Genomic DNA, 71,456 nt, shown 5'->3' with positions numbered 1-71,456 from the left:
CCTTTTTCTTGATTACCTTTCTGGGCTTATGTTTACGTGTCTCAGGTCGGCGCTTTTGTCTTCACGTTACTTTTGTCTTTTCAGCTCGGTTTTTTGGTGCCGGGAGATCTTGGGGATCCCAGTCGTCTATCTGCCTGCCGACTCGTTGTCTCCATCGATTTTATGATGTCCGGAGATCTTGGGGATCCTGGTCATGTAATGCCGGGAGATCTTGGGGATCCCGGTTTTGTGGTGCCGGGAGATCTTGGGGATCTCGGTCTTGTAGTGCCGGGAGATCTTGAGGGTCCCGGTCTTGTCACCTTAGTTCGGCTTTGTGGCGCCGGGAGATCTTGGAGATCCTGGTCACCTACTTCCCTGAAGCTTTGGGCCTTGGTGCCTGTTTTATTTTTTTCTTTTGTTTCTTTCATGAAAACAACGTCAGATATGGCAAATAAAGAATTTGGATGAGGACATCATCCATTTTATTACCATGCTTTAAAAGTACAATCGATCTTTTTACATTGGATAACATCTCAGGGGAAGTACCGTTTCAAATGCTGGATATTCCAAGCATGAGGTTCAGGGTTTCCTTGCATGTCCTCAATTCGATATACCCCCGGCTTGACTACTTTTGCTATTCTGAAGGGACCCTCCCAGGTTGGTGCCAACTTTCCTACTGCCGCTCTCTTTCCAGTAGCTTCCAGGTTTCTCAGGGACAGATCTCCTACTTTCAGGCTTCTTTCTCTGACCCTTTTATTGTAATAACGGGCAGCCCTTTGCTGATAAGCGGCAGTTCGGACTTGAGCTTCCTCCCTAACTTCTTCCAGAGCATCCAGGTTACTTCTTAACTTATCATCGTTGGTGTTTTTGCTATTGAATTGGACTCGATGAGTAGGGACCTGCAGCTCGATTGGCACCACAGATTCAGTGCCGAATGCGAGTGCAAAAGGCGTTTCTTTAGTGGACGTCCTGGGGGTTGTTCGGAGTTCCCACAGGATGCTATTGAGCTCTTCTGTCCAATTCCCCTTTGCCCCATCCAGCCGCTTCTTCAATCCCTGGAGGATGGCTCTGTTAGTGACCTTTGTTTGACCGTTGGTCTGAGGATGGGCCACCGAGGATAATTGGTGCCATATGCCCATGTTTGCTGTAAACGCTCTGAAGGCACTGCAGTCGAATTGTCTGCCATTATCTGAGATGAGTACCCTCGGTATTCCGAACCTGCAGATGATGTTGCCCCATACAAAGTCTATTATTTTACGGGCTGCGATTGTGGGGATCGCCTCTGCTTCTGGCCATTTCGAGAAGTACTCCACAGCCACCACTACAAATTTCTTCTGCCCCGTGGTCTTGGGAAAGGGTCCCAGGATGTCTATTCCCCACTGTGAGAAAGGCCACGGGCTGAATATGCTGGACTGAGGAGTGGCTGGAACATTGACGGCATTAGCAAACCTCTGGCATACATCGCATCTTCGGATAAATTCCTCTGCCTCTTTTTTGACAGTGGGCCAGTAGTACCCTTGCTTGAATATCTTGTTAGCCAGCGTTCCTGCTCCTTCGTGAGCTCCACACATTCCCCTGTGTATTTCTTCCATCACCTTTATTGCCTCCTCCGGGCCCACACATCGAAACCACGGGCTGGATTTTTCCCTTCTATATAAATTCCCCCTTACTGCTTGGTAATTAGCGGCGCGAGCTGCTATCTTCTTTGCTTCATCTTTGTCATCAGGGAGCTTTCCCTTCTCCAGGTATTCCAGGTATGGGGTCATCCAGCTCTGGTTTTGTTCCACCTGCAATATAGTGGCCGTTTTGTTAAAGGCAGGTGTGCTAATGTATTAGATGTATACCTCGTCAGGGAGTTGTTCTAGCTCCTCTTTAGATAATCGGCTGAGCAGGTCTGCCTCTTCATTCTCTTTTCGAGGTATTTTCTAATACCTAACTGCAATTTCCCGACTCTTGAGTTCGGCTTCTATGGCCTTCGCCTTCGCTAGGCAGTTCTACATGGTAGGGTCTCTGGCCTGATATGCCCCTGTTATCTGATTGATCACCAGTTGGGAGTCGCTATTTACCTCGAGGTCGGTTGCCCCTACCTCCATTGCTACCAGCATTCCATTTATTAAGGCTTCATACTCCGCCACATTATTAGAGGCCTTGAACTCTAGGCGTAGGGCATAGCAAACTTTAAATTCTTCAGGTCCTGTCAACATTATTCCAGCACCATTGCCCCCAGCGCCTGATGCTCCATCCACATACAGCTTCCAGCTGAATTCTTGAGAGGATTGCCCTTCTCTCTCATTCCCCAACTCTTCCAAAGATGACTCACCCCGTTTCATCTGTTCTTCATTGAACGAGCACTCTGCTATGAAGTCAGCAAGGGCTTGGGATTTTATGGTGGTCTGGGGTCGGTACTCTAAGCAGTAGGGGCTAATTTCAATGGACCAGGCGAGTATTCGACCTGATGTTTCCGGCCTGTGGAGGATCTTCTTTAACGGCTGGTCTGTCATCACTACTCCTTGGTGGCTTTCGAGATAGACCCTGAACTTTCTGACTGCCAGCAACAGGGTATATGCTATTTTTTCAATGTTGAGGTATCTCACCTCGACGTCTTTGAGCACTTTGCTGACATAGAAAATAGGCTTCTGCTCTCCTCCTTCCACCCTTACCAACACAGCACTGACTGCTTATTTTGAGGCTGACAAATATCAGGAGCTCTTCTTCCTCCAATGGACTGCTAAGTACATGAGGCGAGCACAGATAGCTTTTGAGCTCTTTAAAAGCTTCTCGGCAATCCTCGATCCACTCGAAGTTTGGCACTTTCCTCAACTTCTTAAAGAACGGTAACCATCTTTCTACCGACCTCGACATGAAGCGATTGAGCCCCACCACTCTTCTAGTAAGTCTTTGGATATCTCTCACGCAGGTCGGCTCGGGCATATTCAGGATAGCTTCCACTTTCTCCGGATTGGGCTCAATGCCTTTTCCACTCACCATGTATCCCAGGAATTTTCCACCCCTGATAAAGAAGGCACATTTCGCTGGGTTCAGCCTGATTCTATACTGCTCTAGCACCTCGAACACCTCCCTCAGATCCACTAAGTGCTGCTGAAAAGTCGGACTCTTCACCACCATATCATCCACATACACTTCGACATTCCTGCCGATCTGATCCTTGAAGATTTTATTCATCAATCTTTGGTATGTTGCCCCGGCATTCTTCAGCCCGAAAGGCATGGCTTTATAGTAGTAGGTCCCATCTTCCATTATGAACGAGGTTTTTTCTTCATCCGACCTGTCCATTGGAATTTGGTGATAACCAGACATAGCATCCAAAGACGACATGTAATCAAATTCGGCCGTAGAATCGACCATTTTATTAATATCATGGAGGGGGTAACAATCTTTGGGATACGCTTGATTAAGGTCTGTAAAATCTATACACATCCTATATTTTCCATTAGCTTTTTTGACTAATACAGGATTTGCTAGCCACTGTGGGTACATGACCTCTCTAATAAACCCTACCTCTTCTAACTTCTGCACCTCCTCCCTAGTGGCTTGTTGCTTCTCCCTTCCTATTACCCTCTTCTTCTGCTTTACCGGCCTGGCCTCTGGGAGGATATTCAGCTTATGTGTGATCACTCTGGGGTCAATCCTGGGCATGTCAGAAGGCTTCCAGGCGAAGCTCGACGCGTGACCTCAGATCAGGGCCATGACTTCCATGTTCTGCTCTTCAGTGAGGCCGACGTTAAGACTGAAGACCTTGTCTGTCTCTGCTTCTGATAAGGGAAAGGTCTCCAGCTCTCCGACTGGCTCTGTTTTGGCCTCTTTTTTCTCATTTTGGACCTCCAGAACTTCCGAGTCGGGCTTCTCCCCCGCCGAGCTCGGCTCTGATACCGTGGCCAGGTACACTGCCCTTGCCTCCTCCTGGCTTCCTTTGACTACCCCCACTCCCGCTTCTGTCGGAAATTTCATAGCCAGATGCCTAATGCTGGTTACAGCCTCAAAGTCGAACAGCGCAGGTCGTCCCAATATTGCGTTGTAGCTCAGGGGGAGTTTGACTACTAAGAACACCGCATAATGAGTGCGAATCCTTGGCGCTTCTCCTAGAGTGAGGGCCAGCTTTACTTTCCCCTCCACAGGTACTGGGACTCCCCCGATCCCTTTGACTGGGGTTTGGTCCCGAACCAATTGCTCTTCAAGGATTCCCATCTGCTGGAAGACCCGGTATGGCAGCAAGTTCACCTTACTCCCGTCATCCACCAAAATCTTCTTAACCCGGTAGTTGTGGATGACGGCTTCAATAACGAGGGCGCCGTCATGAGGCATCTGAACACCCTGGGCATCCTCCGGGGAGAAGGTGATAGTTGCTGGAGAGTGCTCAACTACCTGCATGACTTCGGCACTGCTGCTTTCCCCATCTCAGCCTCTCTTCCTTCCCCTCCGGCTCATCCGACCTCCAGTTCCCCCAACGATCATGTTGATGGTTCCGCTGGAGCCATCATTCACAGGTCCTGTTCCCGTCCTCCTGGGTGCTTGTGCTGCTGGGTTCAGTTGAGGCCTCTGCCCCTCCGGCTTCTTCACAAAGTTCCTGAGGTGTCTCCTCTTTATCAGCCTTTCAATTTCACTGATCAGCTGGTAGCAGTTATTGGTGTCATGGCCATGGGTGCGATGATACTGACAATACTTGTCAGGATTTCGCTGGTCTGCTTCTGCCCTCATAGGCCTGGGCCATTGTAGGAACTCCTTATCCTGAACTGCCATGAACACCTCGGCTCTGGATGCGTTGAGCGGGGTCAGGTTCTTCGGAATTCGCGGAGGGAATGGCTTTTGTTCCGGAACCTGAGGAGGGAAAGGTCTCTGGTCTCTCCGGTCCCAGGGCTGCCGGTAGGGCTCAGGTTTCTTGGCCTGCTTCTTCTCATGCCTCTCCGATCTCCTTTCTTCGGGGGCTTTTCCTCTGTCTTCCGCCCCCTTGGCGAATCTACTCGTCATTAAGGCGTCATCTTGCCTTATATATTTCTCTGCCCTCTTCATCAGTTCTACCAGCGTGGTGGGGGGCTTTCTGCTCAACGAGCCAAAAAATTCAGCGGAGATCGTCCCCTTCTGCATGGCCTCCACCGCTCTTCCCTCATCCAGATCGGGAATCTGTAGGGCCTCGGTATTAAAACGGGCAACATACTCCCTCAGCGACTCGTCCCTTTTCTGCCTGACTGTCTCCAGATAGTTGGTCTTTCTATCCGCTAGTATTCCGGCTATGAACCGGCTGATGAAGGCGTTGGCTAGATCCCCGAAGCTCCTGATACTCCCAGCCTCCAAGCTATTAAACCATGCCCGTGCCGGCCCCGTAAGCGTCGTTGGGAATACCTTGCACATCAAGGCATCTGATAAAGTCTGCAACTCCATAAAAATCTTATAATTCAAGACGTGCTCCCTGGGATTTCCTGCTCCGTCGTAAGCCGCCATGGGTGGCATCATAAACTTTTTGGGGACGATCTCTTGCTGCACCCACTTCGAGAAAGGTGAAGAGGTGGGCAAGAGGGCTTGGTTGGGATCCTTCGCTCCCAGTTCATCTAAGAGTTGTTCTCTCGATTTCTGCAGCTTTTGATCTACACTTTCTTCCTCCTGTCTGGGTCTCTTCTCTGGACGGTATTCTTCCTCCCCAGCTTCACTTCCCGTTCTTCTGGTTGTTCCGGCAGAATAATTGTCTGCCTCGTCGTTCTCTATCAGCTCCCTCACCCTTCTTCCATGAACTCTAGCCTCCGGTTCTTCTTCTCCTCCTGCTCTTCGCCCCCCTTCTCCGGTTTCTCGGCTGATAGCTTGGGGGTGGTTGAAGGTAGGCTGGGGTTCATTGGTTAAGGGTTCTTCTACTACGGGCGTCATATTCATTGGGGTGCTAAGGCCCCTCTGTTGCATCATCTGCCCCAGCCAGTGGGCGGTGTTTTGTAGTTGGAGGGCCATAGCTTGGAGATCCTGGTTGGATAAGACAGCTCCGGATGCATTCCCTGTCAAGCTCGGCGAGGGGTTGAAGGGGATTGGTGTTTGGTTGTTTGGGGTTGTGAGGCTGGAGAAAGAGAAATGTTGCCCCTCCTGGACAGAGCTCAGGTCATTGGGGGTGTTAACAAGGTTGTTTTCATTATGATTGGCCATAGTGGATCTCAGTGGGTATTGTGAGAGTGGAACTCCGGCAATGAAAAGATCTCCTTCGTTCCTACAGACGACGCCAATTGATGATTTGAGATCCAGAAAATAGGGTTTACAAAGCGTTCTGTAAGCTTAGGTCGAAAGGAGAGTGTTCCTCCCCTTTTATCCTTTTCTTTTGTCTGTCAGTGACGTGTAACGGCTTTACCGCCATTGGGCCACCTGTCCCTGCCATTCTGATACGGTCGTACGAGAATATCAGATATTCTGCTTCATGCGTAACGGCCACTTAATTCTCCTCTGGCGCGCATGCGAAGGGTCCCACTAGATGGGTGGACTGGCCACCTTCCTTCTTCTGGGCTGCGCTGGAAGATGAGATTAAGGCTGAGTTTAGAGGAGGTCTGATCATTGGGTCGGAATAGGCAGGGCCGGCCTGATTGAAAAATCTAAATGGGGTCCGGTCTTAAGACTGAGCGGGCTGGACCTGGCTCATGCGGGAGACTTAGAAGCCTTCAGGTCATGGGTTGTCATCGTGGGTCTGGCTTTAGACCGGGGTAGTGAAATTCAGCGGTCATCAGATTCAATTAAATGGATAATAAATGAGAGAATCAATTCTAAATAGACTTCCCACATCCATACCAAATTTTTCAAAACCAAAATTATAACCCCTAAAATTTTAAAACAATTAAGAAAAATACAATCAAATTAAAAAATCACAATAACAGCCAATAACAACAAATTGCAGATACAAAAGCTTACAATTTTGTAGTAAACCTTGCAAATTAGCAAGAACAAAAAATCCAAACTTAGAGCAAGAACAAAAGACCCATTGTTAGAGCAAACAATAAATTCACAAACAATAAATACAAAATTTATAAGAATTAACAGAAAATCCAATTCTATGTTAAAAATAAAGCACCTAATCCTAGAGCAAGACCTAATCTTAGAGATGAAGGAATTGACAAGGATTGACAAGGGTGTGATAACAATGGTGGATTACATTGCTAGAGAGCCTTTGACATGGACAAAGCTAGACTTAGCCATGGTTTGATTCAGACCATAAATCAGACCCGTCGAATTTGGGATTGGACTGCTGATTCTCGTTTCTAAATTGGATCGGAACTATAGATGAAGGGGTCAGTTAATTCATTTTCATGTAAACTAAAATCAAAACTGATAGGTTCAAATCATCAATTCAATTTAATTTCAGTTTAATTTCTTATTTATAAAATAAATGATATAAAAATTATGTTACTTATAAGTTTTAGTTTTTTTTTTAATTTGTAAAAAATATTATTTATATTTAAATGTAATATTATTTTATTTTTTATATTATGTAAATGAATATTTTTGTACAATATATTTAATTTAATAAAATATATATTCAATAATATTTAAAATTTTTATTTATTTTTTATATTTTATTTAAAATTTTCACTTTTAAATTTTTTTAAAATTAAAATTGAATTAATTATTTATAATTTAAATTTAATGGAAATCGAAACTAAAATTAAAAAAAAAAATCATAATTGTAATCGCCATCAAATCCAACTGAAACCATTAAAAAAATTAAAAATATTTTTAAACCGTCTAAATCAAATCAGTTGATTTATTCTAATTTGACTACTGAAACCCACCCTCGGCTGCGTCTAGACAAAGCACCCTTCATCAATGTTAGAGCTCTTGAAATAATGATTGTTGTCAAGCCATAATTTCAGCTTGATGTCGACAAATCATGGCTTGCCGTTTACAGCTTGATTTTACTATAAGCGAGAGGGAAGAAAGAGCGAGGAAGTGAGAGAGAGGAGAGAAATGAGGAGGAGTGAGAGAGGTGGGGTGGCTGAAAGTAAAAATAAAAAGGAGAGTTGCTATATTAGGATTATATATGTATATATACTGATTGGTTCAATTTTTCTACTTGATTTTGGTTAACAAAAATCAAAATTTTATTTTCATAAATAATAACCGAATCAAATTACATAAATCTAATAATCGAAGATTAGTTTAATTTGATTTAATTTTAAATTTTAAATTGAAAACTGCTCAACCCTACACATATGATCGTGTGCTCGTGCTGATTTATGTAGTTATTTAACGAATAAAATATATACATTTTGTCAGTTTGTTATTCTATGGGAATGGGAATCATAAGCCACCGAAACTGATGACGCGATGCTCATCCCACAAATTTAGTATTTCTATTATGGTTAAAACTATAATTACAATGGGTTTTTTTTCCTTGCATTGACTAAGCCCAATAGAAAGTATTTTTAAATTCAATTTAGAAAATCCCATGAGATTGAACATCCCATTTTCCCCTTTCCCATTACCTTAGGCTCTCTGCTTTTTTTCACAAGGGAGAAAAGGGGAAAGCCTGCTGTCGAATGCACATGCACATGCACATGCACATGCACATGCACATGCACATGCACATGCACATGCACATGGTATAAGAAAGGGCAAATGCACACAGCTGGATAAAGGCTCTCGTCACCACTTCCACACCACCCTGTTAGCTGTTGCCAAATTAAACTCCAAACAATTGCTTTTCAAGTCATTGTTGTAATTTCCCAGCACTTGCTTAAGCTTCCAAGTTTTTCAGATTAAAAAACGACACCAACTAAATTGATGCATGTCATATTTCCAATCATTCATGACTTCTTTCCTTAAAGCATGAAAAAGTTAAATCTTATCTAGAACAGATTGCTTTCAACCTTTTTAAGTTATCAAAGCTCATCCCTTTCCACTTAGCACCACTCATCCTTTGACTAGCTCACATATGCATACCTTATCCTTGGCTCCTCCAGTACTAGATCATATTTAGACTTTCCAAGAGAACTATTGGTGACAACAAAAACAGCAGGACACCAGATTGGGCATACGACTTCAGTCATCCGATAGTCCTGATAAGGGTTTATATCACCAAAGGCCAGAAAATCACCATCAAGATCGCTAGTTAAAACTTAAAACTGAGAGATCGGAGTAAGGAGATCCCATAAGTCAGCTCTCCCATTTTCTCATCCATTTACAAGGCCAAAGTTTGAAAGTTTCCTTTCAATAGACATGGATTCCACAACTCAAAAGAACAAATTTAAATAGTCCTGCTTCCAGTCCACACGCAATTTCATAAACTGCCTCGTAGCTTCTGACATATTAAACCAAGATAAGCGAAATATACTGGAAAGACGCCAAAGATAACATGCTCCCATATATTATAAATCTCAAAACTGTACAAAATCATGTGACATAATCCATTGGATATGGCCATGCCAATTCTTATTTTCCACTTCCTAATACGACTTCATCTGCAAAAGTTACAGAAAGTACCACGCTACAGAAGGAAAGAGAGTATTATGATGATGATTTTATGATAAATGGGATTAAAAGGCAAAAAGCAGGCGATCCAAACTGTCGCTAATCTACAAGCAACACTAACTGATCTACATCTAACTGTAGGAAGCTTTACCTTTTAACCCACGGTACTTGATAAATTCTTGTGCTTGACACATGCCTAATAAATCAACCTTTTCTTTGTTCCACCAATGCAGTAGAAGGCAAACAGGGTACAGCTACAGGAAAGAATCAAAAGCACTACTATGAAGAGAGGCTAATATTTTCAGAGTCTATTTCCCCTTAAGATTAATGCCTGTAAGAAAAGACGCCAAGATGCCAAGACAAAGCTCAATACTTTGCAAATGTGCGCCTGATCTAGAAATTGCAGAAACAGTCAACCTGAGATGCAATCACAAAAATAGCCAATGACATGTTTCATTTACTAAAGAATGACAAATGTCACAGCTAAGAAAGCATACTACAAGACACATATGCATCCTCAAAAAAAAGCATAGACCTTTTCACAAGCAAAATTGCCAGCATCTTAACTGCTAACACCAAAATTGGGTCCTCAGTCCACCAGCCATCATCAGAACCTAACAGTTAAGTGCTCTAGTGCTAACAAGCAGGACGGACTTGCATATTTCTTGTGTCAATTAATGCACTTTACAGGAGGGGAAAAAGAATAGCGATTAATAAAACTTCTCCCCCTTCAGCATCACTGCTAAAACTGTATCAGCTGACCTCACAAATTGGTTGATTTAAAGTATGCATGCTTGTTCAACATCACAAAGGTTTGTGAAGAATCGAATGAAAGCAAAGAATAGGCTAATCTCTGAATTTAATAAAGCCCCATTGGTGGCTTGAAAATTAGTTCAAAGTTCAAATTGTTCCTAGTTGCATACCTGATCTGGCCAACTAGGCACAATAATCAGCACATAGAGGTAAAGATTCTTTGAGAAGCTTGAGGGTCCCCACAGAAAATATGAAGAATTATTTCCCCCAAAATGACCCTTCAAATATATTAAGTGCCACCACAATTATGACAGTACAAAACTTGCTCAAATGAAACATTTGCTAAAGTGCTGCTAACATCAAGAATTAGCAAATGAGAAACTGGTGGAGAAGTTACGAGAAGATCCATGGTATGTACAAGACAGATTAACCATCCAGTGTTGCAAGTAACTGGTCTTAAATCAAGCTAGCATCCACATCGTACTCACAGAAAAGCTGAGAACTATAAATAGAACAGCAACTTGCTATTTCAACACCCAGCTGTAAATCAGAATTAATTCTTCCTTCTGCTTCCTCATATTCACCAAGTAATCCAGGATCTAGCTTGCTGCAGATGTAAATTAATCTAGTCAAAATCTTTTCCTCTTCAATCGTGACATCTCATCAAAACTATCGTCATACAACACCTGCCCTCCATGCCGGTAATTTCCTTCTTCTTCAATGTTTCTTGGTCTTCGAGGTGCATTTCCTGGATGGTGCTTGATCCGTCTGTCAAATTCGCTTTCCCTCAAATTAGCTCGCTCATGGAAATCTGAATCACTTTCAGGGAAGAACCGAAAGGACCTCGGGCCATCCTCTGTATTGACAGGAAAATTTTCACCATCAGCACCATTAAATGGAGCCCTAAATGAACGAACAGGTGCCCGCCTTTCACCAAACCTTCTCTCTTCATCATTTCCACTGCCTCCAAGCTCATGAAAACGGCCAGGATGCATGGGCCCCTCAAAAAACTCATCATTCTCTGGCCTTTGTCTAGGATCAGCAACACCAAATCTCCTGTTCCTGAGAAAAACCCGGCCAGTTGGACTCCTATTAGAGATTATAGATCTTGGATGACCATGATCCCGACAAGGATCCACTTCCCTCATATCATTAGGTCGGGACATATATGATGGGGAACCACGCCTTCTAGGCACCCTCTCTGCAGGAAAACCTGGGCCATCAGGTGACCTTATCCTCTCCATCCTGTAAATTGGTGATCTTCGGTGAGGCAATTCTAGGGGGCCACCAAACCCATCTGGAGACCTTCTTCTAGAAGATGACCATGGACCAGGAGAACGAGATCTAACTGGAGATTTTGAATGCATTTGATGAAGACCCCTTCTCTGAACAGAAGAAAAGTTCCTAGTCCCTTGTACAAAGCGACCATCTAATCCCTCATAGGGAGGTTGAGGACGTGTATATGCATGTTCTTCGCCATCATCAGGGAATCCCCTAATAATCTTCTCAGCATGCCTTAGTCCAACAACTTCAGAATCATCTTCCCCGATGCTTCTTCTTGGCACTCTTCGGACCATCTGAAATCCACGTGAGGCAGGTCCATCTCTCCCTCCAGGAGAGTGCCCCCTTGAAGATAGATGACGGAAAATTGATGCATCATCTTCCATTACCTTTCTCCCTCCCCGAAGAGAACCAACAAATGCACCATCCGGTCCTATATTATAATTCATGAATTCAGAATCGGACCCAGCAACAGCAGATGCATATTTATGTCTGGGAATGCAATAGTGCTCAGAATCTCTATCACTGCACATAGAATCAATCCTACTAGCAAGCCTCCCTCTTCCATGAACACAATTCCATCTAGAATTTCTAGATGACTGATCTTGATACCTTTCTCTTGCAAACTTGCGTGAACCCTCATAACTTTCATCCCTGAATAAGATGTCAATGAACAAAGTTAAATAACACTAAACATAAGACTTCTGAAAAGTTAAACAGAATGGCAATTGATGACAATAAATAATCACCTCCCTCTAGGATCTAGAGGTACATCAGGCAATCTTTCTCTTCCAAGGTGCAATGGCAATGGCTTGCCGGATATACATTTTGTCTTACCAGAAGACATGCCAGAAGCTATAGACAGGTTTATAATCCTACTCTGATTAGCTCCACTGCTAACATCCTTAGTTGCACCATCAGCATTTATAGATGTTTCCAGCTTGGGTATTGCTGAATCATTTTTTTCCACATCATTTGTGTTCACTTTCTCAACTGTACCTTGAGCAACAGCCACCGAAGTTCCTTGACCTTCACTAGTACCTTGATCTGGAGATTGTTCAGTTCCAAGACCCTTCGTGGCATCGTTATTTGCTGATAAATCAAGTGGTTTTCTACGCACAGTCTTGACTACCTTCTTTTTATCAGCTCCACTAGCCGAGATCTCAACTGCTGATGATTCTTCTCTAGAAGCATCTTTATCCACATCATTGGTGGGTTTCCCATCAAGGATTGTATCAATACATTCTTCAACACTATCTTTATTGATTTCAACAGGTTGTTCTGCATTAATTCCCTTTCCCTCAACAGAGGATGGAGTAGGATGAACATCTGGATGTAGCTCTGTAGAATCCAACATTTTACTGTCAGAATCACCATGACTGATGTCATCTCTTTTCTCACTTATAGGACTCTCCACTACACAGCGCAGTTGTGCTTCCCTGAACTCACCATCTTCATAGTCATCCAGTCCTTGACCATCGTCTTCTATATCCATGGGCACAGAATTGCCATCAGACTCGTATTCAGTGCCATAAGAGTCTTCTTCTAGCATATCACCTGACAAATTAATCTTTTCCTCATCACTTGCAGTACCCTCACCATTCCGGTGTGCATCAGAGGGAAGTTCATCCATGGCTTTTAATTTGCATTGGTCAAAGTCATTTATATTTTTCTTCTCAGGACCTGCAACATCCACTGTAGCGGAACCATTAATTGCATCACCACTATGACTCACATGCTCAGAACCTATTTCTGGAGCAAGCTGTCCAGCACTTTCACACTCTTGGTGTGATGTCCCTTCCATTGTCTTTCGTGTTTCTAAATCAACATCATAAAATGGTTCAGATTTCATAGATTTAGCATCAACTGGTTTCACAGTGCTAAAATTTAATGCCTTGTGCGCTTCTTGAGCAAACTTCTCAACTAATTCGCTCTTCACTAACACTGCTCTAAAATCTAATGGTACTGCCAGATTCACTTTAGTTCTGCCAGAGTCATTTTTGAGGTTATCATCCAATGGTTCAGATTTTATGGTTTTAGAAATAACTGTGTTGCCTGCTGACAACAATCCTCTTGGGGAGCTAATACTAATACCAGCCTGGGAGTCTATGTTAGCAGACGATATAGAAGGTTCCTGATTCTTAAAAGAAAGAAATGATGGACTAAGGCGCAAATGAAGAGAATCATCAGAATTATATAGTTGGCCTGATTGTGAAGATATTTTAGAAGAACTAGACATGCACTCACTCTCAACAATTTGAATTTCAGTAGCAACCCCTGTTCCAACCGTTCCTGTTGTCAAGGGCTCTATATGATGTGTGACACCAACCATGCGTGACCCATCAGCTGTCACTTGACCTACAGCTACATCACCCACAGAACCTTCCCAAGTATCCATTGTAGTGTTCAAATCCCAATTAGATCTGTTAGCACAGATATTAGCACTGTCAATATTTGACTGCACATCATCTATTTTGCAATGGGCAGTCCTTTCACCGTTGCTTAAAGACAAATTCAACGAAACAGTTTCTACATTGTGGTGATTACAACTCTTAGCATCATGAATTTGGTCCTCCAAAGCACACACATGATGATCCTTCAAACCTAATGCCAATTCAGGATTCCCGGAAACAGTATATTTAGCTTTGCACTTTCCTTCTGCTATTTGCTGCTCAACTATTTCTTTATCAAAATAAAGTGCAGGGGCTTTATTTGGTGATGAATTCAACTCAGTTTGTTCATATTTTACCAGGACAGTCGCAGATTTTTCTGCTGCCACAAGCTTCCCCGCATTGTCAAGCTTGGCCAGAGATTCTGACTGAATTGTATGTAGTTCTTCAATTTTAACTCTTGAGAGATTTATAGTATTGGCCTGTACAATACTTACAGGAACCATGTTATTAGCCTCAGGAAAAAAATTCTTGTTTTCATCAGATAAGCAAGAACTTCCTGCAACACTATCACTTGAAAGAGCTGGCACTTGAGGCAATCTACCATGCTCTTTCAGTACAGAATCATATTCCAAAACAGCTAAAGATTGAACTTCAGGTGCAGGTGAAGGAGGACAAATGAACCTCCTTTTCTTCATAGGAACTCCACCAAGAGGTTTAATTCCAGTCTGCCAATAGAGGATTAATAAATTAATATTCAAGGAAGCAATCATAGCAAACAAACAGTTCTGAAGAGTAGCAAATATCCAAACACAGAATAAGTTTCAAAAGCCATCACCAGAAACAACTCGATTTTCAAACCCACAAACCACAATTACATTAGGTAACCGAAGAAAAATTATCACTTTAAGAACATTAAGTAAAACAAAGAAATTGTTATACACACAGAGGGAAGAAGATACAACTTAGTTGTTCATTTTACCAAAATGTTGGCAGAGTTACTGCATGTTAAAGTTAACTAAGTTTTTGCTGATTTTACCAGGATGTTAGCCGATTTTTCTGCTGTCCCAAGCTTCTCATCATCATCATCAAGCTTAGCCAAAGAATCAGACTGATCCGTGCTTGGTTCTTCAATTCTGTCTCTTGAGTTGTTAATACTATTTTTTGACAAATTACTGTCACAAGGTTTCTTATTTTCTTCAGGGGCAAATTTCTTGTTTGAATCAGATAAGACAGAAGAACTTGCTGAGACACTAGCATTTACAAGTTCAGAATCCCGAGATGGGCTAACGTGTTCTTTCTTTAAAGAATCATTTTCTACAGGTAGTGAAGATTGTTCTTCAAAGGTAGGTGAAGGAGGCCAAATGAACCTCCTTTTCTTCATAGGAACACCTGCAATATTAAGACCAGACTGCCCTCCAAGGGATTTGACAGCAGTCTGCCAATAGAAGATTAATTAATCAACAGGCAGATTGCAGAAAGCAAAAAATTAGAATATTTTCTAATCTTAGTTGGTATCAGAAAGAAAATAAACACCTCCTCGTTTCCTGATACAGGCATGCCTTCAGATTCTGCCACTGTATACCCCTTCTTGATGCCTTACCAGTCAATGAATCAAAATAAAGTCCTCCAATTTATATCTGAAGTGGCTTCTCAATCCCACCTTGATAATATTAATTCAAAGAGGTTTATAACTATGCTCAATTAAGGCATATCTGACAGTCTATCAGTGATCGATCACCCTGCAGGCAACCAAAAAAAGGGAAAGAAAAAAGATCTAGGCTCTTCTCAGTCCATTCAAGATGTAAACTGCAAGTCAAACAGGCAAGAGAAAAGCATATAAAGACAGGGAGAGTTCTGATTTACTATCAGATAAAGCAAACCCAATTTATGGTATCCAGTAACAATTTCTCAATCTAATTCTGAACAAACAAACGATTGCCCCTGACAAGGGGCAAGTCCAAATAGATCTAGAACACCAAAAATCAAGTGCGGGAAGACAAAGCTGGCAGTGAATGAAGTAAAGCCAAAGCAATGATCAACGACATATTATAATTAATGAAAACAACCAAAGATACAACAACCAGAATAAGCTTCGGCAGTTTCCAAAGCCCTAAAATCAGAATTTTCACTCAACAACTGAAAAACCCAATAATCTCAAAAAAACCAAAAGATTTTAAACATTTAACCAAACTAATAGAAAACAAAATTTCTTAAAGCTCCTTCTTCAGAGAAGAAACTCCGATCATCTGATTATATCGGATTGCAAACAACCCCAAAAGCAAATTAAAATTAAAAATTTAGAAGAAAAAAAAAACACAATTCCAGAAACAACTAGAAAAAGTCGACCAAAATGGGAAACTAAAATCGGAACAAAAATCAATCAAAATCGGAAAACAGAAAGAAATTACCCGATCAGGAAAGAACCTAATTCAGAGAGAGAAGAGAAGAATAGAGTCTCTGCAACTTCAAGGAAAATGCAAAGAAAAAGAGATGAGAGAGACGAAGAGTAGAGATATGGAAATCAGAACAATGGAGGCTTCATTAAATTGGGTGTTGGCAAAGGCATCATCGCTTCTTCCTTCTCTCAAATAATTACGAATTTTCTATTTTATTATTATTATTATTAATTTTACTTTTTGTAGTTTCTTTATTTTATTTTGACTTTTTTGGTCGTCTTAAATTTCTCTACTTCTTTTACACGCTAACAGCGAGAGGGGACCATTCTGTCATCTTAGGTTAAACGTGTGTATCGTAGTGGAATCTCACAGAGACGTGGCTCCCACACTTGGCCTCTTGAATTATTGTTCACTTGTTTTTATTCGCTGAATTAATCATCTCCTGTTTTCAGCCTGCAAATTGCTTGCAATTCTGAAAAAAACAAACCAGAAACATATTAGAAAAAAATCTAAGAGCAGACAAATCACAAGTTATTCTATTACGATGATATGAGATTTAAAAAGAGGTGGAAGAGGTGGGTTTTAGGTGTCTGTGAATAGTTTGATCCTCTTTTATTTTTTATTTATTTATTATCTAATGACGCATAACGGCTATCTATATTATTATACTGTTACATACGTGGAGACATATCTACCTATTCATCATCAGTCGACTATTTAATTTTCTTTTGACACTTAATACTAATAGAATTAAAATATAGCTGGATCTATTTTTCAATCCGCATCACATTAGATAAGTTGGACTCTTTTCTAATTAGTTTGAATCCTTGATTAGTCCACCCTGCTTCAACTGTAAATTGAATTGTACGCTAATTGATCAATTTGCATAATAGACTCTTATGAATTTTAGATCTAACTCTTTTTATCAGGACTCGATCTCAGCGAGTGTCAATAGTTCAGTGATCATTATATTTCAAAATAAATTGCTCTCCAAATAGATTTAATTACAGTAACGACAGCATGAAAAACTTAAATTCTCAAATTGAAAAGAGGTATTCGCTCTTACAGTAGATGTTGTTATTTGATGAGGATCCCATATTAAAAAGGACCAAAAATATTGAACAATATCATACAATAACTTAGAATCAGTTTCATATGCTATAGACATAAAATCATCCCTGATGACCGCCGAATTTCTCCATCACGATCTGGGGCCAAGCCCATGATATCAGCTCAGTACTTAGAGATCCTCAAGTCTTCCTTATGGTCAATGCCCAGTCCGCCAGCCTTGAAGATCAAACTCCCACAATCTCTTCGGGTAGGCCGGCTTAGCTCTTCTAGCCCGATGGACAAATCCTTTCAGGGCCCAGTCTTAACTTCATCCTCCGGCCCAGCCTAGAACTAGGAAGGAATTCAGTCCATTCGCTTTGTGGGACCATTCGCATGCGCACCCAAGGAGAATCAGGGGCCATTATGCATGGAACAGAGATCTGATTCTCTCGTACGCCCGTATCAACGCAGCAGGGACAGGTGGTCCAATGATACACGTTTTGTTAACACGTCACTAGCAGACAAAAGGAAACATATAAAAGGAGAAATACTCTACTCTAAATCTAAGTTTTTTCAATTTTACAGAACCCATTTTAAAATTCTATTTTCTGGATATCAGATCATCAATCCTAATGCCAATTTAAGACTTTCAAGAAACACATGAACCTCTCCCACAGTAGCAAACAACACTATATTTTCTCGGTAATACCCTACACCACTATATCAACACTGCTGCTGAAAGCTGAAGGTTTTTGTTTTTCTAGTATTAAAAAAAAAAAAAAAAAAACTTAAATGGCATTTTAGATCTTTTAGTAAAGTATTTGTCAAAGCGGTCAGACCCCTCATCTGGTCCCTATCAGACAATGCTCCATCATTTTTTTAAAATTAAAAATAAAGTATGTGCAACAGGCAATACAAAGCCTGTTGCGCAGACTTTATTTAAAAAAATTATTTTATTTTTAAATTTTTAATAATATTTTATAATAATATATTTAAATTATATTAATTTAATAATATTTTTTAAATTTAATTTTTTATAATAATAAATATTTTTAATTATTTTTTATAATATATTTTTTTACATATTAGTGTTGTAATATTGTAATTAAATAATATTAATTATAAGTTTATTGATAAACAATTATTATATTTTTATAAAATTTTATTTATATTATTTAGATAATTATTAAAAAAATATAAAGGTACTTTAAAAAGTTTCAATTATTTAGAATTATGAATCGAAGTAATAAAGAACTCCAAAATATTATTTTATAAAAATTAAAGGATTTTAAAAAAAAACAAAACTAACTAAATATATTTTATTTATATTTAAAAAGCAAAAAACATGTTTTTTTATTTATAATACTCCTATATTTTTTTAATAATTATTTACATAATATAAATAAAATTTTATAAAAAAATATAATAACTATTTATAATAAACTTATAATTGATACTTATTTAATTAATATGTTAAAAATAATAAAATATATTATAAAAAATAATTAAAAATATTTATTATTATAAAAAATTATATTATAAATAATACTATTCTCTCCAAATTGAGAGAAAAGTGAGAAGAATTTTCTTTTAAAGTTACAAGTATATCTCTATATTTTTAATTTTTTTAAATATTTATAGTTAAAATTATAATTTTACTATTTAAAAATAACTTTCCCTTCCAATATTTTTCTTAAAATATCTAAATACAGTAATAAAAGTTAATTTTTCTTTTATTATTACCTTTTTTTATTTTTTTTTCTTAAGCATCAGTGTTGGTCTTACGCACCACCAGAAATCGCTACTACCATTCGCAAGCAGAAAGCCTCACACTTGGACAACCACCATCTTCAGACCACAAAATGAATAGGGCGACTAGAGCCCCTATAGCTGCTGCGCTTTCAAGAATCTGGCGACCAGCCAAAGTGGCCACCAGTATGAGCCTAGAGACTAATCGCCTATACGGCCAACAATTTAAACAGCACCTCTGTCAGAGGTGAAGATAGAAGCTCAACACATCTTTCAACAGTGAAGCCAACAAAATCGATTGGACGACCAACCTTCGTTTACTATAGGTAAAACAACAATTATTGGAGCATAATAGACATGCATGCAACAGTTGTCTGTTTCAATTAGGCTCCCTTAAAGCCAACAAGAACAAAAACTAATTCTTAGAGAACACCAGGGCTGAAAACTCTATGTCCAGAGACAAAAAAAGAAATAAACAAAAATAACTATCAATTTTTATTATTAAAAATTGATTGTGTAAAAATAAATTAAATAATGAATGAATAACGTTTTTTTAAATATTTTGAAAAAAAAAAAGATATTTAGAGTTAGAGTCTTGAAAATTAGAAATAATTTTTTTTTATTAAAAAAGAATAAAGATGGAGGGTGATTGCTGTAAGATATTTTTTAGAATTGCAATTTCATTTATGAAGGAATTATTATCAAATTTTTAAAAAAAAATTAATTTATCTTTATATCAAAATTACTCATTCATTATATTTTATAAATTAAATTATTTAATTCATTTATAAAAAAAAGACGATCATCCAACTTATTTTGGTTTTGATGAGAGAAAATAAATAATATAGATATTTAAACTTATAAATACTAAATAATACATTAAGTAAATAATATAGATATTTAAGATATATTAATGAATTTATAAAAAAAAAATTAAAGAGTTTTGATTTTATAAAATACAAGTACATTTTAATTATATAATTTTCAAATAAAAATAAAGTAATAAATTCTTTAAAAAAAAGGAATTTAATAGTAATTCTACTTTTATTTATTTAAAATTAATAAAAAAATTACTTAATTACCTTTACATAATTCAGAAAATTTTAGGGGCCATGACCCCTTTACCCCGCGTGCATCCGCTCCTAAGACAGGCTGATGCCAAACATCTCCGACAATAAAACCTCAAATATTGAAAGTTGGAATATATAAATATAAATTCATAAAATATGTAGATTATTTTATTCCATAGATTAAACATATTGAAATATAAACATAAATTTATAAAAAAATTAAAATTATTTTATTTAATTAGCCTGATAGATGTGATGTTAAAAGCATGTTTTTTTTTAACCAGTACAAAAGAAAATAAAAAATATATGCATTAAGATATCATGGGAATATTTTCAATAATTTTTTTTTCCTGAAAACGTTGATTCATTGATATAATTGATATGTTACATAAGAATACATAAAAGACCTAAAATTCACAAACACATATTACAAGCTTCTATGTCTAAGAGATTAAAAACAAATAAAACACATAAGTTTAGAAATAAAAAGCCCTACAAATTAATATAAAAATACCGGTAATAAGAATTTGATAAAAAAAAAAGATGGGTCGCTCCTCTCTGTTGGATGTGCTAGTTTTCGGAAGAAAAGAAGCCATCGAGATTAAAACAAAACTCTTGTTACAATAGTCATAACAGCACTAAAACACACATTCAAACGCAAAGAGTAAAATACCATGAATAAAATAAACTGAAATTTTAGAAAGGAGAGTCAAAGCCAAAAGAAACATGCAACCACTAGATTTCCTGCTCCATGCCTCACCACCAAGCTCCTTTATTGGATTAACTCGACAATATTTTGGTACTAGTATGTGAGATTTCAACTTATGCGTAATAGAGCAAACAAAAAGTACAATAAAAGAGGGCTTTTTGCAAAATTAGGGTCGGGATTACTTTTATTTTCAGATTTGGAGTTGAGAAGATTTTATTTGCGATTTTGAGGTTCGGCTGCCACGTGGCAGCTGAAAAGAATGCATGGCGCCTCTTTGACAGGCGCCAGAGTCTGGCGCCACTTTTTTTTTTTTAAATGTGGTCTGCCTCCACTTAAAATGGTGCCAGACATTTTTTTTTAATTATTAATATATTATAATAAAATATTTATATTATATTAATTTTTTTTATTTATATTATATTTTTATAATAATAAATATTTTTTTATAATTTTAATATATTAATATTTAAAAAATTTTATTATTAATATTTAAATAAAAAATTATTGGAATTATATTTTAGGATTATAAAATTGATATTACGTTGTGATTAGATGGATAAATTTTTTTATTATTTTAATATATTAATAAGTAATTATGCAATTAAATAATATTAATATTTTTATACACGTTTAATGTTATTTCATAATTTTACAAAATACTAATATTAGTTATAAATAATTATTATATTTTATAAAAATATTTTTAATATGTAAGAATACTATAAAAATTAATAGTAAAGTGATTCCACACAAAAATATTTAGAATTATAATATTATACTGCTATTAAATTTGTATACGATAGTTTTATTGAATTAATTACTTAATTTAGTTATTTTTTATTTTTAATATATTATAAACAATTCGTATAAAATATTTAAAATTATTATATTATCTTATTATTAAATATTATATGAGAACTAAGTATAATTTATAAAAAAAATTAATTAATTAATTAATTTAATTGTAAAATAAATTAATTAGATGTATTATATTTAATAAATTATAAATAATCAAGTGATCGTATATAATATTTAATTATTATTTTTTATTAATTATTTAAATTATATTATTGTTTATAATTATAAAAATAAATAAATAAATATTAATATTTAAAATTATAAAAATTAAATTTACATTTTATTAATTGCTATTTAGAATTATAGAATATTATTATAGGCCACTTAAATGTTGCATGCGATCAACTGATTGTTTATAATTTATTAAATATAATTAATTTAATTAATTTACTTTGAATTAGATTAATTAATTATTTTTTTAATAAATTATAAATAACTCAATTCTCGTATAACATCTAATAGTAAGATAATATAATAATTATTTATCCATCTAATCGCAACATAATATCAATTTTATAATTCTGAAATATAATTCTGAAATATAATTTTAGTAATTTTTTATTTAAATATTAATAATAAAAAATTTTAAATATTAATATATTAAAATTATAAAAAATACCACATTTATAAAAAAAAAAAAAAAAAAAAAAAAAAAAAGCCTGATGCCACTCGCCAAGCGTCCTTTTCGACTGCCACGTGGCAGTCGAACCCTAAAATCGCAAATAAAATCTCTCTAATCCCAAATCCGCAAATAAAAATAGTTCCAACCCTAATTTTACAAAAAGCCCAACAAAACAAGAGATGGAGAAAAAGTAAATAAAAATATTTAAAAAAAAATTTCTCTTTCAACCCGTCCAGACGAGATGGGGAAAATTATGAATAGTAAGTTTCTAGAAAAACTCTTATTCCTTAAGAGAAAAAACTTCTCTAAGAGAAATAAAAATTTGGTACTTCATTAAAAAAAAAAGAAAGATAATTATTTTCCCTAACTTATTTTAGCAATTTACGTTTCCTTGGTCAAATAATGATGGTCTATTTAATTTGCATAATACAGATTCGCCTGTTTCCTTGGATGCAACGCAATGGGAGGGAAGCAGCGCGCAAGACCAGAAGTGAACTAATTGCTTAATCCAACAATGCAAGATAGGAATAAAGAGATGTAAACAGAATTTAAAAAGGCCTTATTAGCTGCAAATCCAAGGCATGTTAATTCTTTGATTATCCAAATTTATGCACGAGTTTCCCATAAATACCATCTTCTTAGAATCATGGGTTACAGGTCTCAATTTGTCAGATTTATTCAAAATAATCCACTTACAAAATTAATTCTAGTTGTGTTCTGACTTAAATTAATGTGTTTTAACTTATATACTACTAAAAAATCTTGTTAAAATTACTATAATTTCAACTTGAATTCAATAAAAATCATTATTAAAATTACTGTAGTTTCAACTTGGATTCGATACAAGTGTGATTCTTGTGTATTCCAACTCTTAAAAAAACAAAAAAAATTAATACCAAAGAATAAGCCAATATGGACTCAAAGCCTCTTCAAGGGCATGCCCTATAAGCTTAAGCTTTAGTTGAGGTGAGGCCCTTCAAGAAGGGCTGACCTAAATGGGTGCGTATATAGATTTATACACTGCCAAAACCTTATCAAAGGTGTCACAGTCTACATACACTCCCAAAAACCTTTCAAAGTTTATGCGTCTTAACTCTGACAAACCAAAGAAAAAGTTCAGGTAATTATGAATTGGGAGGGAAATTTCAATCAATTTTATGTTCAATTCTACTTTCGACCATTACACTTTCGATCCAGAATCAGTCCAAACAAACAAATTGAGCCAGCTAAAGCTAAAGAAACACAAGAAATCAATGAATCAAACACCACCATTTCATTCCAAATCCACCATAGTTACAACAAAAGCTCAAAATCAGATCAAACCCATTGAATTACTTACAAATAACCACACACCCACAAACACCTAAAGCTAAAGAAACACAATTTCTTGACAGCAAGACTTTCAATCCAATAAAACTAAAAGCCCTAACCACCAAATCCATAAAGGGTCCTGCCTTGTCTCTTCAAGGCATACACCACATCCATGGCTGTAACAGTCTTGCGCCGGGCGTGTTCTGTGTAGGTCACAGCATCTCTGATCACATTCTCAAGGAAGATCTTCAGTACTCCACGGGTCTCTTCATAGATCAAACCACTGATACGTTTCACACCACCTCTGCGAGCCAATCGACGAATGGCTGGCTTTGTGATTCCTTGAATGTTATCTCGAAGGACCTTGCGGTGACGCTTGGCTCCTCCTTTTCCCAAGCCCTTGCCTCCCTTGCCACGCCCAGACATTTTTGTTTAGAAACTGGATCTGTAAATTTGATTCAATGGATTAGTTAAAACTAAATGAAACCCAAGAAATCTATGATTGAACTCTTCCATCTGATAGTTTTTTACTTCCCAATTGCATTAAAAAAACATTATTTAAGCTCTTTTTTTTTTCCGATACTTTCTCCTCTGCCAAACAACCACCACAGTAGGAAAAGAGTAATATTTTTCTTTCAAAATAAAAGGAGGAAAACCAACAGCTGCTTATTGGTTCTGATATTTTACTCAGAACTCCAAATTATTAGTTAAAAGTGAAGCAAGCCAAGCAACAGCCAGAGGATAACAACCACTTTAACCAAAATTAGCAACAGAGTTCCGATAACAATGAAACCCTAATCTACATACAACCTCAAAAAACAAATTCACAAAATACTAACGGAATTTACAAAATCACCGAACGGAAATTCTTTAAATTGGATGAAAATTTACAAAACCTAATAAATTTGAACCACAATCAAAATCTTGTTTAAGACTAATAACAGAAACTAAAAGAAGACCCAATTTTAGTCTTGTTAAAACAAAAACATAACAAATTAATTAAAAACAATAGAAGGCCATGAACAGAAAAAGGAATAGATCATAGAAGCAAAGGGACAATGAAAACAGAGAGGGGGAGAGGGAAAGGTGAAGAACCTGATATGGAGAAACTTGAGGATAGAATCAAATAAGAGAGATTAAGAGCTTGCTCGATCCGGTGAGGAAGCCAGAGAATGGCACCGAGGCATTTATACAAAGTTTCGAGGCGGGACACTTTGTTGCGGATCCGTGCCTGAAGTTTTAAGGAGAAATATGGACCGCTATTTTTCTATTGGACGGTCACGATTTCGATTCTGTAAGCAATGCGGATTGATGGCGTGGCAAACTGGTACGCAGCCCATTGCCCAAGCTGGGAAATGGGACTGCAGTTGGCTCCCTTTCTGAAAGCTACTTTTTTTTTTCATAATATTATCTATCCTTTATTACGGTAAAACTGAGTAGTTAATTTTTTTATTTTAAAAAATATATTAATACATTAAATTTTCAAGTAATTCCTCCCGTCGATTTTAAGGATTAAATATTTTATTATTTAATTTATATATTTAAAAAGTATATATTAATTAGTTTTTTAATTTTATAAAATATTTATTAATTAATTTTTTTATATTAAAAAATTTTAAACTGTTAAAAAATTTATTATTTAATTTTAATAAACTGAACTAATTAATTTTTTAAATTTAAAAAATATATTATTTTTTAAATTCAAAAAATATATTATTTTTTAAATTCAAAAAATATATTATTTTTTAATATTTTTAAAAATTTAAAAATTAATTTTTTATTAATTTAACTATTAGATATTATAAATAAAATTAAATACTTTTAATATAAAAAAATTAATTAATAAATTTTTAAAATTACATACACTAAATAATAAAACGCTTATTAATTGAATTTAATAAATAGATTGATTAGTAAATTTATTAAAATTAAAAAATTAATTAAAATTTTTTTATAATATAAAAATTAAATAATAATTTTTTAAAATTTTTATAATATTTAATAATTAAAATTAATATAATAATTAATTAGTAGATTTTTTAAAATATTAATAATAATTTTTTTTAAACAGGAGTTTTTCATGATACATAAATTAAATAATAAATGTTCTTTTTAAAAACAAATTACCTTTGGTTTGAAAAAAATTTATAAATAACTATGTTAAATTTAATCTTAAACATTTTATAACTCAAAAATTATATTTATTTAATAAAATAATTTATATTTAAAAAATATTTTTAATAAAATAATTTATTTTTTATTATTTAAAAAATAAAATACACTACAAATTTATATATAAATTTATTTTTCTTTAGAAGAAAAAAGTCATTTTGTTAAAGTAATTTATTTTTTTATTTTATTAAAAAAATATTTTATTTTTACTAATGTTCTTAAATATCTTAAATATTAAAAAATAAAAATATTATTTTAAAAAATATTTTTTGTGAAATAAACATACTCTAATATTTTAAATTTTCATTTATAATTATAATAACAACGTTAAACATACTTAAATATTTCAACTTTTAAAGGTACATAATTCCTCCTTTGAAATAAGAATTTTATAAAAATTTAATTTAATTGAATTCTTTTTTTATAATTTATGATATGAGTTTCTCTAAAGTGATAGTTGAGTGCCACAATAAAGAAGCAGTGGATCTGATTAACTCCCACTACAAAGACAAGGGCTCAGGAACCACTCACTTCCTTGCAATCCATAGTCATGGCTTTAAGGATATTTGAGATATGGGTACTGAGTTTTGGGCTGAGAGTGCAATGGGTTTTTGGATTTGAGATATGGGTTCGGCTGCGTTTTGTATTTGAAGGTTTGAATTAATTTTAACCTTAAAATCCATTATTATAATAGGCTCAAAAAATAAATATAAATATAAATATTTAATTAATAATTACTAAACTAACTTTTGTAGCAAGAAAAATAGAATTATATAATAATTTTTCAGTCAAGCTAGATTGAGAATTTAATTTTATGAATAAAATAAATATTTTATTCCTTTGTGAAAGCTATGAATAGAATTAATTTTGGCAAGAATTGCTCCATTGTGAAAGCTGCTATACCAAGTTAGTTATATTTTTATTCCTTTTCCATTTCAAGTTTCATTACTATCCGTTAGTGCTAACTCTGACCCTTACCGTAGGAAAGAGGACACATGTGAAAGAAGCTAGCAAGCTTGTGGGGTGGAACTAAATGGAGGCCGCAATTCAAGTGATCCAAATTCACTTGCCATTTTGAAGTTATGACTATTAAATGAGTTCATCAATATAACGGGAATGCAAAATACATAAATTGCTGGAATAATATTTATCATGAAATATATAATCACTTTATTATCTTAATTAGAAATAGAGAAGTTGAGCCGTAGATATGAAGGTGATGTTATATATATAAAAAAAAATTATTATAAACTATGCTGATATATGCAACAGTTTTACACCACGGTCAAATTCTAAAGCCAAATTACACAATTTATACTTTTTTTTTTTGAATCAAACACAATTTATACTATCATTTACCTTCTCTTGTTCTTGCTTCCCAGCAACAAAGCCAAGTAAAATAGAATTCTGAACAAGAATCCCCAAGCCACTGTCACCCACAAGCAATTCCATTTGCTTAGATCTGTTATCCCTTCTTGCTTCAGTATGTCTGATCCTGTAGTTACGCAGGTGGAGCTGCTTATGTTCATCGCCAATGTAGTGCTCAGTGTTTGAAGCAATTTCTCTTTCACTGAACTGGGCAATGATCCAAATGGAGTATTGTCGAAAACTTGAACGCCTCTTACAAAACACTTGGTGGGATCTTGAAATTCATTTTGCAACACTGCTTCGTAGGGGTATTTCACAAGAGACATGTAATGAAACCAAATCCAATAAGGTGGGATTCTATCACGGTTGATGAAGAAGCCACTGAAGAGAAGGAAATAGGCTAAGATTGCCACAACTATAATGTAACCGAGCATAACATGAGGAACGACGCCGGATAGAAATGTAACGAACGAGCTTCCAGCCCAGAAGGAGGCAAAGATGATTAAGAAATAGAACAAGAAACCAGAGAATCCTCCGTCGAGTCCCACACTCCAAAATGTAATGGCAGCTAAGGAAAATGAGAGGAAAATCAATGAAGGTAATGAAACCAGCGCATGAGATAGCACGTATGAGGATCTTCTGTAAGCATTGTAAGCAGTTTCTCTCATGAAAATGTAACTTTCTTGGAGGAAAACTGGAAGAGCATCTGCACAAGTGTAGAATGTGGTGGACATGGCAAATGCGAAAAATCCTAGTCTTTCTTTAACCCCTCTTGGTGAATCATCTAGATGCCAAAACACGGTAGCTAAAATGAACCCTGTAATCGAAAGTGAAGCAAATCGAGTTCCAAACAATTCCGGCATTCTTCTTGAATTGATCACTGATCTTTTCGATAAAACTGCCATTTCAATCCAAATTGGGTTGGCAAATGTGGGCACTGTTGAATTTGAGGCTGCGTCATTGTTCGTAGCTCCGGAGACCAACTTCCCTTTTGAAATGCTTGCGCTTATTGCTTCTTTCAGCGACAATCCATGGCGGTCTGGTTCAGTATTTGGAGTATGCTTCATGTTCTGCCATGATTTGCTGAACTCCACCAAGCTTTTAGTTCCTCCTGGAGACCCTTCAAGTTCCCTAATGAGGTCCAATGCAAACTCTGTCCGGTTCTCGTTTTCAGGTATCGGATGACCAAAATCGGCGAAGAACGACGGCAGATGCATCGGAGGTCCACTGTAAACGGTTTGGCCACGTGACAGAAATATCAACCGATCAAGCAAACCAAGAATCCGATAACTCGGCTGGTGTACGGACATGATCACTATACTCCCAGTCTGTGCTATCCTCTGCAAAACCTTCACCACCATAAACGCACTGGTAGAGTCCAAACCTGACGTCGGTTCATCTAAAAACAGTAAAATCGGATCATGGATTATATCTATTCCAATAGAAACACGGCGTCTTTCTCCTCCAGAGACCCCTCGGTGGCCTTCGTCTCCGATGACTGTATTAGCTGCGTTTCGCAGTCCTAACTGATCGATGAGAGTTTGGACTCGCATTTTCTTCTTCGATTTTGATAAACTTCTCGGCAGCCGGAATTCGGCGGAGAACATTAACGTTTCTTGGACGGTGAGCATCGGGTACAGCAAATCGTCTTGCATCACGTAAGCTGATATCACTTTCAACATCCGTGACTCCAAACCTTCGCCGTTTAATTTTATTGTCCCTTTCAGTCTCCCCTTCGCTATCCGGTTCGCTAATGCGTCGATAAGCGTGGATTTTCCCGATCCACTAGCTCCAAGCACAGCTAAAATCTCACCGTCGCGAGCCTCACCGGAGATGTCACTGAGTAGAGTCTTCGTTGTAGTGAATATACTTTCTCCAACAGCTGGCTCCGCAGAGGTGACAGGTCCAAGGTGATGGTGGCGACGCCGATTGAGTATACCCGATAACGTAATTTTCTGGCGGACTTTGACGTTGTAGGTCAGATTATTGAACGAGAGAATGAAAGGAATAGACCTAGGCGCCTCCGTATTTGTATCAGCGAGTTCAAGCACTTGGTGAACCGGCGTTTCACTTCCATCACCAGTAGTTTCTCTCCGAACATCACCAACGCGATTAAACATCTGGACAAGAGAGGGAGACGCGCCGTTATCGGCACGTGAGGAAAGGTGATGAAGCTCCATAGCCTGAGTATAAAACGGCGACGTATCTTTATTGGTAGAGAATTTATCCGCGACAACGCGAGACATAATAATATTTTATAAGGAAGGGAAGAGCGTGTTTATCGATCAGAGAGATCCTAGAAAGAGTGAGAGTAACGTTGACGGCGTGAAGGAGGTTGGAGTTGGAGAAGCATACGCTGCGCTGGTATAACGGGAATGGGGAAACAGCGTTAAAGACGAGAAGTGTGGAGGAGGAGGAGGTTGGTTCCACATTTTTGCGACTTATATAGGAAAAAGCGCACAATAACGTGAATTATTGGATTTTTTTTTCTTTTTTAAAAAAAAAATTATATAATTAGCTTGGATTAAAGGGAACTGCAGTATCTAAGTCATTGTTTCTTTTTATTTTTTTAACGGTAAAACGCGGAGGAAGAAGGAGGTAAAATTGTCTTGAGAAATATTAACATACTCCGTTCAAAAAAAGAGAAACATTAAGTAATTATTTAATATTTTTTTATTTTATTAATTAAAAAATATTTATTATATTTTTCATTAATTAATTATTAATACTTTGTAAGAAAAAGGCCTAGTAAACTGTTTGTATATACGTACACTTTTTATTGGAGAAAAGGGGGTAGTGTGATGTCGTATTTGCGTGACTTTGATCAGTCGAAATGACACGTGGCAAAATGGTTTTGAGACTGTATTATTGTGTTTTTCCCTTTCTAAATTTTTTAAAATAAAATTACATTTTAATTCTTTATTTTTTAATATAACTAATAAATTAATTCTATATTTTTAAAATTTAATATCTCTACTCATATATTTAATATAAAGGTAAATATATTTAAATAAATTTAAAATATTTTAAATTTTATTCATTTAATTTTTAATTTTTATTTTTTTAAAAAAATTAAATATTTAAATCTTTATATAATTTATTTAATCAAATAAAAAATTTTCTATTTATTATTTTATTGATGAATTGATTAAAAAGAATAAATATTTTAAATTATTTATTTATATTTAATTTGTTTAAAAAATAAAAGTTTAAAAAATAAAAAATAATACATATTTAAATTTAAAAAATAAAAGTCTAAAGAATAAAAAGTAATATATATTTAAATTAAATGTATTATAACTGTTATTATATTATAAATTCATATACATCTAATGAAAATAAAGAATGGAAAAATCTCTATTGAAATCATTTTATCCTCTTATTTTAAAATTATTCACTCCAATTATAATAAAAGGAGAAGATTATCTTTTACCTCCATGCTATAATTACTCTAAAATCATCAAAATATTATCTCAGTTAAAATTTGAACACGAGATAACAAGAAGATATTTGCAAAATTTAATATATTTAAATTTCAACTCAAAAAAATTAGATATATCAAAACCGTTTAAATTTGATTAGGGTAATTATTTTATAATTCAAAAACGTGCTCAATCCGGTAAATATTATCTGTCTATCAAACTTTATCCAAATCTCTTTATTCTTTTAAATTAATAATTCGTTATAGCAATAGCAACGATCATCATTTCATCTTATATACATATTTTTTTTATTTTTTTAATGAATTTATATTTTTTATTAATAAAATTTTTTTAATATAATAAAAAATAATTTTAATTATTTTTAAAAATATAAATTTAGCCATTATAAAACCATTAATAATTAGTAAATCTATAAATTTATTTACTACGTCTTTAGAAATACTGGCTAAATGATATTTCTTTTCATATTTTAAATACTTTATACAGTACTCGATAAGTGATTAAGTGTTTTTTTAATAGTTTTAGTATTTATAGGATTAACCGTATTTAAAGGTTTGAATTCTTATGTCTTAAATATTTTATATAAAAAATAATTTATTTTATAATATTTTAAAAAAATGAGATCTTTCCTGATAATAAATTTTAATAATAAATAATAATAATAAGTTTCTAATAGAATTTAAGTATTCTAGACAACTAAACAAAAATGAGAATTATATTTTGAATTCCTTTTTTCAGAAAAAAAAAAAATCAAAGGTGGAGTGAAAAGGCTTGAGGGATTTTTTTTATTTTATATTTCTTTTTATATTATTATTATTATTTTATATATTAGTATATAATTATATTAGTATATAAGGCAAGAAAAATAATCTAACGTAATAGATACATGCATCCAAATTCATAACTTTGAATTAAGAAATTAATTATTGAATTTTATAGTATATAAAAATTAAATTATTTATGTATTAATTTAAAAAAATTAAAAATATATATTAATTAATTTTAACTATTAAATATTTTACTATTTAATCAATATAATATACAAAAATTCATTAGATAATCTTTTAATTTTATAAAAACTTATACTAATTAATTATTTTATATTAAGTATATTTTTTAAAAAAAAATTTATAATATTTAACGGTTAAATTAATATATAAATTATTTAATATACTTTTTAAAATTTAACCGTTAAATTAATATATAAATTATTTAGTATACGTTTTTAAATTTAACAGTTAAATTAGGCTTTGGGATGGTAATTAGTACGATACCAACTGAAATCATTTTATTTCAATCGGAACTTATTAATATTTTTAATACTCAACATTTTAAAGTTAATTATTATTATTTTTTTTTGAATCAAGAAAAACTTTATTTATCTTGTAAAATAATAATCCAAGAGACAATCAGGAATGTCAATCCAAATCTTGAATCTAACATGATTAATAGACTCTCTAGCTAATAAATGGGCGGCTCTATTTTCTGAACACCGTACCCAACAAACATGAATGTTACCCTGAGACCGCATAACATCTTTGCAATCAGAAACAACTAATCCAAACTCTGAAAAGTCATCTAGAGGAGAGCGAATAGCCAAGGTTAAGGATTGATTATCCGTAAAAATACAACCCGCCTGAAGAAAACAATCTCTAGCATAAGATAAACATTGACGCAAGGCCAAAGTTTCAGCAATAACAGGTTGCCCACCCCCTCATAGAAACCCGAAATTGCAATGGAAAACAAGCCTTCCAAGTCCTCAAATACTGCTGCAAAACCGAACAAATCGGAATAATATTCAAATATATTTAATTTATGTATTTTAATTAATATTTTATATAAAAAATATTTTATTAATAATTTTTATTTTAAAAAATAATATTTTTTTTTTTTGAAATAACTTTTAAAAATATTTAAATTTTAATTTTAGAATGAACATATATAAAACGAATTATGAATTAAAAAATATATTTTATATTAAATTAATTATTGATACAAAATTCAATATTTTATATATAAAATTTAAATTCATTACAAATACAAATTTTTAAATTTAATTACATAAAATATAAACTTATTTTAATATAATTCAATCGAATCGAATACTCAAAAATATTATATACTTCTCATCAACAGTTACATGCAGTTCTATTACCATTCAATTCTTTTTAAAGTGAGTTACGTAAATATAAATAAGAATGGCTAACGTCTGGCTCATACCTTATCCGTTGAGAGCACAGAAGATGCATGATATAATGCAGGAAATGAGATGGAGACTTAAACTTTGTTGTATATAGAAATATATTGGAGCTCACTGTGGCCAAGTGGGTATGGCGGCCTGGAATTTTTCTGGCTTATCTAAGAGTATTTAGGTAATTATTCTTAAAATCTAAATAAATAAATAAATAATTACAATCAAATTTAAACTACGAAAAAACTAATTAATTATTCAATCAATTTTGAAATATATATTAATTAATTAATTAATTAATATTTTTCTATTTAATTTTTATAATTTAAAAAAAATTAATTAATTAATCTTTTGTGGCGAGAACCATGTACTGAAAATGCTTTACCAATTCTATTCCATCATTAAGAAAATTGTTATGCCATCAATATAAATATCATATAATTATACTACATAAATCTTAGTCTAACTCCTAAATTTATTTTTCTAAATTGTTATATTTATAGAGGTTTCATCCCTCTCCTAAGATCTATTTTAGACGCCTCTTCCCAAATCTTGTACTATCCGAGAGTCACCTGCAACCTTTGCATATATTAGAATATCTGTTCGTGATTTAAATTATTGAGGTTTATTTCGTTAATCAGTGAAAACGTATTTTTTTTATTATCAAGAGTAGAGAAAACTATGACTCCTTCGTTAGTAACGATGTTAACAGATGCTTTAGAACTTCCGGTCATTTTGAAAGTGTGATAAGATGATAAAAAATCAGTCCTATCCAAGTAAATAAAGGAGATTTAATGAATTTTTTAGCAAAGGAATCAAATCACGTTACTGAAAATAAAATGATGATGTAATCGAAACGGTGTTGTGACGTGATTGATAAAATCTGCAAGGAATAGAATGTGAGCTGATAGGTGTTTACGGCATATATTTCGACGCTCAAGTCAGTATATTAGAGAAGATGAAGAATTTATGAGTATTTGCGTGTTGGAATAGCGTACTTTTATTTCTGCAGATAATTTTTTTTTACCATGTAAGAGATTATGATGAGTATGGTATTTTTCAGATAATCCGGTAGGTAATTCGGCGGCTATTTAAGTGAAAATCTGCAATCACAAGTACAATAGAGATATACAAGGCTATATTTGATGATAGTGATTTCGTACCGAGACTTGTATTGTCAAGGGAGGAACCAGCCTTATAGTGATAACGCGTATGCTGAATTACTCGTATCTTTTTTACCTCATAATGGATCGCGTTCTTGATTTCTGAACTATTGCCCTGTAATTTTATTTTATGATGACAACTTATGGCTCAGGTTGTTGTGATGTAACATCATTTATTTTTTATTATTTAATTTTAATTTAAAAAATAAAATTTATTAGTAAATTTATATATAAATTTTAATAAGAATTTTAAAGTATAGAAAACAATTTATTTTTTCTTTAATTAAAAAATATTTTTTATTAATTAAAATTTTTAACTATTTTAAATATTAAAAATATAAATATATTTTTAATATTTAAAATAGTTAAAAATTTTAATTAATAAAAAATATTATATATTTTTCAAAAAAATATAAAAAATATTTTCTATAAAATAAATAAAGACTTAATCTCTCCTATTGCAGTTAAAATAAATTGAATTAAAGAGTTTTAATTTTATAAAATATAAAAATATTTCAATTATATAATTTTAAAAAAAAAACGAATTTGTGAATTTTTTAAAAATTTAAAAATTTAATAGTAATTCTCCCATTAAAAATCAGGTCAAAGTAGTGGAGGACTTGGATTTTTCTTTTTTCTTTTTTTTAATAAAGTATTTATAAGTAAACTGTTAAATTTTCTTTGAGTGTGAAGTTTTGAAAATTGTGGTGGACTGACTAATGAGTGATGCTTCTTTCTATGACGATGACAATTATTTTATGGACTGAGAATTTTTACTCACCTTAGAAAGTGATGATAAAGATGTATTTAATTAAATATATCAAAATAAATTTTGATATTTTCATTTATAAAAAATTAAAAATAATTAATTAATAATTTACTTATAATGAATAAATCTAAAATGTTATCATTACAGAAAAGAAAAATCAGAGCAGTGGACTTGGAATTTCTGGGTCTTTGTAACAAACAAGATGATAAAGCAAGACCACGCTCAGGATGAGTGGTTGTGTTTATGCAAGCATTACTCTTTTTCTTTTTTTTTAAACTTCAACCTTTTTATTAATTTTAATTACTTAATATTTAAAATTTACTGATTTATCAATCCATTCGAATAAGATATATTTATTAAAAATATTTTATGATCAGAATTTAAATTTAATATTATAATTTTAATTATTTAATATTTTATGATTAATATTTTAAAAGTGTAATTCAATATTTTTTTATTTCAAGTAAAATTAAAAATTTAATTCTTATAAATAGAATAAATATTCACTCAAAATATTTTGTATTTTTATAAAACACATGTATAATTATAATTAGCCATTTTGATCTTCATCTTACAAATGGTTTTATTTAGATATTTGAAAATTTGTAATAAAATATAATGTAATTAGATTTTCTATCTCACACATATTTACTTTTTTTTATAAATATTATAGTTGAAGAACTTGTAAATTTACTATTTTTAAAACTCACTAATAGTTTCAAAAATTAAAATATATAATATTAAAAATAAAAAGTAAAATTTAATTAATTTTTACAATAATTAATTTTATTTTTAAAATTAAAAATAAAAGTAAAATTATGTTTTAAAAAATAAAGTTTATTAATGGAAACTTATTTTTTTTTTAAAGATAAACTTATTATCACCTTGTAAATCAGAATTCATTTAGTAATTGCACGACATCGTTTAGACAATAAAATGATATTTAATATTGTCAAAAGAGAATCCTTCGATGGTGGATTCTCGTTCTTCTAGATAAGGCTCTGAGTTGAATGAATTATAGTGGTCGTGCGTAATGAGAGAGCGAAGGAGAAATTAATTACCATATTTTACCGTTAATAAATTAAGTTTTTTCTAGTAAATTATAATTTAATTTTTAATGTTCCATAAATTATAATTTAATTTTTAATTAATCTATTAATATTATATTTATATTAGTGTTTTCAGTATTTATACGACAGAAGAGTAAGATTTATTCTTTGAATTAGTCAAAATAGCATTTTTAGAAATAGTCAAATACTTCTAAAAATATTATTTTAATTGATATTTTCAGAAGCAAACCTTTTCTCTAAAAAATTTCCAGTCAAAATGGAGTTTTCATTTGACTGAAAGCTATTTTTATTAGTATTTTTCATAGCAATTTTGATTTTTATTATCATATAAATCTAAAAACACTTATTAAAAACTTGTTACATTAATGTTTTAAAGTAAGCATTAATTTTATAAATATTTTTAGACTACATTATTTTTTAAATTATTTTTAATTTATCTTATTTAAATAATAAACTCTAGATTTTTTTTTTCTACTAATTCGGTGTAGATTACATTTCACAAGGAGGGCTAGAAGTACAAAAGCCTACACAGCCCATTAACAAAGCATATAGGCAAACCAAAAATTAAGCCCACTCAAAAGCAAACCTAGCCCATTTGAGTAATCTAGAACACGCCTAGCCTAACCCCCGCACTGCCTGCACCATCGATAGCAGCACCGCCAGCAACACCATCGCACCGTCTAAGACAAAGCAACTTACAAGAAAAGAAGGGAGCTGAGCTAAATCTTGCCTGAAACAGAGCTCCAAACAGCAACAAAGCACACTACAGAATCAACCTCTCAGCTAGAGCAATAGGAGTACACAGAGGGAAAAACACAAGGCCACCCAGGGTCATCGATGAAAACCACCAGAGAAAGAAACTGATGCCACACTGGTTTCACTCTCGCAGCCATGGCGGGACCGTTCCGAGACTGACGCTCCAATGCCTATTCCACCACTCCCTCCAAAATTCCAACAGCTAACAACAGAGATAGTGTCGCCAGGCAGCAGACTCGACATGTGGGCTAAAAAATAAAGGCGAAACCAAAGGCAGACCTAAAATTCCACCACCTAAATTACAACTAAAGCAAAACCATATAATTAAATTATAAGAGTTTTTTTTTTTTTTAAAAAAAAAAGGGAACCAAATAATATTTTATAATTTACCCTACATAAAATACAATATTTAATTTCAAATGTGCCATGTAAGCTAGAATTATACTCTAAACTAAATAACTTATTAAATATTTCAACTATAATTATAATTTTATTCAATATTTAAATTTATAAAAATCATTAGTAGTAAACTAATGATATTATCAATAATTTTACGGAAATAAAAATTAATCACATAAATTACTTATTATTTTATTAATTATAAATTTTATTAATTATATTTTAAAATTTTAAAAATTAATAAATTAGATAAAAATAATTTTACCATTATTTAAAAATTTAGTGTTTAATCAGTAAATTTTAAATGTAATTAACGATAAATTAAACTATTCTTGACTAGTTAAAACAAATTATAATACCGTTAATTTATATTTAATTGATATATTTTTTACAAGACTATATGTTCATTAAATGAAAATGAATATATTTTAATTTAGATATATATGAAATAAGGCATAAATATATATTTAGTCAAACTTAAAAAAAGTCGATTAAGATTAGGATACCGACTGAGCGGATTACATTGGAATAAACGTTGTAAACGAAATCAATTCTTACATGCTAAAACATTCAAATCAAGTAATAATAAAAATTATTCTAACCAATATTGTTATTATTATCTTTAAATAAGTTCTAAAACTAAGCTTTGTAATTAAAGGTCTCGTTGGCCCATTCTTCGGTAAATATTTCAGATCAAAAGCATTACAACTTTCTCAAAATTACACCTTTTCTGAAAAACCATGTCAAATCGTCAAGTTTGACAGCAATAAAATATAAAACTTATAAGACAATTTCTACCACTTTAAAATATCTCCAAAAGCAATTTGTTAGAAATAAGTATTCAACAACTAGAGAACATCATTACACTTTATTAATAGCATATCGTAACAAAAATAAATAAATATGAACCAGATTATCTTAAATCACCTGCTACAGCCTTAGATTAGTTTCATCAAGCCGTACCTACAAGAAACACTACATTTTTAATCAAATCACACAGAAAGCAACTGTGAGCGTCAGAACTTTAACAACCTTCCTATCACAGATTGCAAAAAGGATAGAACCTAAAATTTTCTTAATGAACCATACAAATACAAGTGCGAAACAAGGTATTAGCTTTCAAAGTTACACATGATGCATTTTCCTTCTAAGCCCATTGATATAACGACTCTGATACACATGGAACTTACATAAGCTGAAACGTGACATCGAGGTAACTTGGGAACTCTGGAGTCTCGACCGCCAAAAAGTTTTAGCTACTTTAAAAAATGAGCAAGAAATTTTAGTGAAGGAAGCCACTCACATTTGATCATCACAGAAGTTGACAGCAAGATCCCAATAGTGGCCAACACCAGCATCAGCAAACACTTTCCGAGCTGCAGCTTCAGTTACACACTCGTGTACAGAAAACCTATTAAAGCTTGGTTTTGCAACACTGCCTTGCCACACCAACACGCATTTGTTCACCGGCTTGTCGTCACTGTCATCTCCATCTTCTTCTTCATCTTCTACAGCCTCGGCCCAGTTTATGCGCCTAAGCATTAGCTTCCCATACCTCTTAATGGATTTGCTTCCACCTTCAACAACCACAACATTAATTCCTTCAGAAATCACGACGCAACCAGTTAAACGATTCTCTTGAGCATTAACATCTACTTTGAACCGGGTCTTCTTGTGAGACAGGTCATTGATTTTGTAGACAGAAACAATCGTCTCTACAATATTTGGGTCATCAAAGAGCTTTTTCTCCTTCTTCTCACGGCGCTCAGAAGGAGTGAGCTTGCGTGCAATATTCCTGTCAATATGAGCTTGTTCACGCTCAGCAGCTGCACTGCGGATTTCCTTCTCAAGTTTCGTAGGATCCTGTGTAGCTTCAGAGCCAAGAACTTTCATTAAATTGCTCATTTTGACTTTAGGTTTTGGGGGTTCAATCAAGCCTTGCCTAATCATCTCCTGTCTATCCTTTTCCCGAGCCAAACGACGTTGAGTACGGAGCTTCTTCTGCTCTTTTTTTGTTAGCTTCAAAGGCTGAGGTGGTGGAGGAGCTGGTTCAGCAGGGGGCTCGATGGGACGTGGGTGTTCTACATAGATTGTGATCTTCTCCATTTTCAACTTCTCAGTTATATCACCATCATCAATGTCACTATAAGTTCCACTAGGCAGAAGAGGTACATCCCTGAAATTCAGCAGCCATAACCAGATTAAAGTCTTGCCAACAACAAACACATGAAGGAGTTAAGAAACAAGGGCCAAAAAATGAGGAACCTAGTAAAAAACACTGTCAAATACTTGATCAGTTTCATTCAAAATGGGCCAAATGAACATAGAAAGCCAGACCTCCAAGACATTGGACTCAAACTAGTCCTAATCCTCAAAGGATATTGACTCCCAAGGAAAAATATAAGGAATAATATTATCCTAAATCAAAAAGCCTCAACATGAGGCTTCATAGCAAAATAAGGACTCCTAAAGACATCTAGCCAACCTATTCCAGCAGAAGTAGACATTATTAGAATACCATGCATAAATTTAAACTATAAGGTCCTTGGGTGCTCAACTTGACTTGTATCAAGTATACTTGACTGCATCACAGGCCCTCGTAAAGTATGAGGGCCTATTTAAAGAACCAGATTGTGCAACGCAAATATTAGAACAATCATGGTCAACTACCATGAAAAGTGTGAATAAAATTAATCATATTCCTAAGAAAAATAAGAATCTAAACTTACCACCACTCAATTTCAGGAATTGGCTCCTTGGTCTTTTCTTTAATTATAACCCTCACTGATACCTCTATCAAATTGGGATTTATATCAGGAGCTGCTTTTGCCTTTGCATGTAATGCTTGTCTCGCCTTCATATCTTTTGCCCTTTCTTCTCCAAATTGACTCTGCAATTATCACATGAAAAAACAATAAAAATAGGTAAACAGAATATGAAGTGATAAAGAAAGTGTAAAGAGGTAATAAGAAGTACCTTCAATTTCATCATTTCAGCTTCCTTCGACCACTTCCCTTCCTCTACAAACTGGAAACTCATCCGTTTGGGCCTCAAAAGCTTATTCTTATTTATCCCCATGCTTTGATCAAAGTGAGGATTCGATTCAGGATCCACTTCCAATTCAGGTTTAAGAATCTGAAATGCATCCTTTTTCTGCTTGTTGATGTTAACCTATAAAGTTTATGGCGATAATGACAGGTGAAATCAATAGCAAATAATACAGCATTGACAAATATAAACCTAATCAGTGTTAACATCAAAATTTTAAAGGTCAAACAAACCTTTAGGGTGCTAAGGTTGCTTGGTTTAGTCACATTCACTACATTTCCATGTTCATCTATTTCACGACCAAGTGCATCTATACGAAGAACAGGGGCTTTCGTAGGTTTCTGTGGTACAGAAACTTCTGCTGGCACCTGGCCAGGGAACAAGTTTATAAGAGGAGCAAACTCAGGATCCTGCCGGAATCCCATTTTAGCAGCAAGCTCCTGAGCACGTTTAACAGCTTCAATATTTGGTATGCTAGCAAGCCCAGGAAGAGATTCCATGCCACTCGCAGGTGGCTTCCCAGCAGCCAATGTACTTGACAATGTCCCTGCTGAAACAGCAGTGAATGTGGGTGGATTGACCCCCTGTACTCCTCCAGTAATAGACGACTGTACTTTCAGCTCCTCCTTTACAAGAGATGATGCCCTATTATCTGAACTTGAGCTAGCACCCTTGCTCAACTACATTAACAGATTAAGAAAAAGTTAATGTTTAATTGGGATAAAGAAAAGACAACAGTGAATGCAACTTGAAAGGAGAGTTATTCTTTCCACAAATAACAAAATAAATGTACCATAATCAGGACTTACTAGAGGTATCTTTTTCAGCTTCTCGGACAGTTCCTTCTGCATTTGTAAAGCCTTTTTAGCTTTTGCTAAAGCATCAAGGGATAGACTTCCACTCTTCCCAGCAGCTGAAGATGCCCCATCTGTACTAGATTTTCCAGGAACCTCATGAGATCTGGTAATACTAACTCCCCTATTTTCATTTGTGTTTGAAATTGAAGATACCTTGATAGGAAGAGGATGAACAGATCCCATAGGACTCTCAGGCAAAAAGCTCGATGGCTTAGTGAATGATTCCAGGGCAGCACCCTAAAAGAACAGACAATTACATTAGCATGTAAACACATAAACCCACCAAGTATCAGAATAAGAAAAAGTGAATGGAGATCATGACAAAAACGTAGGAAGGGAAAGAGCACAACAGACACAAAAAACTGAAACAGAAATCATTAATCTTATAAGAAAAAGGAAATAATCATAAACAACGCTCAGCATGTTAAACTCAAAGGCCACAACATAGAAGCTAGGCAAATAACTAGTTAACAACAATTAATAGGAAGCAAACTTTCTAGATGAGAAAATCCTAACAAAAATTTCTAAATAGGGCCAAAACCTAAATTTCCTAAATAAAAATTATAACAATCAATAACTAAATCAAAACCATCCCTACAAATTAATCTTCCTTAATTGCATCAGAAATATTATGAACTATATGAATGAATACGCAACATGATTAAAAAAAAAACAATCGAATATAATATTCTACATTATTAAAAAACCCAGGAATCCCATGTCCTGTGGAGTTCCATTAACAGAAGACCTAAATAACATGAAAAACTCCATCATAACTAATGCCAATGACACGAAAACATCTTTTAAAATGAATACAAAATTATTGCATCCTAGGGAAATAAAAATTCCCTGTACCGTTTTAGTTTTTTGTTTTAAATAAAAACCTAGATAACGCATGGCTAACTACCATTGGCACAAAAATTTAAAATCTTCAAGTGATCACAGTAATTAACCTCAAATATAGTAGTCATCTAATAACAGAAGAATGCATAAAAAAACACACTATCCTTTTCAATAAACCAAAAAGTGAATAATATACAATTAGAAACCACGCAATATCAATACACAATTTTCATTACCATATTACCTACATTTACATAGTATACAATAACAATTCAAGTAAACAAGAATAATAAGGTATTAGAAAAGTAAACACACGAAATAGTGATATTCAAGCTGTAACATATACAGATAATCCATTTCAAACAGATGCAAGCTCTTTGTAAAATAAAAATAAGAAAGCAGAACCACCCAAACTCGGCATATGCATCAAATAAATCACAACAAACATAAAAGGAACTTTCTGCCAGTGTAGTTTTCAAAAGCCAAAAGAAGAAAAAAATGAAATCACAAACCTCACATGCCACAAGCCAATTCAAGCACACTACCACAAGCCAATTCAACCAAACAAAAAAAAAAAGCAACAAGAGAAGGAGAAAAGTTAGAAACGCAACTCAATCTCCCATGTCTACTCTCCCAAAAAGTCCAATTCAAACGATCCAAAGGCATACCAATATAAAATTACTTTCCCCAGTACCTTAGCATAAACAAAAACATTTTGTGTCATAAACACAGAACAGCAACTGAATATTTAAAAGATATATATTAATAATTAAAACGCAAATCAAGGATGAAATAATGGCAAAACTCGAAGTGAAAGAACTCACATTGTCAGTAGCATTGACTCCATTGGCAGTACTACCGCTAATTGGCTCATCATTCACTTCTTGTTTCGCATTAATCAAACTTGATTCCATTCTCTTAGCATTTTCAATACTGATATTATTGTCATTCTCATCAGTACTATCCTCTTCTTTCACTTTATCCTCAAATCTTTTCCTCTCTCTCTTCTCTTCTGAAACCCTAGCCCTCTTTGCCCTCTCAACAACCCTATCCTCGTCATCTCCTCTTTCTTTTCTCTTCCTTCTAGCTTCATACTCCAAATCCTCACTATCATACGACATCTCTCCATTTGCTTCTCTCTCGCGTCCATCTCTGTTCCCTTCTCCATCTTCTCTCAGATCGTAGGACCTCTCACGAGACCGCTCTCGGTCCTCGCGCCTTAACGAGGGGGATTTCTTATTGCTTCGCGGTTCGTGAGAGCGCTCAAGCGCCTCCCTACTCCCCTCCCTATCCTCTCTCGGCTCGTACGATCGTTCCCGCTTCAGTTCGCGGTCTCTAGAGCTCTCCCGATCCTCACGCCTTGACGACTTGTAATAGTCGCGATGGCTTTCCCGGTCCGATCGATGGTGACGGTGGAGAGAATCAGACTCCCGATGTTTATCATCTCGGTCCCTATCTCGGGATCGGTGTTTGTGGTCCCGCTCCCGGACCCGGTGGTCTTTGGTGGAGTCACGGTCGCGGTCTTCTCGGGAGCGTTTGGAAGATTTATCCTTGTTAGAGGATCTATCCATGGTTAGGGTTTTGATCAGTGCTATCCTTCACCGTTTTCTCTCTCTATTTTCCTATCTCCCCGGTTTAGAGAGAGCGGGAACGGAGCAGAGCACAGCAGAGCGCCGCAGTAAGGAAGATTTTTAACATATATGTTGTATTTGAAAATTTATTATTCAATCCAATATTATGAATAACTCGCTAATTTATCCCTCAACTAATATTAAAACGTTTTTAATATTTTAAAATAATATTCATTCAATTAATTTTAAGTGTTAAGTGTTATATTATTTTATTTTTATAGTGTAAAAAAAATTATTTATTAATTTTTTAATTTTATAAAAATATTAATTAATTTCTATATATTTATGATATTTTAAATTTTTTATAATATTTAATAATTAATATGAAAAGAATTAATTATTATATTTTTTAAAACATCAAACACATTTTAATATATATTTAAAATTATAGAATTAATTAATAAATTTTTTTATAATATATTTTAAATAATAATTTTGTTTTCTTATTTTAAGAGCAAGTCAGACTTTTGGATTATATATTGGTCCAACTAGGAGTGCAGTGAAAGAAAAGAAAAATTAGAATATAAATAAGTTAAATTTGATAAAAACTGGACAGATGTCTAGGCGAAATTAAAGCTTGCTTTAAGTTTGTTTAGTAAATGAGTTGGAGATTGAATATATTTTTAAATTTATTTAGCAAATTTTTATAATATCAACTTATTAAAACTCTAAACTTTGACTTTTTTTTTTTCAATTTCATGAATGTGTTATCAATTTTTAAGTTCTTTTATAATATTCGGCTGATTATATATTATCAATTTTTATATTTTTAGTTGTTTTAAAATTAATATTCACTAGACTATAATAATAAATAAATTAATTATAATTAAATAATATATATTAATTAAAAATATAATAAATAATTAAGACAAATCATAATATATTATCTGAATCCAATAGAATAGGGTTTTACAAGGGTTTTGGTATTGAAAAATAAAACTTTTACTTTCTGGGGAGGGGATTCCCCTTTTATCCATTTCGCTATGCTTGCTGGTGACGTGTAAAGGCCTCTCCATGATTGGGACACGCGTCTCTGACATACAGATTCGGGCGTACGAGGGTATCAACCGCCTGCTCCATGCGTAACGGCCTCTGATTCTGCTCGTGCGTACGCTCGAGCGGATCTGCTAGGCTGTCTGAGTATGGCTCTGGATACTGGGCTGGGCCGAGAGTCGGGCCGGACGCTGAGACTGAGAGGAAAGGGCCTGCTGGTTGCGGACTGGGCCGATCTGAGCGAAGAAGCTTGGTTGAGCCCGGCCTTGAAGGTTGAATGAGCCAGGCTTGTTGTGCATATCAGGTGCGTGGGCCTCTACGTTATGGGCCTTTGGCTGTGGTCAAGCCCCTGATCTGGGGTGAAGAAATCCAGCGATCATCAATTGCCCCTTCACCTTCTCGGTAGTTATTGCTCCCACTGCCGAGGGGGTGAATATCAAGAACCATTATGACCGCGCCTGTTCGTGTTCAGGTGCCTTAATAATATCCTTTCATCTTTCTGTCGTTGTGCAGTTTCCGAATCCTATCTGCTCTTTCCCCTTTCTGGCTTTTCTCCATTCTTCGTGTTCTTTGTTGTCTTTGCTTTCCTGTCATCATTGTCTGGACATGTCCTTTTTTTCCTTTTCCATGAATATCGTTTAAAATTCTGACGCCGTTAGCTTAGAGTCTAGCATAGCTCTGTTCCGTGCTAAGGCCTCAGGATCCGGGTATATATCAACGCTAACTTTTCTTCATTCTCAAATCCTCTGCTGGAACAAGAGGTTCTTCCTTTCCGTTTCTCTGTCTACTTCTTTCCTCCAGCGAGATTGTTCTGTTTTATCTGCAAAGGATCCATTTGACGCCTTCTTCAAACGGAATGAGGTGAGCTTGAGTTTGTATTGCTTTGTTGCCCCAGAGGTTTGTTTTAATCTTGCTTTTATCATCTTGATGGAGAATTGTTTCTGACTTGTCTCTGTTTTGACACTTTTTGCAGTACCTGAGATAAGAATGGGTCATTTCAAAATTCTTGAAAATTTGATGTTACCTCTAAGGAGTCTGGACGGTGCTTTGGAGATCCTTCTGGTAGGGCGGCCGATGGGTGGGACTATTCGGCAAGCTGCTGAGACTGCTTTACCCAGATCGTCTGGCCGGCCTCCTCCTCTGCTTGTTGTCCGGGCTCCAAAGAGGTTCCAGGCTGTTGGGGAGTTTGCTCTAACTTTGCCTTTCCTCAAGAGGGAGAAAAAAATTTCTCCGATGCCCCTGTTATCTTCCTTTGATATAAATGGAAGTGGCGAGAAAGATCAGCTTATTGTTTCCTTCAGTGTGGGATGCTTACGTTATGAGGGACTGAGATCAGCTGCACTCAGTCAAGTCTCCAGCGATTTCTTCGAATGTATGCTTTGTGATCTCTTCGGTGCCGTAACTCGAAGACTTATGTTTTTCATGTGTGGTGCACGGCCGGCATATAATATCTGAGCTTGTCCGAATGTACCGTGCATCACACTTGGGTAACCGAACGTTTGCCTAGGGGAACAGTGAGAAATGCTTATGGGAATCAACTTGTTCAGTTCCCCTATAATAACGAGACAGAGCTCAGCCGACCTGTAGAGCTCGCTTTCCATACTAGGATAGTCCCCGGATGTAATACCCGGCTCAAGTCCGGCATCGGAATTCCTGTAGTCCGGTGGAATCTCGGGTGTCGGAACCCTCGAGAAGGGTAATGCCTATGTTTTCCAAAGTATTTTCACTTGTTTTCATGTTTTGAAGTGTGCAAAGACTTGAGTTTTGAAAGAAAAGCAACAAGGGAGAAATGCAAAGGTTCGGCCGCCGAAGGTCACTTTCGGCCGCCGAACATTGCATGGTTGCGGCTTCACGTTCGGCTGCCGAAGGTGGTCTGGCCAGCCACCTATAAAAGGGCCAAGGGTCGGTGGAAGGAGGTTATTTCTCCTCCACTTGCAGCCAGAGGTGAGTTTCAGCCTCTCCTACGTTGACTTTCATGTTTTCCATGATTTTCATCAAATCTTTCAAGAGTTTTAAGAGTTTTGATGATTTATGAAGGTTTTGAGCAAACGAAGCAAGTTTTGAAGCTTGGAGCTTTGGAAGAGCTTTTCTTCATATCTCCACGTTAGGATCCTCCATCCTCAAGTTGTGTAAGAGGTAAGTGAAGATCCTGAGCTTCTTTGATGATTTTGAAAGGTTTTATGAAGTTTGTATGGGTAGTGTGCATGTTTAGGTTTAGGTGAGGTTTTTGGTGATTTGTGGTGTTCTAGCATGATTAAGTGTTATGTGCTATGTTTGTTTGGGGTTTTAGGGTAGTTTTAGACCCCTTTGTGCATATATATGTGTATATGCTAGTTGGGAGTAGTTGTTATGCATGTTGGTAGGTTTTTGGGCAAAGTTTGCATGAAACAGAGCAGGGTTCTGTCCTTCGGGCAAAACCAGGTTCGGCCGCCGAAGGAAGGTTCGGCCGCCGAACCCCTTGTGGAGGCAGTTCGGCTGCCAAAGGTTGCCCCCGAAAGCTAGGCTTTCGGTTTAGAAAGAGACTTTCGGTCGCCGAAAGAGGGAGTTCGGCCGCCGAAAGTGTGTGAGTTTCGTCTCTGGAGTAGGGTTTCGGCCGCCGAACCTGCCGCCGAAAGTGCCCTGTCCAGCTTTCTTTTGCATGTTTTATGTGATGGTTTGAGGATTGTTTAGAGGGGTTTTGGGGAGTTTCGTAGAGATGTTCTTAAGTGCGTTTAGTCCCTCATTTGAGTCCACCTGTGTAGGTACGGACCAGAGGAATCAGGGACATCAGCAGTGAGTCCAGAGTCAGAACCTGCAGAGTCAGTTCAGAGAGAACTACAGGTGAGTGGAAATTAACTTAATGTTTTAATATGAGAACTGATATTTTATCATGCTTCATGCATCATGAATATGCTATAGGGTGAGTGCATTAGTGTACACGAAGATGATGCATTGCATTTATCCTTGTACTTGGCATTGCTCCTTGTACATTGCTTATGTGAGACGGCACGGACTTCGTGAGGATTCATTAGCCCTCAGAGGAAAGACCTGGAACAGCCCTACGGGGACCAGGCACATATACATAAAGACCTGGAACAGCCCTACGGGGACCAGGCACATGGTACTTAGGTACCCCAGATGAGATAGAGGGAGTTTTGATCCGTCCGGCCGAGGTGATGTGATTCTGTGTTGCATTCCATGAGAGCATGTTTTATCACCTGTTATTTACCTATTCTACTCACTGGGCTATCGTAGCTCATCCCTCTCCCCTAACTTCAGTTGTGCAGGTTCAGAGGTCAGAGAAAACTCAGCAGGGTACAGAAAGAGTACAGAGTTTTGTAATAGCTAGTGTGGACATGTATTTGTACAGAGATAATGTATATGTACAGTGTAGAATGGTGCTTGATTTATAAGACTTGTAATCCCTTTGTGGAGTCACATGATCAGTTTATGTATGTTTTTTTATTGTTGTATGTTTATGAGCAAACCAGGCTTAACATTATGAGATTGATCCGCCTAGGGCCATGAGGAGCTCTAGTAGGGATTAGTAGAGCACAGAGAGAGTGCATGCACAGGTTAAGCCTTGGAATAAAGAAAAGTTTTATTTTATGTTTTTACAGCAAATGTATGATCATGTATGGGATTTTACAGGTAGACAGACAGGATAGCAGGCTTACTACGGGTCCCGGCGACCTTAAGTCGATCTGGATCCTAGTGCCGGTGGCAGTTCGGTTTCCGGGCTGTTACAGATTGGTATCAGAGCCCTAGGTTCATATGGTCGGACCTCTAGAGAGAGTTGTGGGCTCATAGAGAGGTTTAACAGGTCAAGCACCATAGGAAAAACATGTCCACTAGGATAGGATGTCAGTCCTGTCGCTATATGCTGATGTGCAATGCCCTGAGTTATGCATGTGCATGTTTTTGATGTGTTGCTGATGTGTTATGTGATTTGTTGTTTTTCCAGAGAGTGAAGATGCGAGGAACTCGTCGATCCGCGAGATTGACTGGAGTCCCACCCGTAAGTGAGGGTACAGCTGCTCGTCCACCTGCCTTGCCAAGGGCAAGATCTCACAGGTCAAGCAGGGAGGGAACGTCACGAGACCCTAGAAGGTCTTCTGACGAGAGTAGGAGAGGAGTAAGCAGAGGGGGAAGGTCAGTAGAAGAAAGAGGTGTGATGGAAGAGGATCAGAGTAGAGATGCAAGCATGGGTGTAGGAAGGTCCGAAGAAGGTATGGGGGAGTCCCAGGGAGGCATGCAGGCCTCGGGGTTTGGCTATCCACCCTTTCCACAGGGCCCAGAGTATCCAATGGGAGGCACGTCGGATTACTCTAGCTTTGCCCCATATCCACCCTACATGCCATATATGCCCTATCCTTCCTTTTATCCACCCTATCACATGTATCCACCCCCACCTGTTCATCCAAGTCCAGTACAGCCTGAAGTGAGGGAACCAGTTCCTCCACCACCACCTCCTGAACCAGTAGCCCCTGTTGTGGAAGCACAGCAACCCAGTTCTTCAGGGGGAAGTAAGGTGAAGATGACCGAGTACTTAAAGTTGGATGCTCCTAAATTCAATACAGGAGATGATCCCTTTGAGTATCTCAGTGCAGTTAGAATGATAACAAGTGAGTTGGGAGCTGATGACGGTAGAGCCATTGAGATGGCAGGGTTCACGTTAAAGTGTAAGAAAGCTAGAGAATGGTTCAAGAACTATGTGGACCCGAGACTTGAGAGTATGACATGGGAAGAGTTCGCCAACGAATTTGCTGGATGGGCTTTTCCTGATAGTTCCAGGGAACTAAAAGTTGTGGAGTTTGAGCAGTTGCGACAGACGGAGGTGATGAGCGTTGATGAATATACAGATAAGTTCCTGGAATTGTTGCCATATGTCGGTCAGGCATATGATACAGATCAGAAGAAGGCAAAGAGATATGCCACAAGGCTTCATCCCAGGTATTTCTCTTTGATTCTTCATGCGGAGAAGGAAAGTTTCCACTCTATTGTGGATGCTGCTAGAAAGATGGAGGCCAGTGCTATAAGTCAAGGTGTAGTCAAGGCACAGTCTTCTGGTGCTAAACCAGGTTCCTCCTCACAGGGTACAGTAAGTGCAAGTAAGAAGAGATGGGAGAAATTCAGAGGAAAGAGAGGCAAGTTCTGGAATAGGCTTAAGTCGGGTCTGGGAATGAGTAGTGGCTCCAGTTCTGGCGCAGATTTTCCAGTGTGCAAGAGGTGTGGCAAACAGCATAGAGGAGCTTGTCAGTTGGGATCCACAGCCTGCTATAGGTGTGGGCAGGAGGGACATTATGCACGGGAATGTCCTCAGGCGACTTTAGTTGCACCATCCCAGCAGATGAGTTCGGGCAGTGTAGTTCAGCCCGTAGCTTCAGCCGTACCACCAAGCAGTGGCAGAGGAAGAGGAAGAGGGGTAGCCTCTTCATCAGGGATGGGTTCCCGAGGTGCAGGTCCGTCAGCCCCAGCACGGATTTTCACCCTGACTCAGCAGGAGGCAGACACGTCGAACACGGTGGTGTCAGGTAATCTCATCATTGGGTGTTCAGAGGTGTATGCTTTAATGGACCCCGGTGCTTCTCACTCTTTCATTTCTTCTAGAGCTGCAGAGAGGTTGGGTCTGATGGTGTCTGAGTTAGAGTGTCCTCTATGGGTCAGTGGACCCAAATGTGATCCATCTTTGGCAGAGTCAGTCTGTCGGTTCAGTCCAGTGTGCATAGAGGGTAGATACCTTCCAGCTGACCTGGTGGTTCTAGAGTTGACAGATTTTGATGTCATTCTAGGGATGGACTGGTTATCTACTTATGATGCTACCCTGAACTGTAGAGACAAAGTAGTCAGTGTCAGAGACCAGGATGGGTCAGAGTGTGTCTTCAGAGGAGACAGGAAAGGGACACCTAGGGGTTTGATATCAGCCCTCCAGGCTCGTAGAATGTTAAGGAAGGGGTGTCAGGGGTTCCTAGCTTATGTGAGAGAGCTAGACAGTCAGGTTAGGGAACCATCCTCAGTACCAGTTGTTCGAGACTTCCCAGATTTGTTTCCGGAAGAGCTTCCAGGATTGCCACCGGATAGGGAAATAGAGTTCGAGATTGAGTTGATGCCCAATGCCAGACCGATCTCTATTCCTCCCTACAGGATGGCACCAGCAGAGTTGCAAGAGTTGAAAGAGCAATTACAGGATTTGGTAGCTAAGGGTTTCATCCGCCCGAGTACCTCACCCTGGGGTGCTCCAGTATTATTTGTCAGAAAGAAGGATGGACCTCTTAGACTTTGTGTCGACTATAGACAGTTGAACAAAGTCACTATTAAAAACAAGTATCCGTTACCCAGGATCGATGATCTCTTCGACCAGCTGTCAGGAGCAGGTTGTTTTTCGAAAATAGATCTGAGATCCGGATACCATCAGTTGAAGATCAGGGAAGGAGATATATCCAAGACGGCTTTCAGAACCAGATATGGGCATTATGAGTTCCTTGTGATGCCGTTCGGGTTGACTAACGCCCCTGCAGCATTCATGGATCTCATGAACAGGGTTTTCAGGGAGTACTTGGATCGTTTTGTGATCGTCTTTATTGATGATATCTTGATGTACTCCAGGAATGCAGAGGACCATGCCCAGCATCTGCGGATAGTGCTGCAAACCTTGAGAGAGCATGGCTTGTATGCCAAGTTCTCCAAGTGCGAGTTCTGGCTAAGGAGCATTTCCTTTTTGGGACATGTTGTATCAGAGGACGGTATATCAGTAGATCCCAAAAAGGTAGAGGCAGTAGCCAACTGGCCTACACCCACTACGGTGACAGAGATCAAGAGTTTTCTGGGTTTGGCAGGCTACTATCGGAGGTTTGTTCAGGACTTCTCGAAGATAGCTGCTCCTATGACCAGACTGACCAGAAAGAATCAGAAGTTTGTGTGGTCAGAGGAATGTGAGGAAAGTTTTGCAGAGTTGAAGAGACGGTTAACTTCAGCACCGGTGTTAGCTCTGCCGATCAGTGATGAAGATTTCACAGTGTTCTGTGATGCATCCCGAGTGGGATTAGGTTGTGTGTTGATGCAGAAGGACAAAGTGATAGCTTATGCTTCTAGACAGCTGAAGAAGCACGAGCTGAATTACCCGACACACGATCTGGAGATGGCAGCTGTTATCTTTGCACTTAAGATGTGGAGGCATTACCTCTATGGGGTAAAATGTGAGATCTATACGGATCATAAGAGCCTGCAGCACATCTTAAGTCAGAGAGAGTTAAACTTGAGGCAGAGACGGTGGGTAGAATTGCTCAGTGATTACGATTGCAAGATCCAGTATCATCCAGGCAAGGCGAATGTTGTAGCTGATGCCTTAAGCCGAAAGTCACTTGGCAGTTTATCCCACATTGCAGTAGAGAGAAGACCGGTGGTGAAGGATTTCTACAAGCTCGTAGAAGAAGGGTTACAATTGCAGTTATCTGGTACGGGTGCTTTGATCGCACAGATGAGAGTGACACCAGTGTTTCTAGAGCAAGTGGCTCTGAAACAGCACGAAGACCCCGAGTTAGTGAAGATTGCCAGGACTGTTCAGTCGGGCAACAGTACAGAGTTCAGATTTGACGGTGAGGGGATTCTTCGACATGGTAAGAGGTTATGTGTACCAGATGATAGCAGTTTGAAGGCAGACATTATGAGGGAAGCTCATAATGCGCGGTATAGCATTCACCCGGGAGCCACCAAGATGTATCAAGATCTGAGAAGGGTGTATTGGTGGCCAGCAATGAAGAGAGACGTGGCACAGTTCGTGTCAGCCTGCGAGACATGTCAAAGGGTGAAGCTAGAGCACCAGAAGCCGGCTGGAATGCTTAACCCACTGCCGATCCCAGAATGGAAATGGGAGAACATAACGATGGATTTTGTAGTGGGCTTACCGGCGACGTCTAACAGACTAGACTCCATCTGGGTGATTGTGGATAGACTCACTAAATCTGCTCACTTCATTCCAGTCAGGAGTAACTACTCTGTGGACAAGTTGGCGCAGGTGTATGTAGACGAGATAGTAAGGTTGCATGGAGTTCCAGTGTCGATAGTATCAGATCGAGGACCTCAGTTCACCTCCAGGTTTTGGCGGAGTCTGCAAACGGAAATGGGCACAAGGTTGGATTTCAGCACTGCTTTCCATCCACAGACAGACGGTCAGTCTGAGAGAACCATCCAGACCATTGAAGATATGTTGAGAATGTGTGTGTTAGACTTTGGCGGTTCTTGGAGGCAGCATCTATCTCTGGTGGAGTTTGCCTACAACAACAGCCATCATGCTAGCATAGGGATGGCCCCTTATGAAGCTTTGTATGGGAGGAAGTGCCGAACACCTGTTTGCTGGGAAGAGGTAGGAGAGAAAACTCTTGCAGGGCCAGAGTTAGTTGAGATAACCAGCAAGTTAGTGCCTATCATTAGAGAGAGGATCAGAACAGCTGTAAGCAGACAGAAAAGCTATGCAGACATCCGTAGGAAGCAGATAGAGTTCCAGGAGGGGGATATGGTATTGCTCAAAGTGTCTCCGATGAAGGGAGTGGTTCGGTTTGGGAAGAAGGGTAAACTCGCCCCACGGTACATTGGTCCCTTTGAGATCTTGCAGAAGATCGGACCTGTGTCGTATAAGCTAGATTTACCAGCTTCTATGGAACGAATTCACCCGGTATTCCATGTTTCTATGTTGAGAAGGTTTGTGTCAGATCCAGAGAAGGTTCTTAGTGAACCGGAGGTGGAAATCTTAAGTGATCTCACCTATATAGAGCAGCCAGTGCGGATCCTTGACACCCAGATCAGAAAGCTGAGAAACAAGGAGATACCAATGGTGAAAGTTTTGTGGAACCACCACAACCTAGAAGAGTGCACTTGGGAGACTCGGGAGTCCATGCTCCAGCAATACCCATATCTGTTTTAAGGTTAGTTTTCCCCTTTTCTCTGTGTTTATGTTGTGTTAGGGACATTCGGGGACGAATGTTCTTAAGGGGGGGAGAATGTAATACCCGGCTCAAGTCCGGCATCGGAATTCCTGTAGTCCGGTGGAATCTCGGGTGTCGGAACCCTCGAGAAGGGTAATGCCTATGTTTTCCAAAGTATTTTCACTTGTTTTCATGTTTTGAAGTGTGCAAAGACTTGAGTTTTGAAAGAAAAGCAACAAGGGAGAAATGCAAAGGTTCGGCCGCCGAAGGTCACTTTCGGCCGCCGAACATTGCATGGTTGCGGCTTCACGTTCGGCTGCCGAAGGTGGTCTGGCCAGCCACCTATAAAAGGGCCAAGGGTCGGTGGAAGGAGGTTATTTCTCCTCCACTTGCAGCCAGAGGTGAGTTTCAGCCTCTCCTACGTTGACTTTCATGTTTTCCATGATTTTCATCAAATCTTTCAAGAGTTTTAAGAGTTTTGATGATTTATGAAGGTTTTGAGCAAAAGAAGCAAGTTTTGAAGCTTGGAGCTTTGGAAGAGCTTTTCTTCATATCTCCACGTTAGGATCCTCCATCCTCAAGTTGTGTAAGAGGTAAGTGAAGATCCTGAGCTTCTTTGATGATTTTGAAAGGTTTTATGAAGTTTGTATGGGTAGTGTGCATGTTTAGGTTTAGGTGAGGTTTTTGGTGATTTGTGGTGTTCTAGCATGATTAAGTGTTATGTGCTATGTTTGTTTGGGGTTTTAGGGTAGTTTTAGACCCCTTTGTGCATATATATGTGTATATGCTAGTTGGGAGTAGTTGTTATGCATGTTGGTAGGTTTTTGGGCAAAGTTTGCATGAAACAGAGCAGGGTTCTGTCCTTCGGGCAAAACCAGGTTCGGCCGCCGAAGGAAGGTTCGGCCGCCGAACCCCTTGTGGAGGCAGTTCGGCTGCCAAAGGTTGCCCCCGAAAGCTAGGCTTTCGGTTTAGAAAGAGACTTTCGGTCGCCGAAAGAGGGAGTTCGGCCGCCGAAAGTGTGTGAGTTTCGTCTCTGGAGTAGGGTTTCGGCCGCCGAACCTGCCGCCGAAAGTGCCCTGTCCAGCTTTCTTTTGCATGTTTTATGTGATGGTTTGAGGATTGTTTAGAGGGGTTTTGGGGAGTTTCGTAGAGATGTTCTTAAGTGCGTTTAGTCCCTCATTTGAGTCCACCTGTGTAGGTACGGACCAGAGGAATCAGGGACATCAGCAGTGAGTCCAGAGTCAGAACCTGCAGAGTCAGTTCAGAGAGAACTACAGGTGAGTGGAAATTAACTTAATGTTTTAATATGAGAACTGATATTTTATCATGCTTCATGCATCATGAATATGCTATAGGGTGAGTGCATTAGTGTACACGAAGATGATGCATTGCATTTATCCTTGTACTTGGCATTGCTCCTTGTACATTGCTTATGTGAGACGGCACGGACTTCGTGAGGATTCATTAGCCCTCAGAGGAAAGACCTGGAACAGCCCTACGGGGACCAGGCACATATACATAAAGACCTGGAACAGCCCTACGGGGACCAGGCACATGGTACTTAGGTACCCCAGATGAGATAGAGGGAGTTTTGATCCGTCCGGCCGAGGTGATGTGATTCTGTGTTGCATTCCATGAGAGCATGTTTTATCACCTGTTATTTACCTATTCTACTCACTGGGCTATCGTAGCTCATCCCTCTCCCCTAACTTCAGTTGTGCAGGTTCAGAGGTCAGAGAAAACTCAGCAGGGTACAGAAAGAGTACAGAGTTTTGTAATAGCTAGTGTGGACATGTATTTGTACAGAGATAATGTATATGTACAGTGTAGAATGGTGCTTGATTTATAAGACTTGTAATCCCTTTGTGGAGTCACATGATCAGTTTATGTATGTTTTTTTATTGTTGTATGTTTATGAGCAAACCAGGCTTAACATTATGAGATTGATCCGCCTAGGGCCATGAGGAGCTCTAGTAGGGATTAGTAGAGCACAGAGAGAGTGCATGCACAGGTTAAGCCTTGGAATAAAGAAAAGTTTTATTTTATGTTTTTACAGCAAATGTATGATCATGTATGGGATTTTACAGGTAGACAGACAGGATAGCAGGCTTACTACGGGTCCCGGCGACCTTAAGTCGATCTGGATCCTAGTGCCGGTGGCAGTTCGGTTTCCGGGCTGTTACACCGGAATTAAGACTAAGATAGTAGAGCAGATGTCAGTGATGTAAACGTAGATGATGATGTATGTGGTTATGTAAATCCTTTAAGGATAGTCTTTCATCCCGTAGTGTAGGCCTTTGTAACGTGCTGTAATGTACTTTTCTTTTAATGAAATTCTTGTTTTTTACTCATACTTGTTCTTTCTCTGTCATGGATGAAGTACTGATACTGCTTTTCTTCGTAGCTTTAGCCAACTAAATTTTGTTTCATTTTTACCGAGCTGAACTAACCATATTTCGCGAACTCTTGCTTTTAGTCGATGAGCCGAGCTCCGGGCCTACTTAACCAACTGGATGGTCGGTTTACTTTTCCGAGCTTGACTAACCGACCTGTGAGCTCGATCTTTACTTGATGGATTGAGCTTTGAGCCTCCTTTAGCCGACCGAGCTCTCAAGTTATGTTTTCCGAGCTGGACTAATCCGACCTGTGAGCTCGGTCTTTAATCCTTGAGTTGATTTCTGAGCTCTCAGCTCTGTATGATTCCGAGGTGCCATTATCGCCTCTTTCCGATCTCGCAGCCTTTGTTCAATAACGATAAGTCAAATCTTATAACTTTTTAAGCGATGAGCAAGTCTGACCTTTATCATGCTCCCATTTGCTTGTACTTTTGAGTCTTTTCATGACTTGCCCCTCTGTTTCCTTGGTATTTACCATGGAGGTGGTGAAGTGGTGAATTTTGCAGGTTGAGTTGTTCTTGCGGGCTAAGTTGCTCTGACTGGCGAGTTGGGCTTGTATTATGTAGGTGGCGAATGGGCTTTTGATTGATGGGCTGTAATCACGGATCTGGCCCTTGACGGATGTGGAGAAGCCCAGCGATCATCTTTTTGCCCCTTTACCTTCTCACCGGTTATTTATCTAACCGTTGAGAGGGTAAACTTCGAGAGTAATTAATGATCGCGCCGCTCCAAGACAAAACTGTTCAGATCAACGTTCCGTCTCATTATTGCCTTTCGTCTCGAATTCCTTCTGTCTTCTGAAGAAACTAGCTCTTTTCTGCTCTCTGTCTTCCTGCAACTCCTTCTGCATTTTTCACCCCATTGTGTTCTCAGGTACGCTTCCTTGTGCTTCCATTGCAAGTTCAAAGCTTCCTGATGTTGTTAACCTTGAGTCGCATATTACACCCTCCAACATAACTAAGTATATTTCCCAAAGACATTTAGATGCTCCGTTGTATCTCATTCGAGCACCTCTTTCAAATGAAAGGATAGTCCTTCCTTACCCTCCCCCTCCGGGTTTGGTGGATCCCCAAGAGGGTCGTCGTATAGTGTTTTTCTTGAAGTAGAGAGAATTCGGTCTACCGTTTCCTTTTACCCCTTTCTTTATTGAGGTCTTTGAATACTTCGGGGTAACTCCTCGGATGTTATCCCCAAACTCCATTTTGTTTATGTCCTGTTTTGAGTCTATCTGCCTGAGTTGGGGTTTTACACCCACGGCCTGTCTGTTTGTCACTTTTTTCCGTCTGGTTAGGGCGGTTCAAAATTTCTATTATTTTCCCCCCGTATTGGGTTATCTCTTTTCACGGGGTACAAGGACTCCATAAAGGGATGGGTGGAGAACTTCCTTGTGGCAGAGTTAAAATTAGGGTCCGCCCGAACGTGGGAGGTGGATCTAAGTTGGGGGGGATCTTTCCGGGTTGCAACGAGCTGCCCCAATTGAGTCTTATTGAGCAGGTCGGGCTGCTTCGACTGACTTCTGTTGAGAGAAAGTATGACGTCGAGAAGTGTATGTTCGCGTCCAATCTTAGGGATATCCGGGACACGGGTATAATGCCTTGTCCGACTATTCTGCTTCTTCTTTGCTCATAATATCGGAAAGTATGCTGATTCTTTATAATTTCGTTTCTTTTGCAGCTTCTGAGGTAAAAATGGATGACATCAAGTTCCCCAAGAACTTTGTCCTGTCTCGGGATAATATGCATGCCATTTTCGATGCCTTTGGGGATGGGCGTTCAGTGACTGAGATTGCTGCGGAGATGGTTCAAGCTGCTTCCTCCAAAAAGGTTAGCCGACCTCCTGCCAAAGCTTCTTCTAGAGCTTCGAAGCCGAGCTCTCGCAGCACCAAGTCATCTCGGCTGTCTAGCCGGCGTGGATCGAGCTCAACTTCGAAGCCTGCTAAAGGGTTTAGATCTGCTCCAGCTTCCTCAGAGGTCGCGAGGGAAGCCTCTCTAGCTATTGTGGAGCAGACCCAAGGTGCTGAACAAGTGGAGCAGGGAATTGCCCATTCTCCTGGGGGGGTGTCAGGGGGAAAATCTAAGTCCCCTGCTACTGAAGACAAGGAGGCCTCTGGGACAGGGATGGAGATCATCCTCCTAGATGACCAAATCTCAGAGGTTTCTGCTCAAGATGCCCCTACCCCTGTGAGGACTGAGCCTGAGAGATCTGAGGGCATTTCATCAAAGACCGGGGACAAGCGTCCAGCCTCCTCCGGAACATCTGCCCCGTCTCCTGCTCGGAAGAAGTCCAGGGCTGCTGCAGGATCTTCTCCAGCTCTTCCTCCCATTTGGAAAGAGAAAGGTGTTTCTGCTATGCCTTCGTTATCTCTTACTGACAATGTTCTGAACGCGTCAGGCATTACCTCCGAGTCTCCGGCCAGTGCTGTTGCCGAACTTCTCCGGGAGCGAATGTTCGGCGGAATCACAGAGGCCTCGGATCCACGCCTTCTTGCCCTGACTGGTCTCTTAGCCAGCTCTACCAAGGAGCAAGCATCCTTCCGATCTCGCTCTCGTGAGGAGCTCGGATCCACGATCAGGGAAATGCTTCTGATGGTAAATTACTTTTTTTCACTTTTTTTCAGTTTGCTTTGTTTCCTTTTCTTGACAGTTGTTCTTCCGTACTAGGTGACGGGCCTCTTTATGGAGGTGGACGTCCGTGATCGCTCCCTCCAGGAGTCTGTAGACCGCCGGATTGAAGAGGCGCGTCTGGAGGAGAACTTATCTGCAACCAATGACGCGAGGGGTAATCTTGTAGCCGCTCGGGAGCAGATCCAGTCCCTCCAGGTGGAGTTACGTTCTGCGTTGGAGGCCCTTAAAAAGGCTGATGAGAAGGCGGCTGAGTCAGCAGAGCATACCAAGTCTTTAGAAGCAGAGCTGTCTCAGACTCGCAGGGTTCTCAAAGTGTCTGATGAGAAGGCAGCTGCGGTGGAGGTTCGTTGTAAAGAAGTTTTGAAGCAGCTGTCCTCTATGACGGAGGCCCTTAGCGAAAGGGATGAGGCCGTGAGCCAAAAAGCTGAGGTCCAGCAATAATATGAGGCCTTAAAGGCTGATTTTGAAGAGCTTCAAGCTCAGTTGAAGGAAGTGAAGGCTCAGAAGGAAATGGCCCTAGCTCGGGTGAAGGTCCTTGAGCAGGAATTGAGTACGAGCTCTGATCATATCAGAGACCTGGCTTCATCGGCTGAAGAGCTCAAGCTTCGCCATCAACAGCTCAACCATGAAGTCAGGACCCTGGAAAGTAAGTGTTTAGCCCTGCTCAAGGTAGTAAAACATGTTGAGGACAAGGCTTCGTTGGTGCGCGAACAATGTATAGCGGAGTATCAGGAGTCTGACGAGCTAAAAAGGAAGATCGAGCAGGCCTGTGAGGCTCACCTTCAGGACTACAAGGACTCTTTTGAGTTTAAGGAATTTGTAGCTGAGGCCTGTGAGGAACATCTCGATGAATATAAAGCTTCTGGTGAAATGAAATTGGCTATTCTTAAGAAAGCCTTGCGTATGTATGTAACCGGCTTCAATCGCGGTTTAAGAGAAGCTAGACACGCTCCTGATACTCCTTTGGCCGAGCTTCGCAAGCACGAAGTGGACTCAGATGGCGAGCCAGTGCTATATGGGGAGGATGATTTCCCTATGCCCTGAGGAGATTGCCGGAGGGACAGAGGCCGGCCAGCTGGGTCTTCCTTAGAGGGATCCGAGCTAGAGGGGGAGGACGTGGAAGTCCTTGGGTCAAAGGAAGATGACCCTGATTCTGAGGAGGAGGACCTCCACCTTGGGTCAGAGGTTGCCCCTGTTGTTAATGTTGAGAGCTCTGATCCAAAGGATACTGAGCTTTCTTCAGATGTGGCTGTAAATAGAAATAATGTAGGCGAGGATGTTCCTACTAATGTAAGTCCTTTAAGGACTATTTATCCTCCCACCTCGCCAGAGAGATAAATTGTAATATCTATGTTAATGAAATATCAGATTTCTTTTTCCCAACTACTCTTGTTCTTCATATATCTTGGAATTTATCTCTACTTTTCGTATTTGTAACGTACACTACGTATTCTCATTCATAAGCTCTGAATTGATCTTAAGTTGCGAGCTCAGCTATTAGCTAATAGTCTGAGAGATCAAATTTCATACCTTTTAATGGCGACTAGCATGCCTGCCTTTTGCTTTTAGCCCTTTCTTCTTGGTTGTGAATTTGGATGTTTGTTCTAGATGAGCCTTTTGAGAGAGGGAGCTCGGCCTTTTGTTTTGGCCTTCATACCTTGGGCTTTTGAGGATGCAAGTCTATCCGAGCTGGGAGCTCGACCCTGAATTTTCGAGGATACAAGTTTATTCGAGCTGGGAGCTCGACCTTGAGCTTTCGAGAATATAGGTCTATCCGAGCTGGGAGCTTGGCATTTTGCCCGATAGCCAAACTTTTAGCGTTAGCGTCTGTTTCGAGGTCGGCGCTTCTTGGCTATTGTGCCCCGAACCTCTTCAGGAGGTCGGAACCTGATTTTGCCTTGGTAGCTCTGGGCTCCTCTCTTTTTTGTGAGGTCGGAACTGTATTTTATAAGTTGTCCCTGCATATGATATGAGAAATTTTCATTTTGAGAGGTTCTTAAGTCCTTCTCCGACCATTTTTGTTTTCAGGAGATCTTTACGAGACCCTGGCTGTTTTTGTTCCGGGGTGACCTCGGGGCCCCGCCGGCAGTTTTTTGTTTTGTTTTCCCGGGAGTTCTAGGGGATCCCGGTCTTCATGCTCCGGGAGGCATCTTTAAGATCCTCACCGGCCGTTCCGGGGTGACCTCGGGGCCTCGCCGGTAGTTTTTTGTTTTGTTTTCCCGGGAGTTCTAGGGGATCCCGGTCTTCATGCTCCAGGAGGCATCTTTAAGATCCTCACCGGCCGTTCCGGGGTGACCTCGGGGCCCGCCGGCAGTTTTTTGTTTTGTTTTCCCGGGAGTTCTAGGGGATCCCGGTCTTCATGCTCCGGGAGGCCTCTTTAAGATCCTCACCGACCGTTCCAGGGTGACCTCGGGGCCCGCCGGCAGTTTTTTGTTTTGTTTTCCAGGGAGTTCTAGGGGATCCCGGTCTTCATGCTCCGGGAGGCGTCTTTAAGATCCTCGTCGGCCGTTCCGGGGTGACCTCGGGGCCCCGCCGGCTGTTTTTGATACCTTCTTTGAGGTTTTGCACAAGATTCAAGCTCATTGGCCTTACTGTCGCTTCGTCATCTCAGTTGGTTTTGTGCCTAACTGATGTCTTGTTTCAAGGGATCTTTCTGAGTCCTGTTCTTTCTTTTTTATGGAGGAATGTTATTCATAAAGATAATCACATTGTATAAACAATTTTTATTTACTCACATTTGTCAAAATACAATGTTTTTCTTTTACAAATATTTCAAGGGAAATACCTCTTTAGGTGCTGGATGTTCCAAGCGTGGGGCTCGGGGTTTCCTTGCATATCTTCGATTCGGTATACCCCTGGCTTAACCACTTTTGTCACCTTGAAAGGACCTTCCCAGGTCGGTGCTAGCTTGCCCGCGGCCGCTCTTTTTCCTGTAGCTTCCAGGTTTCTTAAGGTCAGGTCTCCCACTTTTAAGCTTCTTTCTCTGACCTTTTGGTTGTAATATCTTGCTGCTCGTTGTTGATAAGCGGCAGTTCGGACTTGGGCTTCTTCCCTGACTTCCTCAAGAGCATCCAGGTTGCTTCTTAACTTATCCTCGTTAGTATTCTCACTAACGAATTGGACTCGATGAGTGGGGATCTGCAATTCAACTGGGACCACGGCTTCTGTGCCATAAGCAAGTGCAAACGGTGTTTCTTTAGTGGGCGCTCTGGGAGTGGTTCGGAGTGCCCATAGTATGCTATTGAGTTCTTCTGCCCAATTCTCCTTTACGCCATCCAGCCGTTTCTTTAATCCTTGAAGGATAGCTCTGTTAGTGACTTCTATTTGGCCATTAGTCTGAGGATGAGCCACGGAGGAGAACTTATGCCATATGCCCATGTTCGTCGTGAAGGCTCTGAAAATGCTGCAGTCAAATTGTCTACCGTTGTCTGAGATAAGTACTCTAGGTATGCCAAATCTGCAGATGATATGTCCCCATATGAAATCTATCATCTTGCGAGCTGTGATTGTGGCTATTGCTTCTGCCTCTGGCCATTTTGAGAAGTATTCTATAGCCACCACTACAAATTTCCTTTGCCCCGTAGTCTTGGGGAAAGGTCCCAGGATATCGATTCCCCATTGTGAGAAAGGCCATGGAATGGATATGCTTGCTTGGGGAGTGGCAGGGGTTCTGATGGCATTAGCAAATCTCTGACATACGTCGCACCTCCGGACAAACTCCTCTGCTTCTTTTTTGACAGTGGGCCAATAATACCCTTGCCTGAATATTTTGTTGGCTAATGTCCCTGCTCCCTCGTGAGCCCCACATAGGCCTCTATGTATTTCCTCCATTACCTTTGCAACTTCTTCCAGACTCACACATCGGAGCCATAGGCTGGACTTCCCTTTTCTGTATAAGGTTCCCCTTATTGCTTGGTAGTTGGCAGCACGAGCTGCTATCTTTCTGGCTTCATCTTTATCTTCGGGGAGCTCACCCTCCTCCAAGTATCTCAGGTATGGGGTCATCCAAGTTGGGCTCTGTTCTACCTGCAGTACCGTGTTTGTCTTTTTAAAAGCAGGTGTACGGACATGCTGTATATATACTTCATCGGGAAGCTGTTCTAACTCCTCTTTGGTCAATTGACTAAGCAGGTCTGCTTCCTCATTTTCATCCCGAGGTATTCTTTGAAATCTGACGATAACTCCCCGACCCGTGAGCTCGGCTTCTATAGTTTTTACTTTATCAAGATAGTTCTGCATGATGGGGTCCCTAGCCTGATATACTCCCGTCACCTGGTTGATCACCAACTGAGAGTCGCTATTCACCTCGAGGTCGGTTACCCCTACCTCCGAAGCTACCAACATTCCATTTACCAGGGCTTCATATTCGGCCATATTGTTAGAAGCCGTAAATTCTAGACGCAAGGCATAACATACTTTAAAACCTTCTGGCCCCTTAAGCATTATCCCAGCGCCACTACCCTCAGCACCTGATGCTCCGTCTACATATAGCTTCCAGCTAAATTCTTGGGGGGGCTCTCTCTCTTCCCCCTTTCTTGATATCTCTGAGGATGATCCTCCTTTCTCCTCATTGAATGCGCACTCCGCTATGAAGTCAGCCAGAGCTTGGGATTTTATGGCTGTTCGAGGTCGGTACTCTAGACAGTAAGGGCTAATTTCTACAGACCATGCCAACATCCGCCCTGAAGTTTCCGGCCTATGTAGAATCTTCTTTAAGGGTTGGTCTGTCATCACGACTCCTTGGTGGCCTTCTAGATAAACTCTGAATTTCCGGACTGCTAGCAATAAGGCGTAAGCCAATTTTTCAATGTTCGAATATCTGACCTCAGTGTCTCTGAGTACCTTGCTAACGTAGAAAATAGGTTTCTGTTCTTCTTCTTCCTCCCTTACTAGCACTGCGCTGACTGCTTGTTCTGAGGCCGCTAGATATATCAGAAGTTCTTCTCCTTTTATGGGACTGCTGAGCACATGAGGCGAGCTAAGATACTTCTTAAGCTCTATGAAGGCCTTTTGGCAATCTTCTGTCCATTCGAAATTCGGTACTTTCCTCAACTTTTTGAAGAATGGCAAGCACGTTTCTGCCGACCTCGACATGAATCGGTTAAGCGCTACTACTCTCCCGGTTAGTCTCTGAACATCTCTTACACAGGTCGGTTCTGGCATATTCAGTATGGCTTCCACTTTCTCCGGATTAGGCTCAATGCCTTTACCACTCACCATGTACCCCAAAAATTTTCCTCCTCTAATGAAAAAGGCACATTTTGCTGGGTTCAACTTCATTCTGTATTGATCTAACACCCCAAATATCTCCCTCAAATCTGCTATGTGTTGTTGGAAAGTTGAACTTTTGACCACCATATCGTCCACATACACTTCCAGATTTCTACCGATCTAGTTTTTGAAGATTTTATTCATCAACCTCTGATAAGTTGCCCCGGCATTTCTCAATCCAAAGGGCATAGCCCTATAACAGTAAGTTCCATCTTCAGTTATAAACGAGGTCTTTTCCTCATCCGACCTTTCCATTGGGATTTGATGATAACCCGACATAGCATCCAAAGAAGATATATAATCAAAACCGGCCGTTGAGTCGACCATTTTATTAATATCAGGGAAGGGGTAACAATCTTTAGGGTAGGCCTTATTTAGGTCGGTAAAATCTATACACATCCTGTATTTGCCATTGGCTTTTTTGACTAGCACAGGATTTGCCAACCACTGTGGGTACATGACTTCCCTAATAAAGCCTGCCTCTTCTAGCTTCTGCACTTCTTCCCGGGTGGCCTGCTGCTTTTCTCTTCCCACTACTCTCTTCTTTTGCTTTACTGGTCTGGCCTCGGGGAGGACATTCAATCGGTGTGTCATCACTTTGGGGTCAATTCCCGGCATGTCTGAAGGCTTCCATGCGAAGGTCGGCGCGTGACTTCGAATCAGGGCCATGACTTCACCTTTTTGTTCTTTGGTGAGGCTGGCATTAAGACTGAAGACCTTGTTTGCATCTGCTTCTGATAAGGGGAAGGTTTCCAACTCTCCAACTGGCTCTGTCCGGGCTTCTTTTGTTTCATCTCTGACCTCCAGAACTTCCGAGTCGAGTGCTTCTCCAGTTGAGCTAGGCTCTGTTACTGTGGCCAAGTATACCACCCTTGCTTCTTCCTGGCTGCCTCGGACCATTCCCACTCCTTCTTCCGTTGGGAACTTGAGTGCCAAATACCTGATGCTAGTGACAGCTTCAAAGTCGAACAACGCCGGTCTCCCCAAAATCGCATTGTAGCTCAGTGGGAGTTTGACCACCAAAAACACCTCATAATGGGTGCGAGCTCTAGGTGCTTCCTCCAAGGTGAGAGCCAGCTTCACCTTTCCTTCTACGAGCACCGGTGCTCCTCCGATTCCCTTGATCGGTGACTAGTCCCGAACCAGCTGTTCTTCTGGGATTCTCATCTGCTGGAAAACCCGATATGGCAGCAAGTTGACCTTACTTCCGTCATCTACCAGAACCTTCTTTACTCGAAAATTGTTAATGACAGCCTCAATGACGAGCGCATCATCATGGGGCATCTGAATGCCTTGTGCATCTTCCGGAGAGAAAGCGATAGTCATGGGAGAGTGCTCGACAATCTGCATGACTTCACCATTGCTGGTCTCCCCTTCCCGGTTTCTCTTCTTTCCTCGACGGCTCATCCGTCCTCCCGTTCCTCCCACAATCATATTGATGGTTCCACTGGACCCATCATTCACTGGTCCAGCTCCTGTTTTCCTAGGCGTCTGAGTTGCCGGACCTGGCTGAAGCCTCTGCCCCTCCGGCCTCTTCACGAAATTCTTGAGGTGCCCTCTTTTTATCAACCTTTCAATCTCCGCAATCAACTGGAAACAGTTATTTGTATCGTGACCATGCGTCCGGTGGTACTGACAATACTTGTCAGGGTTCCTTTGATCTGCCTCCGACTTCATGGGTTTTGGCCATTGGAGAAACTCCTTATCATGGACTGCCATGAGCACTTCGGCTCTGGAGGCGTTGAGGGGAGTTGGCTTCTCAGGAACCCAGGGAGGGAGCACTCTTGGTTCAAGAGTCCGAGGAGGAGGAGGAGGCCTTTGATCCCTTCTCTCCCAGGCCTGTTTGTACGGCTCTGGCCTCTTTCCATGTTTCTTCTCGTGTCTCTCCGGCCTCCTCTCCTCCGGGGCTTTCTCTTTTCCTGCCATCCCTTTAGCAAATCTACTCGTCACTAAGGCGTCATCCTGCCTTATATACTTCTCCGCCCTCTTCATCAATTCAGCCAGTGAGGTCGGAGGTTTCCTGCTCAAAGAACCAAAGAACTCGGCAGAGGTTGTTCCCTTTTGCATGGCCTCCACCGCCCTTCCTTCATCCAGCTCGGGAATCTGCAGGGCCTCCGTATTGAAGCGGGCGACATACTCTCTGAGTGATTCACCTTCTTTTTGTTTCACTGTTTCTAGATAGCTTGTCTTCCTATCTGCTGGCACCCCGGCTATGAACCGGCTGATGAAGCGGGTGGCAAGATCTCCAAAACTTTTGATGCTTCCGGCCTCCAAGCTGTTGAACCACGCCCGCGCTGGTCCCGAGAGCGTTGTTGGGAACACCTTACACATTAAGGCATCTGACAGGGTTTGCAACTCCATGAAGGTCTTATAGTTCATGACATGCTCTCTTGGGTTACCAGCTCCGTTATAGGCCGCCATCGGCGGCATCATAAACTTCTTGGGAACGGTCTCCTGCTGCACTATCTTTGAGAAGGGAGAAGAAGTGGGCAAGGAGGTTTGGCTCTGATCTTTCTTACCTAGCTCGGCTAAGAGCTGCTCTTTCAACCTTTTCAGCTTTTGGTTCATTTTCTCGTCTTCCGGGCTGGATCTTTTGCCCGAGCTGTATTCCTCCTCCTCTGTTTCAGTTCCCGTTTCCCTGGTTGTTTCGGCAGAATAGTTGTCCGTCTCCTCATTTTCTATCAACTCTCTTGCCCTTCTCCCATGGATTCGGGCCTCCGGTTCTTCCTCTTCCCCGGCATCGTGGCTGTTAGTTTGGAGACGGTCAGAGGTAGGTCGGGGTTCATTGGTTTTGGGTTCCTCCACTACTGGGAGTGCATTTACTGGGGTGCTAAGGCCCCTCTGTTGCATTATCTGCCCCAACCAGTGAGCAGTAGTCTGTAGCTGGAGAGCCATGGTTTGAATGTCCTGGTTAGACAGAATCATGGTGGGAGTATTCCCTGCCAAGCTTGGCGAGGGATTAAGAGGAATAGGCGTTTGGTTATTCAACGTTGTACGGCTAGAAAAGGAGAACTGCTGCCCATCTTGGGTAGAGCTCAGGTCATTTGGAATGTTAATGTTACTTTCTTGGTGGTTTGCCATCGTGGATCTCAGTGGGTTTTGAAAGTGAAAACTCTGGTGATGAAAAGATCTCCTTCGTTTCCCATAGACGGCGCCAATTGATGATCTGAGATCCAATAGAATAGGGTTTTACAAGGGTTTTGGTATTGAAAAATAAAACTTTTACTTTCTGGGGAGGGGATTCCCCTTTTATCCATTTCGCTATGCTTGCTGGTGACGTGTAAAGGCCTCTCCATGATTGGGACACGCGTCTCTGACATACAGATTCGGGCGTACGAGGGTATCAGCTGCCTGCTCCATGCGTAACGACCTCTGATTCTGCTCGTGCGTACGCTCGAGCGGATCTGCTAGGCTGTCTGAGTATGGCTCTGGATACTGGGCTGGGCCGAGAGTCGGGCCGGACGCTGAGACTGAGAGGAAAGGGCCTGCTGGTTGCGGATTGGGCCGATCTGAGCGAAGAAGCTTGGTTGAGCCCGGCCTTGAAGGTTGAATGAGCCAGGCTTGTTGTGCATATCAGGTGCGTGGGCCTCTACGTTATGGGCCTTTGGCTGTGGTCAAGCCCATGATCTGGGGTGAAGAAATCCAGCAGTCATCATTATCTACTATTATCATGCATAATATGATAATTAAAAATAATCGTGATTTTAATGTATTTATTGATTTTCAGCTTCAACTTTTAAAATGGTCGACTATGAAAATGGTTATAGATAAAATTATTTAATTTAAATAATTTTTAGCTTGATATAAAAAAAAATTAAAAATAAAAATATTAATTTTGCATTTCATAATATATTAACAAGAGTATTTGTTGGAGTAATATATAAATTTGAATCATCATTTCAATGAGTTTATATTTTTTATTAATAATTTAATATGTAAGAATATTTTATTTTTAGTTTATTAATTAATATTTAATTAATGTATATTTATAATTAATGTTTAATTAATATGATTACCTTTGAAATTCTTACGCTCTCTTTTAATATGGTTACCTGTTTAGGAGTAGAGACTTATCAAAACATTTTATAAAATATATATCATTTTTGTAAATTTATAAAATAAAAATATTTTATATTTTAATTTTTAAATAATTTATAAAAATATTATACTACATACTCTTTTTAAATGATTACCCTTTTTTGGTTAATATTATATATTTTGCTAATATGATTGATTATAAAAATAGTTTCACTTTAAAAGACACTTAAAAGTTAAAATATTTTTAAAAAAAATTAATTAATTTTTGCAATAAAATAATTATTACTTTATTTTGAGCAAAATAAATAAAATAAAATAATTATTATTTTACTTTAAACAAAGTAATTATAGAGAGTGACTGAGCGAAAATTTCAATTTAAAAAAAGTGAACTTTAATACTTCGTCTTACAAGTTTTTCATTCTTGAAAGAAAAAAAAACAGATAATTTTTTTTAAGTATAATTAAGGAGTAAATATTAATTTTAAATTATAAAATTTAAAAAAATAAAAAAATAAAAAGAGAAGGGACAATACATTGGGTTCGCACCAATTATACTTGCGGTGTAAACGAATCGAGTTGAACCGAATTTTAAAGAGTTTAAATTTGATTTGTTAAAATTTTTTTGAGATCGAGCCGAATTCGAGTTTTATTTATTTCGAACTCTAACCGAGTATTAAGAAGTTCAATATTGATTTGTTTAGCAAATAAATTTAGACGAATTAAATTTTTATCGAATTTAATCTTGAATAATTCACAAATAATTCAATTTATTTAAGTGTATAATGAATTTTAGTTTAAAACTAATAAATTTAAAATTAAAATAATTTTAATTAAATAAGTATATCTATAAATTAACTCGTAAATTTATAAAGATAAAATTTTAAATCTCAATAATACAAATATATGCGAATTAAGAGTGTAATTAAATTATATAAAGCTAAATTTTAGAAAATTTAGGTTTGGCTCATGAGAATATACGCAGAATTTGAATTTATTTCTCTTATGATCTCTTATAATAATTATTTCAACTTACTTAATGAGACTGTTCACAAATCTATTCGCAAGTCTGCTCATAAACTCAAAAACAAATCGAGTTTATGAGTTTTAACGAGTCGAATACTATGGAGTTCAGATTTGACTCATTTACTAAACAAATCTAAAAATTAAATTCGAGTTTTGCTCGTTTAAAAATTCAATCGACTTCGATTGAGTTTTTTATCGAATGAAATCTCAAATAGTTTACGAATGATTTGGTTAATTTATACCCTTGATTGGTTTAATTTACACCCTTGATTGGTTTAATTTGTATTTTCTGAGATTGAGTTGTTGTTTTGAATCTCGAGTTTTTTGGATTTTTTTCAAACTCAATGTTACAGGTTTATGTACTCGTGAGTTTTAAAATGCAATGAAAATTTATATGTAAAAACGCGCGTGCACACACAAAAAAAAAAAAAAACAGCTTTAATTTGAGGAGACAGTCTATTAAAAAAAATTATTTGATTACAAAACATTTTTATCTAAAGAATTTTTAAAATTTTAAAAGAATTTAATTTAAAAAAAAAATTAAAAGTCTATTTTAAACAAATAAACTCTTTAAATTAAAAAAAAAACTCAAATAAAAATTAATTTTCAATTTAATTTTTTTATATTGTACATTTGTCTTTTAACTTTCTTAGATATAAGTTGATATCATCTGTTCAGTTATGGATGGATCATGGATGTATGAGAGGCAAAGAGGGACATTGGATCCTCAGTAGTTTATGAAAAAAAGTATATATTTAATAATTTGTACTTGTTAAATATAAAAATCTCTTAAAAATAATATTTGAAAAAGAAATATAAACAGAAGTCTATTAATTTAACAATTTTTTACTCATTTAATACATAATATAATATAATATATATATATATATATATACCTTACTGGAGATTTGAAATGACGTAAGAGTACATAATTTTAAAATATATATATATTATAGAATCACAATTTATTGTATTCTTTAAACACTAATTTATAATAAAATATTTTATAATAATAATATTACTGAAATTAAATTGATAACGTATTGATCTAATAGAGTTGTGCTATAATTGGTCTATTTATAAGACCGAAAATATAAAGTGATTGGCGGTCACAATATTTACTCTGACGATTAAGTTAATTAATTGAAAAAACAAGCGAGTATAGTGTTTAAAACTCAAGAGTAATTATGTGGGAGAATAACGTACATTTATTTGTGTGATTATTCTTTTTTTATACTATAAAAATATAGAGATAAATATAATATTTTTTGATAATTCATTAATGATATGGCAAGCTCATTGATAATAGATCTCATCAGCTGATTGGCTGGAATCCTATAATTACAGACGTAAGGGGAGCATGTTGAATTATATCTGTTTATAGTAATTTTTTGTGAAGACCCAACTTTATGTGGGAGAATAATATAAACAGTATAATGGTTTATCATATATTTACCGTATAGCTCTGATGGTGACAACTCAATATCTATTTTAGGCTATTATCGTATAACATCAAATAATTTTACATTAACTCCTAAATTTCTAAATCTCTACTTTATTTGAAGATATTTGTAACAGTCTATTAATAAATTATTTTTACAAAATATTATATATATTACAATTGGTAGATAGTAAAAAAATATATGAAATGATAAAAATATAAATAGTTAAATTGAAATATTCATTTTAATATGATAAAGAAAATATTTAACACAATATTACTATAAACTTTGTAATAGTTTAATTTTTAAAATTTTATAATATTAACAAAATAGCTATTTTATTAAAATTTGAGATTATGCTTAGAAGGTAAGTATTAATCATAAGTTATTATGCAATGCTCTCAAAACAAATTAAAAAAAAATCAATTTATATAGCTGTAACGAAAAAAAAAACTATTTAGTTTTTATATTATAATAAAACTCATTAATTAATTTTTCAATTTTAAAAATTATATTTGAATGTTTCTATCATTCTAAAAAAATTTACTAATTAATTTCACCATTAATTTTAACTATTAAATATTGTAAAAAAATATATTATGTGCTTAATAAGGAGAAACTAATTAATATGTGCTTAAAACTATGAATTTTTTTCAAATTATATGAATTAAATAGTAAAATACTTAACGGCTCTTATTAAGAAAATAATGAATTAATAGTTTTTTAAAAAAAATTTAAAAACATTTTAATGTGTTTTTAAAAATTAAAAAATTAAATAATAAATTTCTCTATAATATAAAAAATAAATAGTAAATTTCTATTGTAATGATCTATCACATTCTATATCTATCTATCTATCTATAAATATTTTTATTAGATATATTAAATATAATTTAATTTAGTTGGACTCCTAATTAAAATTACTGATCTCACATCCATGTTTAAAAGATTGCATAAGGCATGAAGGAGAGAGCAGATTAGTCGAACGTAAGCAATAAATGATTTGACTTCTAACAAACTGAAGTTTGAAGAGGAGAGAAATGAAAGTGATCTCTAAGTTCAGGCTCAGTCTCTGCAATTAAGCTAAAAAAATCGAATAACTTGCTCTTGGTCAACTTCCCTTCTTCCAATCTCAAACTCGAGACTTGGATATGAAGCACCTTTCTCTGAAAGTGCTTTGTCTTCTTAAATGAGCCTATTTGTCGCGAATACTGAAAAAAAAAAATATAAGTGGGAAAAAAAGCACCGAATTTATGTAAGATGATTATACATCAAGGGAGAGAGTCCCTGCTCAAATAAAGAATAGGTGATTTAATATCACAGAAGCAGCACGTATCAGAAATGAACAACAACCAATGACAAATACAAGTTGGCAAGCTAATGGATTTGTTCTGTGTGTGCAATTTCCAGGAGATTCAAATCAGCCACACTCACACTAGCA

The 71,456-nt window shown here is 37.6% G+C and overlaps 6 protein-coding genes across 8 annotated transcripts in view; all 6 read right to left on the bottom strand.

The window, feature by feature from the left end:
- Positions 1-4,395: 4,395 nt before the first annotated feature.
- LOC110624997 lies at positions 4,396-5,436 on the bottom strand. Its single transcript, XM_021770473.1, has 2 exons — positions 4,661-5,436; positions 4,396-4,588 (listed from the first exon to the last, which is right to left on the bottom strand). The coding sequence occupies exons 1-2, from the start codon at positions 5,434-5,436 to the stop codon at positions 4,396-4,398; spliced, it is 969 nt and encodes a 322-aa protein (XP_021626165.1).
- A 3,854-nt stretch (positions 5,437-9,290) lies between these two features.
- Positions 9,291-16,445, bottom strand: LOC110624789. Of its 2 annotated transcripts, XR_002489473.2 has the most exons (6): positions 16,262-16,445; positions 15,387-15,592; positions 14,890-15,288; positions 12,210-14,578; positions 10,350-12,114; positions 9,291-9,843 (listed from the first exon to the last, which is right to left on the bottom strand). XR_002489473.2 is itself a non-coding variant. In XM_021770107.2 (5 exons), exons 2-5 carry the CDS (start codon positions 15,408-15,410, stop codon positions 10,809-10,811), a joined length of 4,098 nt encoding a protein of 1,365 aa, XP_021625799.1. In that variant the 5' UTR covers positions 15,411-15,592; positions 16,262-16,445; the 3' UTR covers positions 9,291-10,808. The 2 variants fall into 2 exon arrangements, 1 of the variants encoding a protein (XP_021625799.1); XM_021770107.2 differs by having other exon boundaries at positions 9,291-12,114.
- A 7,116-nt stretch (positions 16,446-23,561) lies between these two features.
- Positions 23,562-24,771, bottom strand: LOC110624140 (histone H4). Its single transcript, XM_021769247.2, has 2 exons — positions 24,714-24,771; positions 23,562-24,063 (listed from the first exon to the last, which is right to left on the bottom strand). Exon 2 carries the CDS (start codon positions 24,042-24,044, stop codon positions 23,733-23,735), a length of 312 nt encoding a protein of 103 aa, XP_021624939.1. The 5' UTR covers positions 24,045-24,063; positions 24,714-24,771; the 3' UTR covers positions 23,562-23,732.
- Positions 24,772-26,942: 2,171 nt separating this feature from the next.
- On the bottom strand, positions 26,943-29,584 carry LOC110624567 (ABC transporter G family member 1). The gene is made up of 2 exons (XM_021769763.2): positions 27,134-29,584; positions 26,943-27,102 (listed from the first exon to the last, which is right to left on the bottom strand). The coding sequence occupies exon 1, from the start codon at positions 29,402-29,404 to the stop codon at positions 27,146-27,148; it is 2,259 nt and encodes a 752-aa protein (XP_021625455.1). The 5' UTR covers positions 29,405-29,584; the 3' UTR covers positions 26,943-27,102; positions 27,134-27,145.
- Positions 29,585-37,798: 8,214 nt separating this feature from the next.
- Positions 37,799-43,390, bottom strand: LOC110624733 (protein RDM16). 2 transcript variants are annotated; one of them, XM_043961054.1, is made up of 8 exons: positions 42,522-42,767; positions 41,008-41,091; positions 40,807-40,925; positions 40,231-40,677; positions 39,926-40,120; positions 39,679-39,839; positions 38,253-39,125; positions 37,799-37,912 (listed from the first exon to the last, which is right to left on the bottom strand). In XM_043961054.1, exons 3-8 carry the CDS (start codon positions 40,846-40,848, stop codon positions 37,888-37,890), a joined length of 1,743 nt encoding a protein of 580 aa, XP_043816989.1. In that variant the 5' UTR covers positions 40,849-40,925; positions 41,008-41,091; positions 42,522-42,767; the 3' UTR covers positions 37,799-37,887. The 2 variants fall into 2 exon arrangements, with proteins under 2 accessions (XP_043816989.1, XP_021625695.1); XM_021770003.2 differs by having other exon boundaries at positions 40,807-41,091; positions 42,522-43,390.
- A 27,856-nt stretch (positions 43,391-71,246) lies between these two features.
- The window catches only part of LOC110624054 (probable receptor-like protein kinase At2g39360), a 3,318-nt gene continuing 3,108 nt past the window's right edge, over positions 71,247-71,456 (bottom strand). Inside the window, exon 1 of the mRNA XM_021769123.2 lies at positions 71,247-71,456. This exon is cut by the window's right edge and continues 3,108 nt beyond it. The gene's annotated coding sequence lies outside the window, so the exon portion shown is untranslated.

This window comes from Manihot esculenta, chromosome 10, assembly GCF_001659605.2.
Source record: "Manihot esculenta cultivar AM560-2 chromosome 10, M.esculenta_v8, whole genome shotgun sequence".
Classification (NCBI taxonomy): domain Eukaryota; kingdom Viridiplantae; phylum Streptophyta; class Magnoliopsida; order Malpighiales; family Euphorbiaceae; genus Manihot; species Manihot esculenta.
Note: the sequence above shows the minus strand (reverse complement) of the source record. Positions and strands in the feature narration are given on the sequence as shown.

Coding starts and splice junctions, on each gene's coding strand:
- LOC110624997 (XM_021770473.1), bottom strand. CDS start 5,436: ATGGCGGCTTACGACGGAGCAGGAAATCCCAGGGAGCACGTCTTGAAT. Junction 4,589..4,660: donor GACCAGCGAAATCCTGACAA/GTATTGTCAGTA, acceptor TGAAATTGAAAG/GCTGATAAAGAGGAGACACC.
- LOC110624789 (XM_021770107.2), bottom strand. CDS start 15,410: ATGCCTGTATCAGGAAACGAGGAG. Junction 14,579..14,889: donor AAAAATCGGCTAACATCCTG/GTAAAATCAGCA, acceptor CTCTATTGGCAG/ACTGGAATTAAACCTCTTGG. Junction 12,115..12,209: donor CCTCTAGATCCTAGAGGGAG/GTGATTATTTAT, acceptor CATCTTATTCAG/GGATGAAAGTTATGAGGGTT.
- LOC110624140 (XM_021769247.2), bottom strand. CDS start 24,044: ATGTCTGGGCGTGGCAAGGGAGGCAAGGGCTTGGGAAAAGGAGGAGCC.
- LOC110624567 (XM_021769763.2), bottom strand. CDS start 29,404: ATGTCTCGCGTTGTCGCGGATAAATTCTCTACCAATAAAGATACGTCG.
- LOC110624733 (XM_021770003.2), bottom strand. CDS start 43,268: ATGGATAGATCCTCTAACAAGGATAAATCTTCCAAACGCTCCCGAGAA. Junction 40,678..40,806: donor AGCTGAAAAAGATACCTCTA/GTAAGTCCTGAT, acceptor CTGTTAATGTAG/TTGAGCAAGGGTGCTAGCTC. Junction 37,913..38,252: donor AACTTCTGTGATGATCAAAT/GTGAGTGGCTTC, acceptor TGTTTCTTGTAG/GTACGGCTTGATGAAACTAA.